Source organism: Oryx dammah, unplaced genomic scaffold (genome assembly GCF_014754425.2).
Source record: "Oryx dammah isolate SB20612 unplaced genomic scaffold, SCBI_Odam_1.1 HiC_scaffold_2, whole genome shotgun sequence".
Lineage (NCBI taxonomy): Eukaryota > Metazoa > Chordata > Mammalia > Artiodactyla > Bovidae > Oryx > Oryx dammah.
The window spans coordinates 46328044-46400132 of NW_024070186.1; the positions used below are offsets into that span (position 1 = coordinate 46328044).

The window sequence follows — 72089 nt, forward strand, 5'->3', positions numbered from 1 at the left end:
AGACATGCAAGCTATTGTAAATAGCCAAATGTACATTGACAGAGGAATAGATAAAGAAGATGTGGTAATATAGACAAAGGAATATTATTCTCGTGATCATAATGAAAGAATGAAATAGGAAAAAAAGATTGAAATAATGTCATTTGCAGCAACATAGATGGACCTAGAAATTATATGAAGTGAAGTAAGCCAGACAAAGATAAATATCACAATATTGCTTATATGTGGAATCTAAAAAAATTATACATATGAACTTATATATGAAACAGAAATAGATCCACAGACATAGAAAACAGATTTATGATTACCAAAGAAGATGGAGGAGGGATAAATTAGGAATTTGGGATTAAAGTAAACTAACTACTATAATATAAAATAGATAACCAACAAAGACCTACTGTATAGCACAGAGAACTATACTCAGTATTTTGTAATAACCTATAAGAGAAATGAATCTGAAATGGAATATATTAAATATATAGAATATATAATATATAGGGAATATATATATATATAACTGAATCACTTTGCTGTACACTTGAAACTAACCCAACATTGTAAGTCAACTACACTTCAATTTAAAAAAATAAAGAAAGAAGAAAAAGAAATGACTACATCAACACAACTCAAGTATAAAATATAAAAAAATCTTAAAATAATAGCAAATCAAAATGCATTGCAGAAATAAAATACTGTAACCAACTAGTGTTAATATAAGAATGCAAAAATTAATTTAATAAATGTTAGGAAATCTGTTAAATTAATCGATTACATATATAGGTTAAAAGAAAAAATCCACATGATCATCTTAATAGATGCATCAACATATATCAAAAATGAATGCCTGTACCTTTTGAAAATTATTAGCAAGACAAAACTAGAAGGAAAACTTTTTATTTGATATCAGAAACAATAAATATTATCCATAATAGTGAAATATTAGAAGCAACCCCGTTAATTTTTGAAAGAGTACATATAATTATTACTAGTTAATAATGTGTTGGGTAATTATAATAAGGTAAGAAAAAAGACATTATTAATAGAAGTAAGTGGTAGAAATAAAAAGAAAAGTTGTCATTTGTAATTATACAAAGCTACTTAGGAAATCCAAGATAATTAATTGGAAAAAAGTTAGAACTAACAAGAGTTAAAATTTACTAATGTGACCGGATATTATATTAATATACAAAAAACAAAAAGCTTTACTATAATTAGAAGAATTGCAATTACAATAGCAGTACAAGAAGTATACAAGACCCATATGAAGAAAACTATAAAACTTTACCCAAGAGGATATAAAGAAAGAGCAGAATAATGGCAGAAATGCCCATGTTATTGGATGGAGAGACTCAAGATTATAAAGCTGTTGATTTTTTCCTAAATTAATATCTAAATTTAATCAACTCCAATCAAAATTCCACTAGCATTATTTAAAATGAAATGGAGCTTCCCTGATGGTCCAGTGGCTAAGACTCTATGCTCTGAATGCAGGGATTCCTTGATTTGATTCCTAGTCAAGGAACTAGGTCTCACATGCTGCAACTAAGAGTTCACATGCCACAACTAAAGATCCTGCATGCCCCAACACAGATTGAAGATCTCACGTGCTGCAACTGAGACCCAGCACAGCCAAATAATTTTTTTTATTAAAAAATATTAAATGGCATGCTCATTCTAAATGGCAAATGGGTAAAAATAGCAAAGAGAGCTGAAAAAGCAGAACAAGGAAAAATGACTGACATGCCTCAACCAAATACAGCATTTAAGTATAATATAAAGCTATAGTAATTATAAAAAGTGATTTTTAGCATGGAAATAAATCAGTAGTTCCCTAAAATGGAATTGAAGGTCCAAATAGTTTGTCATAAATAGGTAGATGAAGGATAGAACTTTCAATATATATCTTTTAATAATAAAGGTGGCATTTTAATGGAGGGAAAAATAGACTATTTGGTAATTGATATTAGAAAACTGCTATTCAACTAGAAAATAGTAAAGTATATCTTTACCTCATAATACATGCAATAATGAATTCCATATACATTAGAGAGCTATGCACTGAATATAAAAAAGTATTCAAAGAAAAAAAGAAGTGGTTTTTTTTTTTATAATTTGGGGATGTTAAAGAGCATCTCTAAGCATATAAAAACTAGAAATTAAGGAAAAAAGGTTGACAAAATTGATCAAACATATTTTCAATATTGGGGTATGGTTAAAGACTTCATAGACAAAGTTACGGGAGAAATATCTGGCATGTACATAACAAAGGATTACTACACATAATATAAAAAATATTCCTGTAAATCTATAATAGTCAAACAATATGAGCAGTTAATTAACAGAAAAAAGACAAATTGTCAGGATTCCAAGCTTCACTTGTAATAAAAGAGATGAGAAACAAAATGCCTAGGTTTTGAATTTTTCTTTTATCTTGTTTGGTATCTGTAGAGGGTTGCTATCTATAACTGATTTTGGAAAATTCTCAGACATTATTATTTCAAATCGTTTTTATGCTCTGTTCCCTTCTCCTTCCAGCATTCCAATCACACACATGTTGGCCCTTTTGATACTGTCTCGCCATTTTTTTTTCTTTCCTTTTTTATTGGGGGATAATTGCTTTACAATATTTTGTTGGCCTCTGCCATGTATCAACATGAATGAGCCAAGTTATACATATATCCCCTCCTTCCTTCTCCCATCTCCCCCTCATCCCACCCCTCTAGGTTGTCACAGAGCACTGGTTTGAGGCCCCTGTGTGTGTGGGTCTGTGTGTGTAAGTCACTTCAGTCATGTCCAACTCTTTGCAACTCCATGACTGTAGCCCACCAGGTTCCTCTGTCCATGCGATTCCCTAGGCAAGAATACTGGAATCAGTTACCATGCCCTCCTCTAGGGGAACTTCCTGACCCAGGGATCAAACCCACATTTCTTATGTCTCCTGCACTGACAGGTGGGTTCTTTAAAACTAGCACCACCTGGGAAGCCCATGTCACACAACAAATTCCCACTTGCCATCTATTTTACACATGGTAATGTATATGTAGTTGTATATGGATGTGAGAGTTGGACTATAAAGAAAGCTGAGTGCAGAAGAATTGATGCTTTTGAACTGTGGTGTTGGAGAAGGCTCTTGAGAGTCCCTTGGACTGCAAGGAGAACCAACCAGTCCATCCTAAAGGAAATCAGTCCTGAATGTTCATTGGAAGGACTGATGCTGAAGCTGAAACTCCAATACTCTGGCCACCTGATGCGAAGAACTGACTCACTGGAAAAGACCCTGATGCTGGGAAAGATTGAAGGCAGAAGGAGAAGTGGACAGCAGAGGATGAGATGGTTGGATGGCATCACTGACTCAATGGACATAAGTTTGAGTAAGCTCTGGGAATTGGTGATGGTCAGGGAGGCCTGGCATGCTGCAGTCCATGGGGTCACAAAGAGTCGGACATGACTGAGTGACTGAACTGACTGAATGTATGTTTCCATGCTATTCTCTCAATTTGTCCCACCTTCTTCCCCTAGTGTCCACAAATCTGTTGTCTACATCTGAGTCTCAAGTGAAAGTGGAAGTTGCTCAGTCATGTCCAACTCTTTGTGATCCCATGGACTGTACAGTTCCTGGAATTCTCCAGGCCAGAATACTGGAGTGGGTAGCCTTTCCCTTCTCCAGGGGAATCTTCCCAACCCCGGGACTGAATCCAGATCTCCCCCATTGCAGGTGGATTCTTTACCAGCTGAGCCACAAGGGAAGCTCGAGAATAATGGAGTGGGTAGCTTATCCCCTCTCCAGCAGATCTTCTCAACCCAGGAATTGAACTGGGATCTCCTGCATTGCAGACGGATTCTTTACCAACTGAGCTATGAGGGAAGCCCATTGCTACCCTGCAAAAAGGTTTATCAGTACCATCTTTCTAGATTCCATATGCATGCATTAATATACAACATCTGTCTTTCTCTTTCTGACTTACTTTACTCTGTATTTTTGAATGTTATTTTTTTTAAAGATTCTTTTTTCTCTTTGAGTTTCTATTTTTGAAGTTTCTATTGGGCTACTTCAAATTCATTCTTTTTCCTCACTGCATCCAGCAGATGAGCCTACTGAAGAAAGTCTTCATCTCCATTACAGTTTTTCATTTCTAGTACTTCCTTCTGATTCTTACAGTTTCCATCTTTCTGCTGATGTTACTGATTTTATATTTCATTTTATTAGTGCTTTTAACATATTAATTATAGTTACTTTAATTCCTTGTCTGATAATTCCAACATCTGTATTATATCTGAATCTGGTTCTGGGGCTTGCGTTGTGTCTTCAGACTGTTTTTTTCTTGTCTTTTAGTATGCCTTGTAATTTTTTTGGTTGAAAACCTGATATGTTGTAGTAGGTAGTGAGGTAATTAGGCTTTTAGAGTAAGGATTTATGTTAATCTGGCTTGGAGCTGGACTATGTTTCATGTTTGTTGTAAAAGTTCCACAGGCTTCAAATTCCTCTGGTGTTCTTATTTTTCTATGCTCTCTTGGCTTCAGGCTTCCCTTTGTACTTCCACTCAGAAAGCCATGGGACTTTGCAGATCTTTCAGCTGTAATCCACTGAAGGCTTATTGGAATGGCAGTCAGGTATAGGGGAAGGGAAGTTTTTATAAACTGATTAAGTTCATCTTTGGCAGGCCTGAGTCTTAAAAGTGTTTCACTCCCTCTTCACCAAGTATAGGACTTTCTCCCATACTCCACTCCCAGTGTCCTATTAACTATATTTTGGGAGGTTGTTTTAGTTGAGACAGGAAGGCTAGGGGCTGGCTATGGTGGAAGTGCCCATCTCCAAGTGGGATACAGTTTCAGTATTGTCCCTGGAGAGTGAGACTTTACTATGGAGAAGGATCCAGGAGGGTTATATCTTTGCTATTCTTCCCATCTCCTCCCTCTACCTTCCTATCCCAGGGGGGAGGAGGAGGTTTTTCTCAGATCCTCACCATAAGAATGTGGTGGGGTTCCTAGAGGAAGAAACACTTCAAAACTGGGGGGCCCTCTGACGATTGGGGCCCCAGGTGTTTCTCAGTCACACTAGTCCATACTCTGCCTCCAGCAATTCATCACAATTACTAGTTAAATTAAGTGGTCACACCCTTATTGGTCCACTGACTTCTGTTGTCTCTCTCTGGATGCACCTGTCTCTCCAGATTTCAAGGGTGTGGTTTACCTTGAAACTTAAATTCTGTGATGGATCTAAGAAAAGTCATTGACTTTCAGCTTGTCCAGATTTTCCTTGTAAGAAAATGGTGTTTTCCAAGCTTTTTACATGTCAGAGTAGAAAACAGAAGTTTGCAAATTAGAATGTAATTCCATTTTTCCCATCAGACTGGGAAACTTAAGAATGGTAATATTCAGAGAGGGAGGAAGTGAGTATTTTCACATGGTGTTGACAGGAAACTAAATTGGGTGTCATCTTTCTTGAAGGCAATTTTACATTTTCAAAGTTGAAAAGGCACAACTCCTTTGACCTAGCAATTTCACTTAAAGGATTCTAGTCCAGATAAGCCATACAAATGAGAAAACATATATGTACAAGAACATTTACCAAATAATTGTCTCTAATATCAAGAAATTGGAAACAACTAGAAGTTCTAGCGATAGAAGGTGGTTAAAAAACAAGTATGATTGATTAATTCTATAACTATTGTGTAGCACACTAAAAATGCAGTTAGATTAATATGCTGAAATATGTCCATGACACACTGCTAAGTAAAAAAAAGTCAAGTTACAGAACAGTATGATATTTGTTAAAAACAAAGCAGACAAAACATTGGGTATCTATGGGACATGGGAGTGGGTATACACAGATATGCATTTGTATCTTCTTAGAAAAAAGTCTGAGAAGTGTAGATACCAAATTCTAATTGCTTCTCTTCTGGCAAGGAGAAGAAGCTTCCCACTTTAGGGGAAATTAACACGTTTTAAAGCAAGCATGTGCTATTTTTATAATTAAAAATATACACACAAAGAAGTAGATCCTATTCCTCAATTAAAGAGAAAGCTGTCTGGGAAAAGATGGCAATAACCTTTAGTTCCTATTTCCCAACAATTCCAGGAATCTTAAACAAGTTGCATTTGCAAGTAAGTGAATGACCTCTTGTGAATGGAGCAGGGGAGGGACATCACTTCTCTGCCAGTGGAACGGGCTGTTTAACCTTGGCCTGTGCAAGAGTGAGTGCAGGGACTGTGTCCACCTTACTTATCACGGTCACTCCCATGTCTACCTTGTGTTGGGCACCTAGTAGGGCCTTTGTATATACTAGTTGAATTAACAAATGAGAAAAAATGGCAATGGTTCTATGACAGATTTATTGAACCGTGTACCATACAGAAATCTGGCAAGCAGTTGCTCGGAAGTTTTTCTGTTATTACTGGGTTTAGATACTAAATTCAAATTCTAGAATTTAAATAGGAAGTTTCAGCACTGTCCCAATGATGAGGAAATTAACCAGGCTGAGAAACAGTGCTGCTCCCTGAGTGAGAATTTCTCTCATACTGTAACAGCAGTAGAAGTTGCCTAGACAATTTCCTCTCTGCCAGCTCACAAAAAGGATCACTGATTCAGGAAGTGACCTATGAGTATAACATTTTAGTTTTAATTTTTACATTCAAAAAGTAATGTAGTGAATGGGGCCAGAATCAGAATTACCTGGGGTTTTAGTGGGTTAGAGTGTGTTACTGGAATGAAGAGAGACGAGACCAAGATTTTTTGAGGATCTCCTAGCAACTCATCGAGGCACAGGGTTAGTCACTCAGCACATGGTATCTCATTAAAACTCATAGCAAGCTTGTGAAGTATCGTCATCATTAATAGATGAGGAAACTGAGACTTGGAGAACTTGGGTAACTTGTCTTAGGACACGTAGCCAGAAAATGGCAGAGCTGGTTCCAAAGCCCCTGGTCACTGCCTGGGCCACTGGACTCTGTCTTGATTAGCGTAGGCATGCCTCATGTTTCATATTAACTTGAGAGCTGTCCCTGTAGAAGACTTGAAGGGTTTGGTTTCTAAGAACTGACTAGACTGGACCATCACTCCTGTAGAACTAATCCAGAGATTTTACACATATAAGTACGATTCCCACCCTATCTAATTTCTTGAAGCATTGGGGAAATGACTCAGTATTACCAAACAGGACTCTCCAAATCATGAATAAACACAGGTGTGCTATAGCTTTCCCCAAATTCATCCCAGGACACAGAGTACCCCTATCTGAGACAAATCACGGGACCTGAAGAACTGTTTACAAGGGTGGCAGTGATGCAGAGACAGTCACGTGTTATAAATACCCTCATGGAATAAAGATCATGTATTTTTCCATGATATTTGCTAACTCAGATGAAATGAAGTTCATCTTTATTTTCACCACAGCAGGAAGTTAACATGCCCGAGTGTTGCAGTTTTCAGCATGTTTATGACACCTTTGATTCTTCCTCTAATGCATTTTATATCCAGCATTTGGCCTCCATTTATAGTATATTAAGTACTATGCTTATTTCCTTGTCACTCTGTCCTGAACTTCTAATGTTGGAGTGCCTCATGGCCCAGTCCTGGGCTTCCTACTTTTCTCTCCTCCCATAGTTTTACATCATCTTTTACAAACCAATTGTACCTACTTTATTTCTCCAGTCTTCGTATCTCCAGTCAGATGTCCAAAAGAAATCTCCCATGTAACAAGGTGCAAAGAATTCTCCATTCCTACCTTCACATCAAATCTTTTCCTCCGTGAATTCAATTCTCCATCTCATGACACTGTCATTCTCTGTTATTCAAACCTTAACATTTTTCCTGGTTTCCTACCTTTTCCTCACCTCCATATCTAATTATTCAGCAAGTTTAGAGGTTCTGCTTCTAAAACATCTCAAATCCATCCACTCTATTTCCTTTCTCTGACAATATTAAGCTACTAATTGCTTATCACAATTACTTTAAGCTGGCATTCTTGCTTCCACCTGTTTTCCATAAATCGGCCAGAATGATAAATTTAAAGCACAGATAATATCGATACCCTGCAGTCTTTCAAAGTTATCCAGTTGTACTTTACCGTAGTTTACAGGAGATCCAACCAGTTCATTCTGAAGGAGATCAACCCTGGGATTTCTTTGGAAGGAATGATGCTAAAGCTGAAACTCCAGTACTTTGGCCACCTCATGAGAAGAGTTGACTCATTGGAAAACACTCTGATGCTAGGAGGGATTGGGGGCAGGAGGAGAAGGAGACGACAGAGGATGAGATGGCTGGATGGCCTCACTGACTCAATGGACGCGAGTCTGAGTGAACTCCGGGAGTTGGTGATGGACAGGGAGGCCTGGCGTGCTGTGATTCTTGGGATCGCAGAGTCAAACACGACTGAGCGACTGAACTGAACTGAACTGACAGGACTTGTATTATCCAGCCCCTTCCCACCTCTATGACCTCATCTCATAGATCTCTTTTAACTCATAGCCCTGCAAGCAACTTATCCTTCTTATTCCTTGACTACACCAAGGTTACCCTGAATGCTCCCCAGGTTCTTCCTCCAAATTTTCCATGGCTGGGGCCTTCCTCATAATTCAGGTCTAAGATCGTATGTTGTTGCTGTTTAATTGCTAAGTTGTGTCTGACTCTTTTGTGACCCCATGGACTGTAGCCTGCCAGGTTCCTCTGTCCATGGGACTTCCCAGGCAAGAATACTGGAGTGGGTTGCCATTTCCTTCTCCAGGGGATCTTCCTGACCCAGGGATTGAACCTGCATCTCCTACACACATCTCCTGCACTGTAAGCAGATTCTTTTACCACTGAGCCATCAGGGAAGCCCAAGATCATACGAGAACTCCTGAATGAGTCTTCCACAATCACCTTAGAGGAGTTATCCCTTACTTTGCCAGTCTCTATCAAAAGCTCCTGTTTTAGTTTTTTTTAATTACTGAAAATTTACAATTATTTATAATTATTTTTCAATTATTTACTTACCCATCTGCTTCTCTCTGGAGAAAGAAAGACACCTCCACATGGGCAGTGAACTGTTTTTCTTTTTAGGACTGTATTTTCAGATCTCAGTAGTAGTAGAAGTTGCCTGGACAATTTTCTCTCTGCCAGCCTACAGAAAATCAGGAAAAGACCTTAAAGTATAACATATTAGTTTTAATTTTTGCATTAAAAATAATGTGGTGAATGGGACAAGAATCAAGGTTCTGAATCAGAATCAGACTAGCACACAGTAGGTGTTCAATAAGAATTTGTTGACTCCTGAATATGCAATTGCTTGCTTATGAAGACAAGGAACTGAAATACTGCCTTTTAGTAAACTGAAGCTATAATTGTGACAAAAGAATAGTTCTAATTTTAAACAACATTCAAACTAAATGACAAATTCTGGCTTGTATTTAAAATATATATATTGCACTGTATCATGACTTACTGGATCATTTATCACATTAGTTGGACTTTGCAATGTTCACTGCTTGAATTCAAACAAAGAGGAATAGTACAGGGGAAATCTGCTTTCCTAACAGTGACCAGTTGCCCTTATTGAACATTCCTGTTTGATTTTCATCACTTTCCATGTCTAGCATCACTTCAGAATGCTGAGATAGCCAAATAAGGGCTGCCCTGTTTAATGACCTCCATTCCCCTTGAAAACAGTCCCTCTCAGCTAGTTAAACTGGAGCATGGCAGTCCTGGCCTCCAACCTGATGAGACGGCTGGTTAATGCCACTTTTCCTAAGCAGAGGTCCATGGTGAGGATACTGATCCCTCTTGGTAGGGGTGGCAGCAATTAATTTTCTCCTTAAAAACAGTAATATATTATTTATTCTCAGCCTCATTCACAAAACATTGTCTGAAAGAAGCCTAAGATTTCCTTTTGCCTCCTAAAGAGGACTTCTAAATAGAGGCATTTTATAAACAGCTGCATGTGCTTTTGGAAAGGAAATTGGAGGAACTGAAAAAAAAAATGAAACATGGAGCTGTATGAATGCCTTTTCTTCTGACAAATTGTGGGTAAACCTGAAGGGGCAGAGAAGACAGCAGTCCTTTCATTATCTGCAAACAAAGCCCAGGGCATGTGGTAGGCCCAGGGCATGTGGTACGGCCCAGGGTGATTTCTCCAAATCAAAGTGAATACTTTAACTCTGGGCTAAAAACAACAACGATAGCAATATAAAATTAAAAACAGTCTTGATAAATTGCAAGGAAAAGCCATTCAATTCGATTAGATTTCTCCTGATTAGGTTCAGCTAAATTGGGCAACAATGTCTTTTGCAGATTGTAAGAGATTTATTTCAGGACTCTCTGTCAACAAAGAATGCAAAATGAGTTCAAGTCAGGTTCCATAAAGATCTGGAGGAAGGAGAACATACAAATCATAATGAATAAAGTAGACACACATTTCCTGAGGTGTCACAACAGTTAATTCTTTGAGCTTTTTTTGCCTTTTTTAAAAAAAAATCTGGACAGGGGGATGCAAGATGCCTTACACCTGCAAGGGAATTGGGTTGTGCTCTGTGTTCTTGAAACTCAGGGAAGACAAAAGCTAATTTGAGCTTCACTGAGGTCTCTGCACATATCAGGACTAAAACATCTAAGGTCTTGGAAAGCCAGAGTTAGAAAGGGCTTTGGGGATCTTCTACTCAATTTATGGATGAGGCCACAGGTCCATGAAGCATTATGTCCCAAAGCTAGAAGTCAAGTCAGTTTTAGGCTTGCATCACTTTCCTCTGTCTATCTCTCTCTTCTTTAACTTGGCAATTCTAAACCTGTTTGAAACTATAGTGGCCAGAAAACAGCTTAGGAAAGAATGTGGGCTAGACTTCATGTTATGTTGGAAACACATCTCCAATTACAAAATGAAAACTATTTAGGAAAAGAGAGTTCAATAGAGGGAACTTCTATTTAGACAAATTTTCATGAGTGTTTCTGTTTTATGTATTAAGAGATTCCTTTATATTTTGGAGGTTTCCAAATAGAGTGAAATCAAACTTTGGTATGATTCAAAGAGGGTGGTTTCAGATGATTTTCATTTCTATTGACTAACTAATTATATATTATCCTGTTCCTCAAACTCCAACCACCCCATTTCTAAGGTCAAATGCCACCTAATTTCTTTCTGCTTCTGTGTGCTCAAAGAGAAGCTGGAGACAATGAGGATTCAGGTATGTAGATATACTTGGTCTAGAATACTTGGACGTGAGTATCTTGATTTGGAAGTTGCCTCTTGAGAAACCTATATGCAGGTCAGGAAGCAACAGTTAGAACTGGACATGGAACAACAGACTGGTTCCAAATAGGAAAAGGAGTACGTCAAGGCTGTATTTTGTCACCCTGTTTATTTAACTTATATGCAGAGTACATCATGAGAAATACTGGGCTGGAAGAAGCACAAGCTGGAATCAAGATTGCTGGGAGAAATATCAATAACCTCAGATATGCAGATGACACCACCCTTATGGCAGAAAGTGAAGAGGAACTAAAAAGCCTCTTGATGAAAGTGAAAGAGGAGAGTGAAAAAGCTGGCTTAAAGCTCAACATTCAGAAAACGAAGATCATGGCATCTGGTCCCATCACTTCATGGGAAATAGATGGGGAAACAGTGGACATGGTGTCAGACTTTATTTTTGGGGGCTCCAAAATCACTGCAGATGGTGACTGCAGCCATGAAATTAAAAAATGCTTACTCCTTGGAAGGAAAGTTATGACCAACCTAGATAGCATATTCAAAAGCAGAGACATTACTTTGCCAACAAAGGCCTGTCTAGTCAAGGCTATGGTTTTTCCTGTGGTCATGTATGGATGTGAGAGTTGGACTGTGAAGAAAGCTGAGTGCTGAAGAACTGATGCTTTTGAACTGTGGTGTTGGATAAGACTCTTGAGAGTGCCTTGGACTGCAAGGAGATTCAACCAGTCTGTTCTAAAGGAGATCAGTCCTGGGTGTTCTTTGGAAGGAATGATGCTAAAGCTGAAGCTCCAGTACTTTGGCCACCTCATGAGAAGAGCTGACTCATTGGAAAAGACTCTGATGCTGGGAGGGACTGGGGGCAGGAGGAGAAGGAGACGACAGAGGATGAGATGGCTGGATGGCATCACTCACTCGATGGACATGAGTTTGAGTGAACTCCGGGAGTTGGTGATGGACAGGGAGGCCTGGCGTGCTGCAGTTCATGGGGTTGCAAAGAGTCGGACACGACTGAGCGACTGAACTGAACTGAACCGAGGAAACTATTTTAACTCTTGAATCAAATTATTTCATTGGTCTTCTAAACACATGAGGACCCCTCTCAAACATCCTCTAAGTGTGTTCGTTGCTCAGTCGTGTTTGATTCTTTGAAACCCCACTGACTCTAGCCCACCAGGCTCCTCTGTCCATGGAATTCTCCAGGCAAGCATACTAGAGTAGGTAACCACTCCCTTCTCCTGGAGATCTTCCTGACCCAGGGAACAAACTTGGTCTCTTGTATTGCAGGCAGATTCTTTACCATATGCGCCACCACCATCATTGACACCAACTGGGAAAAATGAAACTCCTCTTTTTTCCCCACTAACTCATATTCTACCCTTCTTGTAAGAAAAAGGAAAAAAAAAAAATAACTCTCTTTATGAGAAAACAACCTGTTTGCACAAAAAATACTACATTGATTATAATAGTGAACCTGGAAGAAATCTTCATATCCAATAATAAGGTAGTGATTAAGTAAATTGTGGCACATAACCTACATAAAGTATTGTGCAAAGACCAAAAATTATAATGGAAACTACAGTAGTATGGAAATGCTTATTTAATAATTATACATTGAGTAGTTACTATATCCCAGGACTCTCCTAGACAGTGAAAATAAAGGAATACCACAAATAGCTTGCAGGGAGGGTAGTAAGGAAGTCAGACATAAACAAAGCATTTTAGGAAGAAAGTGAGACAGAAAGGAAGGGGGCAGGGCACGACCATTAAAAGAATGCACAACCATTAAGAACAACAGGATACAACAAAAACCAGTTAGAATATACAAGGCCCAAGATGGTGAAAGACTCGACTCCCAGCAGACCTTGAGCCTTATTATACACTCATTGTAATACATTAGCATATGCTAAATGTCATACCCACAGATGCCATGACAGTTCCAAGGTTGACCTTGAAAGGCCAAAAAGTGGGTGGTGCCCCAAACCCTGGGAATCCCCACCCCTTCTCCAAAGTAGTTAGAATGCTCCTCCCACTCTTTACTTTAGCCTATGAAGTTATCCAATCCGCAGAAACTAACCACCCCCTCACCTCAGGGTCCTCTCATCTTTTGAGATGGGCTGCAATCTGTCTATGGAATATGTACCTCCCAGGGCCACTCTCACCTCCTGAGATGGGCCACATTCTGTTCCTAGAGTGTGTATTTCTCTAAAAAAAACCAGCTTTCACTTTACTATGGCTTGCTTTTGAATTCTTTCCTGTGCAAAGCCAAGGATCCTCACTTGGCGGCCAGTGATAGGGATTCACTGGAGACCTGGAACATGACTATACTCTCACACCCCATTTTTCTGACAACAAAAGAACAGTGAGGATGGAGGCCTGGAGGGGTGTTCTGAGAGCTGAGAGCCATACAATGCGGCTGAAATAAAAGGGTGGGATGGAGATAAACCTGAAGAGGAAAGGGCCAGATTGAGGGATGCTTTAGGATTTATTCTATAGATGAAGAGATATCATTGTAGTTTTAGCAGGATAAAATACATCACTATTATAGTATTCATGCAATCATTTGATTGTTCATTTGTTAATTCAAGGACCAGTTATTGAGTGTATATTTACTGTGACAGGCCCAGGTACCATAAAGATGAATAAGACAAAAATCTCTACTTCTGAGAGTCTAACCCAGGAATGGGACATTCATATAAGAAAGTCATTATAACATAGTGTGATAAGCACTTCAAACGAGTCATCTGAAAGGTAGTGGGGAAGCACAAAAACAAACACTTTGATGAGGAGGGAGTGCATGAATGGTCCAGGTAGTCCTATGTAGGGAAGGAAAATCTTTTCCTTCTTCCCATCCAAGATTTATTGGCTGAGACTCTGCAAACTAGACTGACAAAAGAACAGCTTAACAAGAGAAAAACAAGCAAAAATCTATCAGTGCATGCATTGCACACATACATGGGGGCAGTCAGTGATGAATAACTCAAAGGGGTGTTTAGAACTTGTGCTTCATAGCATCTTGCCAAAAAATTAATAGATTTTGTTTTTAGAAAAGTGACTAGACAAAGGGAAAAGACTTTGAGTTTCTAGGGCAGTAAATTGTGGAAGGTAAATATATGGAGGAATTAATGGAACATAAAGGCTAACCAGTAAGGTCTGTGAAGTAGATATCTCTGGGGTAATTACTTCTTCCTGGTAGAGAAGGGAGTGGGGAACACCTTTACAAATTTATGTCTTTTAGGCAAATAGGGAGAGGGCACAGGGCTTTTCTTGTATCTATTTCTTCTCAGTTTCCTTCAGCTCTAAATAATACTTGTGTCAAAATGGCATATTTTGAGGTGGCATATTCTGCTACCTTTCACTTAGCAGAGAACAAGTATCAGTCACGGAAACAAAAGCACATTAAGAATTCCAACAGAGAAAATTTAATATTAGAAATTAGTTAGTCAGGTCTTGGAGAACTGAAAATGCAAAAAGGGAACACTGAGGTTTCATAGAGACAACAACTTCAGGAAGCAACTACCACCTCCTAGGTCTGAGCAAACCAAGGAAAGGGATCAGAGTTATTAGAATTTAGAATCTGAATGAAATACTACGCACAGGTGGGACCCAGGCCGTGGAGGAGGAGATATGGCTGGCTGGTGCTGGTGTTTCTGAGGAAGGTAGGATGAAGATGGTTCTTCTAGGGATGGAAACAACTGCTGTTGTCAAAATAAAGGTCACTGCTGGGTGACTTTACAGAAACAGCAAGCAAATAGGAAGGAACTAGTCCCTTCAACTTCCTCATGCCTTCCCATCTCCCTGTCTCCCTTTAGTGCCCCCTATTGACAGAAACCAACAGGAATTCTGATGGCTAAAAAGGAAGCTGGTTTGCACAGCTCTAACCTGAGAAAGGTGGGTTTGGCACTGACAGAAAATAGCTTAATCTCCGGAGTGTATCTTATAAAATGAGGAGGCAGGCTTAAAAGGAAAGTATTTCAGGCAAAAGGAAACCACATGTGCAAAGGCATGATGCCATCAAAGTGCTCTGTGCCCTTAGGAATAACAAGTATGAAATCAGTTGTAGCTTGAATGCAAAATGCATTGATAAAGTATCAGGCAGAGCAACTGGAATGATAGAAAGGGATCTTGTTCTGAAGAGCAGGGAATCCTATGCTAAGAAGCAAAGGAAAATATTATTTTTAATATCTCTTGAATTTTTCAGTAGTTTATGTTTTTCTCACCCTCATTGCCATTAAGAGTATACCTTGAATCTAGGCTTATTGTTCTAGGAAAGGAGGAGTATTTGATACAGCAGAGAACAAAGAGGTCACTGCCTAGATTTTTGAATTTCAAAATAGTTTTTTAATTACCTAGGGAGATAAAGTCCGTGTAGTCAAAGCTATGGTTTTTCCAGTAGTAATGTACAGATGTGAGAGTTGGACCATAAAGAAAGCTGAGCACAGAAGAACTGATGCTTTTGAACTGGTGTTGGAGAAGATTCTTGAGAGTCCCTTGGATTACAAGGATATGAAACCAATCCTAAAGGAAAAAGTCCTGAAATATTCATTGGAAGGACTGATGCTGAAGCTGAAATTCCAATATTTTGGCCACCTGATGTGAAGAACTGACTCACTGGAAGACTGTGATGCTGGGCAAGATTGAAGGCAAGAGAAGAAGGGGATGACAGAAAATGAGAAGGTTGGTTGGCATCACTGACTCAATGGACATGAGTTTGAGCAAGCTCCAGGAGTTGGTGATGGACAGGGAAGCATGGTGTGCTGTAGTCCATGGGGTTGCAAAGAGTCAGACTTGATTGAACTCCTGAACTGACTGACTAACTGAGGGAGATAAAATAGCCCGAGGGTAAGATCTTTTGATTTGCAAAAATTTGGCTTTTTGAAATAGAAAATATTGACTCTTTGTGACTCCATGGACTGTAGCCCACCAGGCTCCTCTGTCGGCAGAATTCTCCAGGCAAGTATGCTGAAGTTGGTTGCCATTTTCTTCTCCAAGGGATCTTCCTGATCCAGAGACTGAACCCAGGTCTTCTGCATTGCAGGCAGATCCTTTACCATTTGAGCCGCTGGGGAAGCACACAAAAGAGCCAATAAACCATAGTTTATTCTAAGATGCCACAGAGCAGGAATACATTGGATAGTATACAAAGCAAGTTCCTATTCTACAGGACGAAAAGGTCTTCTGCAGCTGAGGGAGGAACCACCCACAAATTCAGATTCAGATTCCAGTGTTCTGGGTTCCTTCCTTGCCCCTCACCTCTGGGTCAGACCTGGGCAGGGCAGGGCAGGGAAGGGCATGTGTGTATGTGTGAACTTTTTGAAGACCTTCTGTGACAAATCACAGAACAAAAAGTTTATTCCTCAGTTCTTCAGTTGCACCTATTCAAACTGTCTGCTCCTCAGAGAAGCCCTGTGTTGACATGGGTCTGCGATGATAACTTGAGTTGGGTTTTGGATACTGTCATCACCAAACACTGACTCAAAGGACATGAATTTGAGCAAACTCTGGGAGATAGTGGAAGACGGAGGATCCTGGCATGCTATAGCCCATGGGGTTACAAAGAGTCAGATATCTTAGTGACTGAATGACAAGAACAAATCACCAAAAAATATGATGCATTATTATTATTTTTTTTTGGTTTTGAGTGTTATAAAAAATAGTATCATTCTCTATGTATGGACCTTGATTCTTCCATATTGTTTGATGTAGCTATAGTTCATTCTACATGTAAAACATTTACACTTAAACATAATGCATTATGAGAATGTTCTATAATTTACTAATGCATTTTCTGGTCAGTAGATGTTTGTGTTGTTTCTCATTTGTACTGTTATGAAGAGTGAGGCAATGAACAAGCCATTGATTTCATTAGGATATTATCAGGGATGGAATTGTACAGTTATGTGATTATTCAATTTTATAAAATAATGTTAATAGTTTTTCAAGTTGGTTTTACCAATTTGAAATCTCAGAAGAATTTGTAAGAGTTTCTGATTACTGCCTCCTTTTCAATACCTGGTATTGCTTGACTTCCTAATTTTGTCAATTCAGCAGATGTAAAGTATTATCTCATTATTATCTTAATTTGCACTTTAAAATTTATTAAAAAGGCTGGACATCTTTCCTGTCTAAAATACAGGAGACCTGGGTTACATCCCTGGGTCAGGAATATCCCTGGGAGAAGGGAATGGCAACTCACTTCAGTATTTTTGTCTGGAGAATTCCATGGGCAGAGGAACCTGGTGGGCTACAGTCCATGGAGTGGCAAAGAGTTGTACACGACTAATGGACTTACACTTGTCTTTCCATATGTCAATTTGTCATTAAGGATTTCTCTACTATGACATTTTTTTATATGTTCTTTGCTTTTTCTGCCAAGTCACTTGTCTTGCGATATTGATTGGTAGGAGATCTTGAGATATCCTGGATTCTAATCCATTGTGGTTGTAGTTGTTGCAAACTTCCCCTATTCTACTTTGTGATTTGAGTTTTCACTTTCTAAATGGTCTCTTGTGAGAAATCAATTGTTCTTAATTTTAATGCAGCCTTATGATTCGTTACTTTAATGGTTAGAATTTTATCTTAAGAAATTCTTCTCTACCTTGAGGTTATAAAATTTCAAAAAATTTTCTCCTAAAGGACAAAATAATGTGAAGTCAAGTGGGCCTTAGAAAGCATCACTATGAACAAAGCTAGTGGAGGTGATGGAATTCCAGCTGAGCTGTTTCAAATCCTGAAAGATGATGCTGTGAAAGTGCTGCACTCAATATGCAAGCAAATTTGGAAAACTCAGCAGTGGCCACAGGACTGGAAAAGGTCAGTTTTCATTCCAATCCCAAAGAAAGGCAATGCCAAAGAATGCTCAAAGTACCTCACAATCGCACTCATCTCACATGCTAGTAAAGTAATGCTCAAAATTCTCCAAGCCAGGCTTCAGCAATATGTGAACCGTGAACTCCCTGATATTCAAGCTGGTTTTAGAAAAGGCAGAGGAACCAGAGATCAAATTGCCAACATACGCTGGATCATGGAAAAAGCAAGAGAGTTACAAAAAAACATCTATTTCTGCTTTATTGACTATGCCAAAGCCTTTGACTGTGTGGATCACAATAAACTGTGGAAAATTCTGAAAGAGATGGGCACACCAGACCACCTGACCTGCCTCTTGAGAAATCTGTATGCAGGTCAGGAAGCAACAGTTAGAACTGGACATGTCACAACAGACTGGTTCCAAATAGGAAAAGAAGTACGTCAAGGCTGTATATTGTCACCCTGCTTATTTAACTTATATGCAGAGTACATCATGAGAAATGCTGGACTGGAAGAAACACAAGCTGGAATCAAGATTGCTGGGAGAAATATCAATAACCTCTGATATGCAGATGACAACACCCTTATGGCAGAAAGTGAAGAGGAGCTGAAAGGCCTCTTGATGAAAGTGAAAGAGGAGAGCGAAAAAGTTGGCTTAAAGCTCAACATTCAGAAAACTAAGATCATGGCATCTGGTCCCATCACTTCATGGGAAATAGATGGGGAAACAGTAAAAACAGTGTCAGACTTTATTTTTGGGGGCTGCAAAATCACTGCAGATGGTGACTGCAGCCATGAAATTAAAAGACACTTACTTCTTGGAAGAAAAGTTATGACCAACCTAGATAGCATATTCAAAAGCAGAGACATTACTTTGCCGACTAAGGTCCGTCTAGTCAAGGCTACGGTTTTTCCTGTGGTCATGTATGGATGTGAGAGTTGGACTGTGAAGAAGGCTGAGCGCCGAAGAATTGATGCTTTTGAACTGTGGTGTTGGAGAAGACTCTTGAGAGTCTCTTGGACTGCAAGGAGATCCAACCAGTTCATTCTGAAGGAGATCCACCCTGGGATTTCTTTGGAAGGAATGATGCTAAAGCTGAAACTCCAGTACTTTGGCCACCTCATGCAAAGAGTTGACTCATTGGAAAAAACTCTGATGCTGGGAGGGATTGGGGGCAGGAGGAGAAGGGGACGACCGAGGATGAGATGGCTGGATGTCATCACGGACTTGATGGACGTGAGTCTGAGTGAACTCCGGGAGATGGTGATGGACAGGGAGGCCTGGCGTGCTGCAGTTCATGGGGTTGCAAAGAGTCGGACACGACTGAGTGACTGAACTGAACTGAACTGAATGTTGGCTTTCACTTTACATCCCTGATCCACTTGTAATGGATACACCAGATGATGTGAGGTAGGGATTCAATTTTACTCTTTCCATATAGATAACCAGCCATTCCATTGACTAAATAATCTGTCATGCAATGCCATGCATCATTTCAGTTCAGTTCAGTCACTCAGTTGTGTCTGACTCTTTGCAACCCCATGGGCTGCAGCATGCAAGGCCTCCCTGTCTATCACCAACTCCTGGAGCTTACTCAAACTCATGTCCATTGAGTTGGTGATGCCATCCAACCATCTCATCCTCTGTCATCTCTTTCTCCTCCCACCTTCAATCTTTCCCAGAATCAGGGTCTTTTCAAATGAGTCAGTTCTTCACATCAGGTGGCCAAAATATTGGAGTTTCAGCTTCAGCATCAGTCCTTCCAATGAATATTCAGGACTGATTTCCTTTAGAATGGACTGGTTGGATCTCCTTGCAGTCCAAGGGACTCTCAAGAATCTTCTCCAACACCACAGTTCAAAAGTGTCATTCTTTGGTGCTCAGCTTTCTCACAGTCCAACTCTCACATCCATACATGACTACTAGAGAAACCATAGCCTTGACTAGATGGACTTTTGTTGGCAAAGTAATGTCTCTGCTTTTAAATATGCTATCTAGGTTGGTCACAGCTTTTCTTCCAAGGAGCAAGCGTCTTTTAATTTCATGGCTGCAATCACCATCTGCAGTGATTTTGGAGCCCAGAAAAATAAATTCAGCCACCGTTTCCACTGTTTCCCCATCTATTTCCCATGAAGTGATGGGACCAGATGCCAAGATCTTAGTTTTTTGAATGTTGAGTTTTAAGCCAACTTTTTCACTCTCCTCTTTCACTTTCATCAAGAGGCTCTTTAGTTCTTCCTTGCTTTCTGCCATAACGGTGGTGTCATCTGCATATCTGAGGTTATTGATATTTCATCTGGCAATCTTGATTCCAGCTTGTGCTTCCTCCAGCCCAGCGTTTCTCATGAGGTACTCTGCATATAAGTTAAATAAGCAGGGTGACAGTATACAGCCTTGACATACTCCTTTCCCTATTTGGAACCAGTCCGTTGTTCCATGTCCAGTTCTAACTGTTGCTTCCTGACCTGCATACAGATTTCTCAAGAGGCAGGTCAGATGGTCTCGTATTCCCATCTCTTTAAGAATTTTCCACAGTTTGTTGTGATACACACAATCAAAGGCTTTGGCATAGTCAATAAAACAGAAGTAGATGGTTTTCTACAACTCTCTTGCTTTTTCGATGATCCAATGGATGTTGGCAATTTGATCTCTGGTTCCTCTGCCTTTTCTAAATCCAACTTGAACATCTGGAAGTTCACAGTTCACATACTATTGAAGCCTGGCTTGGAGAATTTTGAGCATTACTTGGCTAGAGTGTGAGATGAGTGCAATTGTTTGGTAGTTTGGACATTCTTTGACATTGCCTTTCTTTGGGACTGGAATGAAAACTGACCATGCATGTCCATATATGAATGTTCCATAACTATTTTAGATTTTTAACAAGTCTTGATGAAAGTGAAAGTGTTAGTCGCCCAGTAATATCTGACTCTTTGCAACCCTCTGGACTATAGACCACCAGGGTCCTCTGTCCATGGAATTCTCCAGGCAGGAATACTGCAGTGGGTTGCAATTCCCTTCTCCAGGGGATCTTCCCAACCCAAGAATTGAACCCAGGTCTCCTGCATTGCAGGCAAATTCTTATACTGTTTTAGCCACCACGGAAACTATGCAATGCCATGCATGTCCGTATATCAATGTTCTGTAACTATTTTAGATTTTTAACAAGTCTTGGTATGTTTTATGAAAAAATCTCCCACTGATCTTTAAGAGTAATTTGGCTATTCTCGGTCCTTTTCTTTTCTATATACATTTTAGAATCAATTTGTCAATTTTTAAGAAATTTTCTATTTAGATTTTTACTGCAATTGCATTACATTTATTCAATCTCTCCCACTCCATTCTAGCTTTAATCTCTAGGACTCCACTAAAACTGATCTTGTCAAAATCTTCAGAAGTCTCCACATTGCCAAATCAAATGGATTTGTCTTCACTCTCACTTTACTTGACCTATTAACTGCATTCATAAGAACTGTCTCCTTTTTGACTCAATTTGTGCTCTGGACTTCAGAAACATCACATTGTCCTGGTTTTCTTCCTAAACCATTGAACTAGTCTCAGTTTTTATAGCTGGCTCTTTCTCCTCTGCCTGAAATCTGAAAGTTGGACTGTTGCCGGATCTAATTTTCTATTCTCTCTTCTTCATTTTCTTCTGGTTCCATGGCTTTAAATGTTACTATCTGTTGATGTCTCCCAGATATGTAATTTACCTAAGCTTCAGACTTGTGTATCCAATTGCCGACATTTCCAGTTGAATTCCAAATAGGCATTACAAACTAAATATGTTTCTTTCTCAGTCTAAGTATATACTCCCATCATATACTCAATTGCTTAACCCCCAAAACAGAGATCTCAATCATTCTAGATTCTCCCTTTCCCTCATTCTCTTTATCTAATCCATTGGGAAGTTTGTAGGTGCTACTTCCATCTAGTCCATTTCCACTGCCATATTTGAGTCTAAGTCACCGTCCTCTCTTGGTTTGACTACTGTGATTGGATACTAATGGGTCTATCTTGTGCTCTTGCCTCACCGTAATTCACTCTCCACTAAACAACCAGAGTAGCCTGAGTAACGACAGGATATGTACTACCTCTGGTTAAAATCTTCCAAAGGCTTCTTGTTGCACTTAGAATAAAATATTAAGCTCCTCACCATGGCCTACAGGCCCTACTAAGCTGACTCCTGCCTATCTCCTGGGCCTCTGCTGACAAATCCCATTCCCATTGGCCATCTTTTGCTTCCTTGAATATGTTAAGCTGGCTCCCATGCTAGGGCTTTTGCATGTGTTCCTCCAGAGCCTTCAGCTCATTTGGATGGCTTATATTAATACCTCCTTTAACATTCTTCTATCAGTTCAAACATCCTCAGAGGGGACTTCCCTGAACCCAAAAGGTCTGGAATTATTTTGTTTATTTATTGATTTACTTATTTATTCCCAATTAGAATTAAGTTCTTTGAGGACTGGGGCCTTAGCTGTCTTGTTCATAACCATATCCCAGCACCTGGAACAGTGCTGGGCACAATAGGAAATGTTCAACAAATATTTACTGAATGGATAAAAACTTCTCCCAGTGGATAAGGAAAGAGGACAGATGACTGAGGCTTATTAAGCATCTTACTTTTTTTCCCCAACCACTTGGTATAGAAAGAAACAAAGCAAAATAAACACAACTGATGTGTTAGGGAATAAGTGTTAATGGTATTTCCTTCCTTCTAATATTGTTGTTATGCTATTTGGGTAATAAATTCAAATTAGTAAAGCAAATTAACTTCTTTGAATTTACATATTCTCGTAATGAAATGGATAATAGTCAGCTTAGGAAAACAATTTATATTTATGACTTTGGAAGAAGAAGTGAAACCTCTAAGAAGGTGTTCAACTTTACTGACAATCCAGCTTATGTCCAAAATACTGAGCCTAATATTTGTTTCAAAATCTTAAATAGAACCTTATTGCTAAGAATGTAACTCCTATTTTTCATGTCTAGTCTATTTTAGAGAAGGAGAGGTTTTAAACAACTCTCAATATATTATTTTTCTCTCAGCTTTAATTATTGTCTCAGTAAAATTTGAGTCAGATATATAACTGGAAGTGTACTATGACTAATATAATATTTTGTTTAATAGATAGACTATGCTGGAATAGTCAGTAAATGATAACAAACAGGTACTTGTATTTTTTTTACTTATTTAACAAATCTATACATAAAGCTTAGTATGTGCCCAGCACTGTTCTAAGGATTTTGAAATATGTACATGTTTAATTCAGTTCTTATAAAAACCTTACAATCAGGTACTATTAACATCCTCATGTTATATGTGGAAACTGATATATAGAGAGGTTAAGCAGCATTCCCAAGGCTCACAGAAGTAGTAGGAAATGCAAAAGCTGGGATTAAAATCCAGGCTATTCTTGGTACTGTGTATTTACTACAACTCAATGTAATAGTGATTGAGAGTTGGTTAAGTAAATAAAAATATGTTTTCTTTGTCCAGCTGAAATAATTTTGTGTTGAATATCTGCTTGTTTTGAATACAAGAAGAGCTAGTAAGACAGGCAGACTGCTTAAGTTTCATTTACCACACATGGCATTCTGAAAGAAATCACTATTGTCTCTATGGTCAGGGTCACTACGGAGTACACTGTAACTTGTGCAGTGTACAGCTCCAGAGGGCACTACCCACATAGGTTCTACGTGAGTGGCACCCTTTAGCCCTGTTCAAGGTACAACCATCCATGGTGGAACTGCCAGTGGTCTAAAGACTTATTGGCAATCTCAGAGCATAACTTCCAAGCAAGAGACCCTTCTCTCTACATAATCCAGTTTTAGTTTTACATTCATGAAAATTTATTACTGATACAGTATATTAAAATGCCAGTCTGTGTACTGGATAATTGTCATGTCTCTTCCATTTTCAACTTACCAGAAATAAAGACACACTTAAGCGTCTCCATATATGGTACACTATAGAAACCCTTTTCTTTTTTTTCTCTATGAAATGTTAGGATTTTAAATGCCTTTCCTAAATTTTGGAAATAGTAACAAATCTAAGCCAAGATTTCTTGAAAAGGCCAAATCCATTTCATAGTCCATTTGCCTTTAGATACTTCTGATAACAGCTTATTTAATCCTTAGTTTAGTCAACTGGCAATCATCTGGTTGGGTACTCTTGGCCCACTGAACTTAACTCCAAAAAGTGGGTATTGTCATTGCCAGAATGGGCAGAGCTGGAGGAGTCATGGGTACATGGGGTCTGAGTGGTTATCTGGCCTAATTTTTCCCTAGATGAAGAACCTGAGGCCTGGAAAGTTGATAGCAGTCCAAGTGTACACAGCTGCTTGGTGGCAGGAGTAAGACTTGAATCTGAGATTCTAAACTCTTACTTTTTGGCCTTTTCTGTTACATCTCACTATATTCTATACCCTGTAGAAAACACAGACATTATTTTGTATAAATACTTCAAACCACTATGTTCCAACTTTACTATTTGACCTTGTCCACATTCACTGCTACAATCAGTACAGTTCTTTGAGCATTAAATGTGATCCATTCCATTATTAAGAAAGGAAAAATCCATTACTAGTTCAGAAATATAGACTGGTGGTTTACTGGCCAGGTGTCAGGGCTCCACCATCAATTGTGTGAATTACTTAAGTGGGCAGTTAACTTCTATGGGCTTCTTCCAACTATGAAGAGAGGGCTGGAAAAGCGGCCTGCCATGTACTTTCCAGCTCTTACACTTTGTGTTTCTTTGAACTACCATTGTGATTCCCAACTATCTTGTTCTTAAGGTGCATTTGGAATATATAACACTCTCTTTAGGTCTCAATTAAATGAGATCATGTTTTTTAGTAGTCTAGTATTTTCCTACTTTATTTTTCACATGTCACTTAGCACCTTACACTTAGTACTTTACACTGTGTATACAGTGACCTGTCATTCTGTTGTGCCTAGTCTAGTCTTTGTTTTTGTTTTGGTTGGGAAAGAATTGTTGCTAAAAGGAGATATGGAGGAAATCTCCCAGGTGGAGTCTTTAGCATGGCAGGGACCTGCCAAGGGTTGCCATGCTCAGGAGCACAAGACTAGTTAAACCAGGGGTTGTTGCCTGGTCCACAGGGAACTCTTGAGGGGGCCTAGTTTGAGAACTTAGCCCAAAGTAAATGCTCAGAACTAGACAATAACCAATGGATCCAAACATATCCTTTCTTAGAGTCTTTGAATGGAGACAAAAAGTAGGTTACGGGCAGGAGAGAACAACAGAGATCCAGAAGGATGTGATTCAAAGTCTCAAAACAAGCGTTGATGTAGTAGAAACCATGAAGTGGGGAAAACTGAGTCAGAAAGAAAGATAAATAAATGAAGATAGACAGTAGCTGAGTCACAATAGTGGACTCACTAGAGCAAGGATAAATAAGCCTGAGGCAATGATCAGATGACCAGAGTTCTTGTATCATGAGGGTGTCAGAAGTTCTTGCTGCGCACTGTACTACATTCTGGTTCTCTGTGAGACCTGGCCAGCTAAAAGTTGCTTTTTTATAGCTCCATAGTGCCGCATCTATTGTTCTAGTAATTTCCGTCTCCTGAAGTATCTCAAGTAGGCCTCTGCATCTTGCCACTTGAAAAAACCTGAATACTATGGTATCTTTGTCAAATCCACGTCCCAGGCTCTTGGAGTGCCTGCAGGCTGCTTTGTGCCATCATGCAGGCAGCTTTCTGGAGAGTCTGCTGAATCAAGCTTTGAGATGTATGGAACTACTTTGGGAGTGATCAAGTCCAAGTTAGCTGGTGAAAGAGTAGTTCTGTATAAGGATCAAGGTGTGTTTAAAGTTATCTGATAAGTCCTGGGCTGGAGCAGAGCGGAGCCTTGTGAGTAGATGAAGGATGACTGGTTTATGTAGCAAGATTACCAGGAAGGGCCCCTACCCCAAATATTCTGCCTCCAATTTGCCATACTGCCTGAAATTTCACTGAGAGATTAACTCCTTCTGATGGAAGTCAAAATCTCTCCAAATACTTACTTATAAAGTACTTTATAAAGTTCAGAGATAGGATTAACACTTAAAGTTATTACCAGCCCTTCACATCCCAGTGAGCATTCATTCAGCAAACCCATTCCTTGCAGTTTATTCTCTTAAGGGGCTGAAGAAATTGGAGTTCTGATGGTGTCAGGTCATGGGAGGTAGAGAGGGGACACTTTCAGAGCATGATACACTACTGAAGGAAGTTATACCAGACAAAATAAACTCTGGCTAATGCTGGTAAAGGGAAAACTGGAGGAAACAGCAGGAATGAAGCCAGTTGTCAATACCTCAAAGCCTCACTCTAGAGGACCCAAAATACTAAATATAATGCAAAAAGGACAGCTTTCAAGGTTGATATATGCTTGAGAAAATCCAAGCTCTATGCCCATTCTCTACTGCTTGCTTAGTATACATATAGCTTAGAGTCTCTGGACCTCAGTTTCCCAATCCATAAAATGGGACATATCAAAAATCTATAATTCTTCAGAGAGAGGTGGTCAGGAGCAACTAAGAGGAGGGAGGTCAAATGACTTTGAAATTGTAAACAGCATATGTTGCTAAGTAGTTCAATCCAAGAGCTGATGGAAAGGGTTTTACTCTCAGGGTAGACCCTTCCTGCTACTAAACCCCACCCCTGCCTGGGCCCAGGAAGATACATACATTGACTTGTCTCCCACCCACGTTACTATGGTGGTTACTCATCACTGTGAAACATGTTTTTGCCTCATTCTGTTCTCAATAGCAATCACTCTTCTTTTCCTTACTCACCTTGGCCTTTTATATTTAGTTATAAAACTAACCTCCAAAGTAACCCATTAGATTTTCTCTTTATCCTCTTCCCGTTCTTTTATAAGTGTTTTCTAACAGATAGGTATGGGACTTATGAAACAATCACAGAAAACTTGAATCAAGCTAATATAAACAACATGGGAAGTTAATGGTTTATATTGTTAAATGGTGTAGAGACAGAGCTTCAGGCCAAGATTGATCCAGCAGTAAAATGGTGACATCTGGGGCCTAGTTTAATTCAGTTTCTCTATTCTTCCCTCCACAGTATTTGCTTTATTTCAAGGCTGATCCCCATGATGACCCTAATATGAGTGCCAATTACTTCAGTGCTCTTGTTTACCAGGAAAAACAGAATGACTTTTTTCCCCAGAAAATGCCTCAAGATTCACTTTGATTGGATGAGCTTAGATTACATGCCCTCTTTGAATAAATCTTTGTGGCTGAGGGAGAGAATGCATTGAATAGTTTAACTTGACTCACATTCTCTATTCCTGGGACTGGAAGATTTTTTCCAGAGCCTCATGAATCCCCAGATATTTTCTGGGGTGCTAAGGAAGTAAATAGGGAGAAATGGACCTGAGGAGGCCACTAACCAAAGACCACTGTAACAGGTTGGAAAGAGATACTATCCCTATGTGAAAAGCTGCAGTGGCCAGATGCTTAAAGCTTTTCCATTTGAAAATTAGAACACATGCTGTTTAAACCAAATTTGATGTGTCTAATGTGATACAAATTGACTTTCATCAGTAGGCATGAAGAACAATAATTAACCTTTGAATTTTGTGATTTTTATAAAGCACTGAATTCTATACTTCAGTGCTCTCATGAGGGAAGCTTTTTTGTTTATGCATTTTAGCCATTTCTAACATTCTCTAAATTGAAACAGAGAATTTTTTTTTCCTTCTAGTGTAAAATCGAATAAGCAACAGCACACTGTAGGAAGTCAGTCTAGCCACAGCAAATCTGTACTTGTTTTTGTGAGAGAGGATGGGAAGAATGAATATTTGCCCTGTGGCATCAATTTCCTGTTTAATGTTCTCCAAGAGGCATTTGGAAAATGCCCAGCAACACAGATGTACGTAAATACCATACATAACTTGTTTTCATGAGTGGAAAGAGAAGTCTGTAAAATTATGACAAGGCTGATTTACCCTCACCGCCTGGTAGTTGGTGAGTCACTGTACCTTTTACTTAATAATTTGAAAGATGGATCATTCCAGAGTGTGGCATTGGAAGGACAGGCAGTATAGGAATAGCTTTGGCTTCTTAGCCCAAGTTCTTATTCATTCAGGGCCACTTAACATTCTGAAGTTTGCATCGGCTTGTTCCTGCTGGAGGTTGCCTTCAGACTGCCTATAAGAAAAAAAAAAAAAAATATATATATATATATATAATATGACAGTTTTCTAAAAAACAAACAAAATAACCTGTCCCAAACAGGAACCCATCTGTAAGGTCTGCAGGCACGAATCTGTTTTCAAACCACAGAAAAACATATGCACATACCACAGCGTATCTCTCAAGGTGTGGGCAGATGTGTTCTCAGTTCTGTAGTGACAGATTGCCCCAGACCGCTTACACACCATTTCTGAACAACTTATTTGAAAGGTCATGGCTTGGTTGTAAAAGTCTTAATTTTGTTTAAACAACTAACCTCTAGGGCTGCTACATAATTTAAGGACTTGACATAGAAAGGAAGATTCAGACATGAAGAATCCATCTTCCTACATCCTTTTGACTCATTTTCTCACATAAGGTAAGGTGAGAAATAATAGTTATGATCTATTTAGCATCTACATAGTCGGGTGCTTAGGAAGACGATGAAAGGAATGTCTTTATGTATCTCTATGTTAACTCTTCTTATATCCTACTGCTTGTTCAAACCTCCACATCTTAGAAATGAGGAAACTAGGACTTACAGAAAATAAAGTATAGCCCAAGGTCACCTGAATAACTAGTGGAGTCAGTAGTCAAGCCCAGATCTGTCTGGCCCTGAAGCCCATACTCTATTCTCAAATTTAGAAATTATTAATTTAGGATTCACGGATGGGCTTCAGAAGATTTACAAGAAGCTAAAATTAAATTTATAAATAAATATGTATATATATATTTTTTCCTCTGCAGAAAGCATCTAAAACTTTCCTCAGATTTATCAGCTGTATTTTCAGAGCCTGTCGTAGTCTTGAAAACAGTATGTATGTGATTTAAATATTTCTTCAATGAACAATGTGGGTACATGACACAAAAAAAAGCATTAGTATCACTGCTTGACCAATTATTTGATCTACAGTTTAACAGATTTAAATTTCCCTTGTAGCTCAGTTGGTAAAGAATCTGCCTGCAGTGCAGGAGACCCGGGTTCAATCCCTGGGTTGGGAAGATCACTTGGAGAAGGAAATGGCAACCCACTCCAGTATCCTTGGCCTGGAAAATCTCGTGGACAGAGGAGCCTGGTGGGCTGCAGTCCATGGGGTCACAAAGAGTCGGGCATGACTGAGTGACTCACACACACACTGGCTGTTTGGATACCTAAATTTAGTTGATAATCCATTGGAAACTATTTGATATTTCTATAAAGAGATTAAACAGTTTTAGAAGCTATTGTCTAAGGAGATGTTTTTTCTTAAATAGAGCTGGCTAATGCAAAGGACTGGAAACTATTTAGACCACTGTAGAATAGAAATATAATCTGAGCCAAAAAGGCAAGCCACATTTGTAATTTTTAACTTTCTTAGCCACAGTCAAAAATAAAAAAAAAAAAAAAAAAAGAAAAAAGAAAAAGGTAAAGTTAATTTTAATCATGCTTTAAGTCAATACATCCAAATTACTTTGATTTCAACCTGAAAGCAATGTGAAAAATTATTAATAAGATATTTTCCTTTTTTTCACTCTAAGTCTTGGAGAGCCTGTGTGTACACTTCAGACTGGCTTCACTTTTCATGCTCAGTGGCCACACTGGCTCCTGGCTGCTGTATTTGAGTGGTGCACATGAAGACCCAGGTGGTTGAAAAAGCAGGCATTGTTGATGAAGCATGGAGGAAGGTAGGAAGAGAATGTGGCAGGTTTGGACATGTGGAAAGACACTTCCATCATCCAAGATACAGCAACATTAGGTTAGGTTGCCAGCTCATGTTGCCAAAATTGTAGCTTTGTAGGTGATTACTAAGACAGGTTCTAGAAAACAAAACAGTGCAAAATCCATCATTTCAACAGAAGTCATTTCCTAGTCCTGCAGTCACCTTTTTTCTTGGTAACAACATGTAGATCCAGGGTACACATTTAGGGAAGATGTGATGCAGAGTGACTCAAATTATGCCTAGTAATTATAATAATAATTTTGTTCTTTTGACCACACCTAGAGCAAAGGGTCTGTGAGTTTCACAGTACAGAGCTTAGGTTGTCTCCACGGGCCAGGAGGTGCATTCCTCCCTTTGACAGACCCAGGAAGGAGGCTGCAGAGCCCTGAGGTCACAGACTGCAAGAACAGACAGAGCCATAAAAAAGCCCAGGAAATTTTGTTCGGCACCCTACCCAAGCTTCATCCGTGTTCTTTTATGTGCTGTTTTGAGGCTGTCCTAAGGCTTCTCCACAGGGTGTGTTCTTAGCCTACTCTTCTATCTGCTTCTCCTAAGGCTGAGATTGAGCTCATTGAAATACCTTTTGCTCCTAGGTGGGTAGCTTGTGATCTCTAAACACATCCAGAAATTCTTTGTTGATATAAAGTATCTTTTAGAGCTACATTTCTTCTTCTAAATTGTTTAGTTACTCAACATGACAAGCACAATATTGTCTTTTTCCATAAAATATGTAGGATCCATTTAGGAGCTTACAGTCTTGTTAGCATAGGTACCATACCTAGAATTCCCAAGAACTGAGACATTACCTGAATCTATGCTATCCCTGGCATTATGGTTTTTTGTGGTGTTTTGTTTGTTTTGGGGATTTTTGACAGCTGGGCTGGTAGGATTTTAGTTCCCCAACCAAGATCAAACCTGGGCCTATGGCAATGAAAACACCAATGCTGGACCACTAGAGAATTCCCTCCCTGGCCTTCTGTTAAAAGCATTTGTTTCAGGCAAGTGGTGGAAGATATTTTAAATTTTAAAGGAAAAAAATACAACCAAACATATGAAGACATATGCCACTTGAGGAATAGAGATACTGTTTACTTGGGAGCTTTCAATTTTAATATCGTATGCTCCTGATAAAGTTCCACTTATCAGAACGGAATGAAATCCTATGTCCATACAAATATTTGCTGGGTGAAATGCAGATGTGGTTGAACAAACTCTTTCCACCACCACTTGTCACCACTTGCCACCAATACCATCACTACCACCAGCACCATCACTACGGTTACCACCACCACCACCATACCTCTCCTTCCGCTAACCTGCTTCAAGTGGCTGGGGAAAAAGAGCCTAGGGAAAGAATGCTTCATGGGGAGTCACCTCTGCACTCAGGCCCATGTGCTCCCTCAAGTTACTGGGTCAGGGAGTGGTATGAGTTGGAAAGCACATTTCTAAACCAAGCCAAACACCAACTTCTTCCTCTATAACGATGGAAAGTCATGTGCTGAAGTAGACATTGACTAGAGTAATAGAAGGGTCTAAGAAAGCAATTAACTAGGAGGGTAAAAATACATGTCAGAGATGATTGTGACTGAAAACCCTGGGGGAGTAAAGAGACAGGAAGTTCTGAGGACTCAATTCATAATGGAGAGTGTCCGAGTGTGGAGGAGGGGGTGGATAGGGGATGATGCATATTCCCTGCAATGGGTATAGCCTCAAAATACTGAGGCTGCTTCTACAAAGTGTTTATGAAAACCAGTCTCAGAACTGCAGTCACTACTCACCAGTGACCATTGATGCTGTGCTGGTTAATTTCTAAGTTTGTTTTTGTAGCAAAATAGCGCCTTGTTAACCTAGTTTACAAGCAGAAGCCAAAAGGAAGATGCTCTTCAACACGTATGATCTGTTTCTTAATTCTCTGAGCCTTAGTGGCTTTACCTGCAAAATGGGAATGCATGCATGTGTGCTAAGTCTCTTCAGTCGTGTTCGATTCTTTGCGGCCTTAGGGACTGTAGCCTTCCAGGCTCCTCTGTCCATGGGATTCTCCAGGCAAGAATACTTGAGTGTTCCTCCTCCAGGGTATCTTCCTGACTCAGGGGTCGAATTTGCACCTCCTGTGTCTCCTGCATTGGCAGGAGAGTTCTTTACCACTAGCACTACCTGGGAAGCCCAAAATGGGAATGAAGGTGAAGTCGCTCAGTCGTGTCCGACTCTTTGCGACCCCATGGACTGTAGCCTACCAGGCTCCTCCGTCCAGGGGATTCTCCAGGCAAGAATACTGGAGTGGGTTGCCATTTCCTTTTCCTGACCCAGGGACTGAACTCAGGTCTCCTGCATTGGAGGCAGACGCTTTAACCTCTGAGCCACCAGGGAAGCCCTAAAATGGGAATAATGCAGAATAAATTAGAAAATGCATAATTTATTACATAGGATCTTCAACACATATTAGGAATGATCGTGATAACATGGACCTTATTTACTGAGAGAATGCTTGCTTTATCTCTATTATCTTTATCTCGAAACATCCCTAGGAAATAGATACTATCACCCCCATTTTATAAACAAGACTCAGCAAGGTTAAAATCACACGGATTGCAAAACATTTCTTCTACTCTATTTTTCACTGTTGGGTGCAACTAGATTTCTTTAATATGTAAACTGTGTAATTTGCAATGGTTTAGATATCAGTGAAAGATGAAAATTATCCAAACCCACATACAAATACATACAGAAAAACTCACTAATTTGGACCAACTAGGCCATTTTGAAGGAAATGCAGCTTTATTACTTTCAAGTACATACAGTAACCAGAAAAATGACTAACAAGTACTGGCAGTTAAGACCTAGATTTGGTAAATAGATAAAAATAATTAGCATATCCAAGAAGATCTGGTCTTGCCTATACTTTGAATGGAATGCTTTATAAATAAAAGAAATCTCAAGTGCTGGAAGACAAATTACTTTCTTTGGTAAGTAAATGCTTCCTTTCAAATATTATTTATATTATTCATTTACTTATTAAGCCACATTTTCATAGATAGTATAAAAGTACGGACCAACTCGGTCCCTGTACACATGATAGAGGTTAAAATAGTCGAAATTAACTGTTGACGTTTTTAATTAGCTTAACTTTTTTGTCTTTTAATTCTTTAGAATATAATGTTCCAAATAAATGTAAATTTCTAAAATGTTTTTCAAATATTACAATTATTCAAACTTCATGAAGAAGAATTATTCTGGTATTAATAGGAATGGCACAGTATCAACTATGTCTTTTGTTATTGTAGACATTTTTGCAGTCTTGTCTCAAATGAAATATTTATGTCATTTATGAGTACTCTTTATATTAATAGTAGGAAATAGAAAAAATTGAGAAGAAAGTGTTCAGAATATAGTCTTTGACAACCCTGGCACCAAATCTGCCCTCAGTAATAGATTCAACACTTCTGTTTACTTCAGTGTACCATATATGGCCCAACCAGGGTGCAGACTCTAATATCTATTGCTGTTAATCCATGGAAAATATTTTAGTGTGATGTGTTCCCCTTAAAAGTTAATGGATTTTTGCAGAAAGAATACAGGGATTTATTAAATATGGTGGTCTTGAACTATGCCAAATATTTTGTGGTTTTGTGGGAATACAGCAAAGGTAATAATTGGTATTATAACAAGTGAGGGTCTCAGCAAGTCCCAGCTGTTGAACACATGATTGTTACTTGGGAGGGCAAATACCAATATTTTTTCATCTCTTGAGTACAATCTGCTCTTGATACACCCGCAGAACTACAATGAACTGTTAGTGGGAGTTACATACAGACAAAGGAGACTGAGAGACATTTCCTTCCTCCTGCCTATGTGAAACTTCATATCTGGTTGATATCTGTCCAGAGTTAAATTTTCAATATCATATAAACTCTGTGTTAGTATTTTAATTGCATTTGATTTGATGTCTTTCTTTGTAAAAGCCAAACAAACATTTGTAATAAAGTTTTTATTAGGTGGTATTTGGTTTTTACTGCATATTTGTTTATATAACTAAATTTAACATTCAACAAACAACTTTTAAGCATCTGCTTTATCCGAGCACTATAATCTGCATAAGCAAAGAAAAAGAACCAGGCACTATCCTTCAAGAACTTCAAGTCTTGGTGGAGAGATAAGATATATTTATCTAGAATTCTCACACACTAGTAAAGTAATGCTCAAAATTCTCCAAGCCAAGATTCAGCAATACATGAACCGTGAAGTTCCAGATGTTCAAGCTGGTTTTAGAAAAGGCAGAAGAACCAGAGATCAAATTGCCAACGGTCGCACAGTCAGACACAACTGAAGCAACTTAGCAGCAGCAGCAGCTGGATCATTGAAAAAGCAAGACTGTTCCAAAAAAACATCTATTTTTGCTTTATTGACTATGCCAAAGCCTTTGACTGTGTGAATCACAATAAACTGTGGAAGATTCTGAAAGAGATGGGAATACCAGACCACCTGACCTGCCTCTTGAGAAACCTATATGCAGGTCAGGAAGCAGCAGTTAGAACTGGACATGGAACAACAGACTGGTTCCAAATAGGAAAAGGAGTACGTCAAGGCTGTCTATTGTCACCTTGCTTATTTAACTTATATACAGAGTACATCATGAGAAACGCTGGGCTGGATGAAGCACAAGCTGGAATCAAGATTGCTGGGAGAAATATCAATAACCTCAGATATGCAGATGACACCACCCTTATGGCAGAAAGTGAAGAGGAACTAAAAAGCCTCTTGATGAAAGTGAAAGAGGAGAGTGAAAAAGTTGGCTTAAAGCTCAGCATTCAGAAAACAAAGGTCATGTCATCTGTTCCCATCACTTTATGGGAAATAGATGGGGAAACAGTGGAAACAGTGTCAGACTTTATTTTTTGGGGCTCCAAAATCACTGCAGATGGTGACTGCAGCCATGAAATTAAAAGACGCTTACTCCTTGGAAGGAAAGTTATGACTAACTTAGATAGCATACTCAAAAGCAGAGATATTACTTTGCCAACAAACGTCCATCTGGTCAAGGCTATGGTTTTTCCAGTGGTCATGTATGGATGTGAGAGTTGGACTGTGAAGAAAGCTGAGTGCTGAAGAATTGATGCTTTTGAACTGTGGTGTTGGAGAAGACTCTTGAGAGTCCCTTGGACTGCAAGGAGATCCAAACAGTCCATCCTAAAGGAGATCAGTCCTGGGTGTTCATTGGAAGGACTGAGGCTAAAGCTGAAACTCCAGTACTGTGGCCAGCTCATGTGAAGAGTTGACTCATTGGAAAAGACCCTGATGCTGGGAGGGATTGGGGGTAGGAGGAGAAGGGGATGACAGAGGATGAGATGGCTGGATGGCATCACCGACTCAATGGACATGAGTCTGAGTGAACTCTGGGAGTTGGTGATGGACAGGGAGGCCTGGCGTGCTGAGATTCATGGGATCGCAAAGAGTCAAACACGAATGAGCGACTGAATTGAACTGAACTGATAGATATATAGAGTTAGAAGGGACCTCAGACTTGATACAATCTTGGGGTTATATATTCATACTCTTAACAGAGAGTTAGCATAAACAAGTGAAGTACCAGGCAACTAGGGCACCATGTCACATCAGAGAGTTCCTGCCCTATGTTAAGGGACAGTCACTTTCCTTCTCAGTGGATTTGTTCCCATGTAGAAATGTAGTCTTCTTATCGCCCCATCTGTTGATTTCTTTTTCTTTTTTTTCCAAAGAGGGTAGAATTCCAGGTTCTCCAAAAATTTCCCAATTTTTTAACATTGCCAACTAATTTGAATTTTCCTCAGGCCAGATGAAACACATGCGTGTGTCTCATTCAACCTGTAGGCTGCCATTCTGTTCTAGACTAACTAGACTAACACCTTTGTTCTAGACTAACTCTTCCATTTTATAGATGTGGGAAGTAGCCTGTTCAAAGTGGCCTGAAATTGTTCTCTAGGACTCCCAGTCCAAAGCTTCTATCACTTAACTACACCTTCTTTCAACAGGAAAACAATTTTAGATGACTTCAAAAGGGACACATACACATACACACAAATTGCAGTTAAAAAGCAACACATTGATATATTTTTTTAAAGCACAAGATGATATGAAAACCATGGGGTGAATTTATGGGAGAGGAGTAATAGAATGCTCATGGCAGGAAGAATCTGAGAAGGGTTTTTGCAAGCAGCATTTGTGCTAGATCTTGAAAGTTAATGAAAGTTGAAAAGTTAAGTCACTCAGTCGTGTCCGACTCTTTGTGACCCCATGGACTATAGCCTACCAGGCTTCTCCGTCCATGGGATTCTCCGTCCATGGGATTCTCAAGGCAAGAATACTAGAGTGGGTTACCGTTTCCTTCTCCAGGGGATCTTCCCGACCCAGGGATCAAACCTGGGTGTCCCGCATTGGAAGCAGACGCTTTAACCTCTGAGCCACCAGGGAAGCCCACTAGATCTTGAAGGAAGTGATTAATACAAATTCATAAGAAGGAACAATAGGGGAATTCAGTAGAAGAGAACATAATAAAGAAAATTCTTGATTAAGAATTTGTAAATGGACAGGCAAGAGAGCACAGAGAATGGCTTGATTTAACTAGGGGGTAAAAATCATGTCACTATCATTCATTCAAGAAATATTTCTTGAGCTGCAACTGTGTGCTAGGCACTGTTCTAGGCCTTGCAGTAAACAAGAGAGCCAAGGTCCTGGTTTTTTGTGGACTGGTTTTTCCAGTGGCACAGACAGGTAATAAACAAGTGAAAAATGATATAAAGTACTATGAATAAAATAAAACTAAACAATGTAACAGTAGCAGCAGAGAATGCACATTAGATGGGATGATCAGGGAAGACTTCTCTGAGGAATCAGCAGTTGCTGACTGAGTCCCAGATGATGAGAAAAAGCCAGTCATACAGTGATCTGGCCAGAGAACTTTCACATCAGAGGGAAAAGCTAGTGTAAAGGGCTTTGGGCAAGAAGGAACAGAAAGAAACAAGTGAACTGTGACAAGCACAGTAGGAAACAAGGTCAGAAAGATAGGCAGACACTTTATTAGGCCTTGGTAAGGAGTCTGGAGTGAAATGAGGTTTCCTATAGAGAAGCAGCATAATTTGATTATAAATGCTCAGTTTTCAACAAGAAAGTAGCATAATTTGATAAGAAAAGGAGGTAGATAATAGAACTCTTAAATGGAAGCTGATAAAATGCAGTTAAATTTAGGGAATTGCTGTAGATTCCAGCGGGCAGAACAAGGATGAAAATGGTAGCTGAGAGTCTGTTCTGCTTCCTGACTGCAGACTGGGTTGGGGTCAGGGGCTCTGGGTAGAGACTGTTGGACAATCCAGGCATAAGGAGGATTAGGATTCGTTCAGGAGTGGTGGAAATGAAGGGGAGGAAGCAGTTATCACGAACTCTAAACAGAACAAATTGAGACAAATCAGAACAACCAGATGAGAAAAACTGTTGTGAGGGACTCTCAAGTGTCAGAGTTGGAAGTGACCTTGGTGATTAAGAAGGGAGAGAATTCTATCAAGATACTAACTCTTAGGGGATCATGAGACATCTATTATAAACAACAAAAAATATAAAATTAAAGAGGCTTTGGAGGTGACAGAGCAGGGGAGGAGAGAGGTTTAGAACCATTCTTTGTGTCAATAGAAATTGAGGCTAACAGAGAAGCAGAACTCCCAGGAGGTAATGTAAAGAAGAGAAACAGATTAAAAAAACCTCAATCCTGATTTTATCCATAGTAAGGTTGAGAATACAGTGTAACTAGGTGTTTTTTGTTCTTCTTTTTTTTTTTTAATTGATCTGCTCAACCAAGGACAAAAGCACAAAGCCCATCTGTCACCTAGGGTTTGGGGAAAAAATAGTGTGCTAGAAACACGTAGCTATTCTATATAAATGTATTAATAATAAACACTAATATGTTTACTATAAAAAAGTGTTATTTGAAGCAAAATTTAAAGGAATATAAAACAGACTCAGATGGCTTCTCTCTCATTTTCACTTACTATTGATGATTGGGCTTCCCTCATACAGTCGGTAAATCATCTGCCGGCAATGCAGGAGACCTGGGTTCAAGCTCTAGGTCAGGAAGATCCTCTGGAGAAGAAAATGGCAACCCACTCCAGTATTCTTGCCTGGAGAATTCCATGGATGGAGGAGCCTGGCAGGCTACAGTCCATCGTGTTGCAAGAGTCGGACACAACTTAGCGACTAAACCACCACCACATTGATGATTATGTAATATTTGAATGTAAACCTGAGTGTTTTCCTAGAATCTTCAGCCTCTCTATACAGTCTGGGAAGGTTGATAGTCCTGAACTGGAAAGCTCTGAGTTTGAAAACAAAACAAAACAAAATTTTAGGCAGACTTTTAAACCAGCTCTTTACTCTTAACATAGCAAAGCACTGATTTTATATTTTAAGAAAAAAAATTTTAAACTTTTATACCCACAAATATTTATCAGTGCCTATGTACAAGAATGAAGAAAATATGGTCCCTGTTCTCGTGGCGTTTACAATTTTATCAACAAAAAAAAAATTTGGTAAGATCTTTATAGTAGAGGAATAACTTTTAGCAGACCAGAGACAGTTAAAGAATAAGCAGTTGATTGTTTTCTAGGAAGACCCATGGCTATTGTCAGTTCCCTTTAAGAAGAATCAAGTTCATAATATGAGTACAGAGGAAAAAATCAAGTACCTATTTTCCCAGTAAAAATGCCAAATTGTGCCTGCCTCAGAAAAATTCTCATAAATTTTGCTTGGCCAGTGAGGAAAATTCTAGATTTCCTTCAGTTATTTTTAACAATGCATTCAAATTTCATTGTTTTGATTTTGAGGAAAACCGCTACTGCTTTTAACATGTTCATCAATCCTTGTCATGAAGAATTTGAACACTACACATAGTACAGATATGAATATGAAAAAAATCATTCCACTTTCCACTACTTCATAATGACTTCATGATTATGAGTAGAAAAACATTATCTGGGTACTTATACACAGATAGAAAGATCAATTAGAAGGGTAAAAAGGAGGAGGGAGATAGAGAGCTATAACACTTATATAAATTAGGTTCTGTGTTGCTATTTTCAATAAAATATATTACGTATAATAGTATCCGAATTTCAACTAGGAGAAAATGAAAACAAAGAGGTAAAAATAGAAGAGAAAAAAAGGTGGAATAAAGTGTGAGAAAACACCACCAACCACTGAACTCTGGCCTCTGGTGCCATGGCACTCTATACTAGGTGTACTAATCTGTGACTTAGTAGAGATTTATTAGCTTTATTTATGTTACGGTACATGTTTAACACTTTGCTTTCATGTATTACCCTTAACCTTTCGTGTTTAATCCAATTTGGTTATAACATATGAGATAGCTTTCTATCATGAGAACATATTTTTCTATTGATATACTCTGAAATCTAACAAAGATAAGTAGAATAGGAGGTCTTTTACATGGTTTTGATATGTGTGGATTTCAGCTATTACACATTAATTAATAATACTAGGCCCGCAATAACACAGTTCATATCTTACTCGGCACGCTCTACGGTTGGAGAAGGCAGTGGCACCCCACTCCAGTACTCTTGCCTGGAAAATCCCATGGACAGAGGAGCCTGGTGGGCTGCAGTCCATAGGGTCGCTAAGAGTCGGACACGACTGAGCGACTTCACTTTCACTTTTCACTTTCATGCACTGGAGAAGGAAATGGCAACCCACTCCAGTGTTCTTGCCTGGAGAATCCCAGGGACGGGGGAGCCTGGTGGGCTGCCATTTATGGGGTCACACAGAGTCGGACACGACTGAAGCGACTTAGCAGCAGCAGCAGCAGCAAGTGCATGAAGTACAAACTTTGTTCCTAACACTTCAGCGCACCAATCACTATGTAAATAACAGATGTACATCACGATCCATGACTAATCACATCACTTCCTCCAAAGCCTGTATGGTCACCTCGCATCTGTTATTCAGTTCACCCAGATTTGTTTGTTATCACAGAGATAGCAAAGTGTGCAGTTGCCCTGCTTCCTTGTCTCCCAGAGATAAACCTCTGTGACATTTTACAGAAATGGTTAATCAAAAGAGGGAATTGATCAACAATGAGGAAAGTGCAGCCAAGTACAGAAAGAGACAATGCTGGAAGTAAAATCTGAATCCAGTGTGAATGGAATTATAGAAGAAATAACAGACTGTGGTGATGTTGGCATTGCTGCAGTGTGAGCCCTTCTCCATGAGCAGCCAGAGGCACCTAGTGAACAAACTAATGACATTAAAGAGGAAAGTGGTTGTGATGAAAGGGTGACGATGTCCCAGAGGAAGTGAATCCAGGAAAAGACGTCATATTAAAAAAGCTCTTGGAGACATTTCACAACAGCGAACATGCAAGGGATAAAATGTTGGAAGCTGATCCAAACTTAGAAAGAAATGACAATTTTGCCAATGCATGGAAAAGATTTATAGCAAGTTATATGATAAGACTATAAGTACAGTTGAAACTACTCTTGATGTGGCTTTCACAAAGAAATAAAATACTTTACTCCTCAGTATTTCTAATGCTTTATAGTTTACAGACTGTCAGTATTTACTACTTTTTTGTTTTTCCTATACATTTGAGAGGAGACTTAAGAGGATTTTTAATGTTTTCAGAGAAAATTTTAAATGTCTTAGAATAATCATAATATTTCTGATTGATTAAGAAGATCACTTGGTGCGGCTTCAGCTTGCATAGTCATTTTTACGTTCTACACTGAAGCAAGGTGAGATCTGTCTGTACTTAATTATCTTGTGCAAATTAGTACTTAAATATAATCTGTCCGCATTTTTTGTATCTCGACTCCTCAACTGAATTTGAAACTGCTTAATTTCAGATATAAGGCAAGCCCTCTTACTTCCACATTGCCTATTCGACCTAGCATAGCACTGAATATTTGGTAACTGCTTAAATAGCACTTATTAAATAGCTACTCTTAGGGTGAACGAATGAGAGGGATTTTATAAAATGTAAAGCCATAATAATAAATATTATCCCTTTCATGAAAGTGTAAGATTTACCCATTTTCCACTGATAGAATAACAAAGTATGGCTCCCAAGATTGTATGCTCCTAGCTCACAGGTACAGTATTCTTTTGAATGATGGTCTATGGATTTGCTTTGTATATGATCTGTATAAAATCCCACAGGTAGCCTTGATATTTATCCCTAGCACCTAGAACAATGCCTACCTTACCAAAGGCACATATGTGATAAACATTTATTATATGAATGTAATTAGTAATAATCACTAGGACTGTGCATAGCACACTACTTTGTACCAGATGTTTTATACGTATTATCTTACATTATCCTTACCAATCCTATGGTCACCATTTTATAGATGAAAAAAACTTGGTTCAGAGAGATTATGTGACTCACCCAGCAAGGGTCTACTAACTAGAGTTGGAATGCAAATATAGGGCTGTTTGATACTAATTCCACTACACTAATAATATAGTGACATTAGTGACATCAAATGATGTGAAAATGGATTAGAGAGAAAGAGATGATGCAATTTAAAATCTCTTCAAATTCATTTCCTTTTATCCCAGGCCTATTTTGACAAGGGGAGAACTTATCATCAAATTTATTTTTGCACAATTTTCTATTTATAATTTCCCTTGTGACATTCCTTTTCTAAAAACCAATTTTTAAAAAGAAACACAAAATTTTCCTACAATATTAGCTTAAAGCAGAAATGATTATTTAGAACAGTCTCTATGTCAGTTTATGAAGCTCTGAGTATATGTGTGTGTGTCTATGTCTATAACACCTTATACCTTTTCAAACATGAACAAAAGTTCATGTTTTAAAAAATCATTTCAGACTTCCCTGGTGGTCCAGTGGCTAAGATTCTGAGGTTCCAATGCAGGTGGCCTGAGTTCAATCTCTGGAATCCCTGCCTAGGGAACTAGATCCCACATGCTAAATTCTGCATCCTGCAACTAAAAAAAAAGATGCTGCAATGAAGATTGAAGACCCTGTGTGCTATAACTAAGACTAATGCAGCCAAATAAATTAAAAAAACTTTTTTTAATCACTTCATTTTCTGCTTTGATACTTTCCTACACAAACACTTTATAGGTACTTCATGGCTAATAAACTAGCAATTGCCAGAGAAGATGCATCACTGTAGCAGCACACACTACATAAATTTCTATTAATTTGTCATTCTAGTAGCGGCACCTCAGACCAACCACAGCAGGCTCTTCATGGGAAGGGTCAGGAGGCACATGAAACCTGAAGAGGCCATCATGGGCCATCAGAGACTGTGATAAACCTGGGCAAACCCACTATTGGTGGAGGGTTGTTATCACTGTCAACCCAGCAAATGTCCCTGCTTCAAACTTGAGTTAGTCTGAATTCACTGTTGAACGGAATATGGCTTACTATCTAATTTCTCTCTATCCCCTCTCTGTGTTTGTCTTCCTCTTTTTCCTGCTTTCTCTCCCTGATGGTATCCCCCTGCTGCTCCATCCGTTTTCTCTCCCTAGGATTCTTTGCTAAAACTGCTTTTTAAAATTAAGCTTTTGTTCTTTGGTATTTTTTCTACTTTTAGATTTCTTACTGTGTACCTTACAATGCTCTTTCCTGGCCATTTACTTTGTCCTCCTTCAAATCTTCACAGTTGTCTTCTTCTTTATTTAAACTAGATCTGTTGCCTGAGCATTTAGTAAATGCTCTATTAGGGTAGTAGCTTGTGCTGAGGACCAGAAACAAACAGTTCTATTGGTGGTGGCCAGTTAGTGGGACTTTCCCATAAATATTCTCTCTCATATATCTCACTCTTCTTGGGACTTAAACTATATCCCCTCTGTAGAGACTCATTCATGGGGCATGACTATGTGTAAGCTTATAGATATGATTGTAAACAGAACAAATAATTTCCTACCTTCACTGAGCTTTCATTTTAGTGGGGATGACATTGAACAAAACATCAGCTCAGTTCAGTTCAATTGCTCAGTCGTATCCGACTCTTTGCAACCCCATGGACTGCAGCACACCCAGGCCTCCCTGTCCATCACCAACTCCAGGATAAACAATATAGATTTTGGTAGGTAAGTGCAATCATAGAGGAGGAAAAACTCTTCCTCTACTGTCTTATGATCTGTAGCTTGGACCTGTCTGACAAATGACAGATTAAGCAGCAGAAAAGCATACACATTTTATCTGATGTTCATATTTTTATATGGTATGGGGGCTTTAAAGAGGAAAGAGGTAAAACCCTAAAGAAGCAGTGAGACATGGGGGCTTATACACCATTTTAACAAAGAGTGATAAATTGTGGAAAAGTAACTAGAAAAGGAAAGGGTTTAGGTTTCTAGAGGTAGTAAACTGTGAAAATGTGACTAGGAAAAATATGAGAGGACCTAATGGAAGGGAAAGTTTATTATAATAAGATTTATTTATGCAGATTCATCTTGGTATCAATTCATCTCCAGATAAGAATGTTTTATTTTTTCTGATACCAGGGTGGCATCTTTTTCACTGGAAATTTATGCCATGCTTTTAGGTAGAAAGGGTGAAGAGCAGACAGCCCTTGCTACATCTGCTCTTTCTCAGTTGTCTTCAGCTCAAAATAATAAATACACCAAAGCAGTGTATTTGGAGGTGCATGTTCTGAATCTCTGTGAAGGCAATAACTGGGTACTGTGATGGGGTAGAGATGCATTGCTTCAGATAGGGTGGTTACAGAAGGTTTTTCTTAGGAATTGCCATTTGCTCTGAGAACTGAAAGCTGATATCTTGGATAGTCAAGTGAAGATCCCAAGAAAGAAGTTTGCAGATAGAGGGAACAGCATCGCTGCCTTATGGCAGCAAAGAGCCACAGAGACAGCCCTGCTAAAGAACAGAAAGGTAGCCAGAGGGGCAGAGGAAGGTGAGCAAGGGTGAGCATGGAGGAGATGAGGTCAGGGGCTGAATCTTATGAGGCCTTTCAGAGCCATGGGGAGGAATTTTGATTCTATTTTGAATCCCATGGGAGACCTCTGGAAGACTTACACTTGAGAGTGACACAAGCCAGTGTACTTAAAAGCTTACACAGAACATGTGTGGAAAGCAAAGTTTAGGAGGTAGGATGGTAAAAACAGGAAGCCTGCCTGGGAGGTAAATGCTGTAATCCAGGCAAGGGATGGTGATGGCTTGGGCAAGGTGGTAGCAGTAGCAATGGAAAAGTATATAGTTATAGGATACATTTTGGAGGACATGCTGCTGAGGCCGACATATATGGGAAAAGGAGGAATGAAAAATGACACTTGAGATTTTTGGCTTGACCACTACTATGGTGTGTTTACTGAGACAGGAAGGATCAGGGAAGGAAGTGTTTGTGGAAGAGGAATGAAGAGTTCTGTTTGTACATGTTCAGTGTGAGTGGCCTATTAGATATCCCAGGGGAGCTGTGTAAAGCTTGGAGTTCAGCAGAGGTCAACATCTCTTGCCCTTAAGTTTGGCAGAAATTTTACCGAGCAAATAGTTTAAGAGAAATAACAATATGTCTATACTGAAGTTAGAGTTATCAATATATCTTCGTTTATTAATGTTTGAGTCAATTGCCTTATTTTGGAAAGCAAATGACTGGTGACAGCAGGTTAATGCAAGAGTAGGGCACTTTTGACATTTGCTGTTAAATCAGTGTAGATAGTAGTTTTCAGAGCAGGATTCTTAAAGTTTGCACCTGGGAATGTTCCAAACAAGTTCCCAGTGTATTCTGATGTTTGACTAGATTTAAAACCCAGCTCCATCATTTACTAACCTTACGGTTGTGGCAAGTTATGAAAGTTTCCACAGCCCTGTTTTCTTGTGTGGAAATGGAGATAATATTGACCTCAGAGTGTAGATTTCATCAATGGCCTCTTTAGTCTTATGGGGACATTATGCAAAAGGAGACAAGAGATCAGTGAAAGTTATATTTGTCTATGTCTCCCAAAGCTGACCTAGATCCAAGCTGGATAGGCCCAAGAGATGCTAGCTAAGGTGCTCAATACAACACTATAAGAAGGCCTGAGCCCTACCCATCACTTCCTCCACTTTGAGATGCATGAAGATAGTGAGGCCTGCTGGCAACCTGGAGTGGATGATCATTTAATAAATCAGGAGGGTGTGGCATCGATCTGAGTCTTAGTCTGGGGCTATTAAGATGTGCCTTGAGAAAAAGACTACATGCTTGTTATTCCAACTGATTCCACTAAGGCAGTGGTTCTCAAATTTAAGTGTAAATCAAATCCCTGGAGGGCTTGTTAAAGCACAGATCACTGAGCCCCACTTCCAGAACCTTAAATTCAGTACGTGTTGGATGAGGCCCAAGAATTTGCATTTCAACAAGTTTCCAGGTAATGGTGATGCTCTGAGAACCATACTGCCCTCCTGCATCCCAGAGAGCTAGGCTGTATGTATGACTGTCACCTCATATTCTGTATCTGGTACAGGCAGGAGTTATCTATCTCAGCAACAATGTTGACAACACACATAAAACAATTGTTACCGATTCCAAGTTTGGTCTGCTTGCTGCAAGACAGGCCTATTAACCTAAGGACTAGGTGTTGAGCCATCCTAAAAGATGATGCTATACAAGTGCTGCACTCAGTATGCTAGCAAATTTGGAAAACTCAGCAGTGGTCATGGGACTAGAAAAGGTCAGTTTTCTTTCCAATCCCAAAGAAAGGCAATGCCAAAGAATGTCCAAACTACCATACAATTGCACTCATCTCACATGCTAGCAAAATAATGTTCAAAATTCTCCAAGTTAGGTTTCAATAGTACGTGAACTGAAAACTTCCAGATGTTCAAGCTGGATTTAGAAAAGGCAGAGGAACCAGAGCTCAAACTGCCAACATTTGTTGAATCATAGAAAAAACAAGAGAATTCCAGAAAGACATCTACTTCGGCATCATTGACTACGCTAAAGCCTTGACTGTGTGGATCACAACAAACTGTGGAAAATTCTTCAAGAGATGAGAATACCAGACCACCTTACCTGCCTCCTAAGAAATCTGTATGCAGGTCAACAAGCAACAGTTAGAATCAGACATGGAACAATGGACTGGTTCCAAATGTCAAGGCTGCATATTATTACCTTATTTAACTTATATGCAGAGTACATCATGAGAAACGCTGGGCTGGAGGAAGCACAAGCTGGAATCAAGATTGCTAGGAGAAATATCAATAATTTCAGATATGCAGATGACACTACCCTTATGGCAGAAAGTGAAGAGGAACTAAAGAGCCTCTTGATGAAAGTGAAAGAGAAGAGTGAAAAAGCTGGGTTAAAACTCAACATTCAAAACACTAAAAGCATGGCATCTGGTCCCATCACTTTACGGCAAATAGATGGGGAAACAATGGAAACACTGACAGACTTTATTTCGGGGGGCTCCAAAATCACTGCAGATGGTTACTGCAACCATGAAATAAAAAGACTCTTGCTCCTTGGAAGAAAAACTATGACAAAACTAGACAACATATTGAAAAGCAGAGACATTCTTTTGCCAACAAAGTTTCATCTAGTCAAAGCTATGGTTTTTACAATAGTCATGTATGGATGTGAGAGTTGGATTATAAAGAAAGCTGCGTGCTGAAGAATTGATGCTTTTGAACTGTGGTGTTGGAGAAGACTCTTGAGAGTTCCTTCAACTGCAAGGAGATCCAACCAGTCCATATTAAAGGAAATCAGTCCTGAATATTAATTGGAAGGACTGATTATGAAGCTGAAGCTCCAGTACTTTGGCCACCTGATGCGAAGAACTGACTCATTTGAAAAGACCTTGATGCTGGAAAAGACTGAAGGCAAGAGGAGAAGGGGATGAGAGGATGAGATGGTTGGATGGTCTCACTGACTCGATGAACAAGAGTCTGAGCAAGCTCTGGGAGTTGGTGGTGGACAGGGAAGCCTGGCATGCTGCAGTCCATGGGGTCGCAAAGAGTTGGACACAACTGAGCGACTGAACTGAACTGAACTGATCCTGGATCTTCCTGTCAGAGCCTATATTGTTCTCATTGGAGGTTTTCTTGATGTCTGACTGGCACCTAAATCTCCTGTCTCATTGTGCCACAATCTCCTTGACTTGTATTACTCCTCCCACACATCCCGACTTCTGCTCTCTCTGCCTTCTGGAATGAATGTCTCTTCAATTAGGTCAAGGTACATTATGCTGCAATAACATGAAATCCCGATAGTCTAGTGGTTTACTACAACAAAAGTTGTTTTTTGATTTAATTTCTCATTCATGTTCTATTCCATGTCACTTTTATTTCGGGACTTGGACTGAAGGAGTAATCACTACCTGTGACACTCTGGTCATTTTAGAGCAGAGAGAAAAGCAATGGCAGAACTATGCAATCGCTTTTAAAAGTCACGTGTCCCTTCTACTCATATTTCCTTAGTCAAAGCAAGTCAGAAAGTCAAGCCTAATAGTGGTGTGTGGAAAATATAATCATCTTTTAGTATAATTCCTTCTATAATATAATATTTCCCTGTTGGGAGGGGCTGGCAGGGTGGAGCTGGACCTGTGTTTGTTTTTGCAAACTGATACAAATTAAATTCTAACTTTATGGACATGTAGGAGATCCAAGTTAGCAGTGATCTACTCCACCCTTCTTCCTTTTTTATTTTTGGCAGCCTCCCTGTTTTCACTGACCATTTTACTCATTTTCTTTCCATCCTTCAAGCCATAATCAGCTTCTTTGGACTCCAGAAAAGATCTTAAGCTATCTTTGGTTGAGAGGTTGAGAAAAGGAAGAAAGAAGTGAAACAAGGAGAAAGAGGAAAGGAAACTACCTTATTTAAGAAGCTTAAACCAATGTACTGTCATAGATTTACACAAAACTATGCTCCATAGCAGAATTTCATCTGCCCAGCATGGTCCAGACTAATGACATTGTCAGTCGTCAGTGGCCATTTCTTAGTCACTGCTATGTTTGCTGTGATTGTGCATAGATGTGGGGGTACTTTATGAACCCTCTTGACTCTGTCTTGTCCAGAGAGTACAAAGACCATGGGACTTTTGGAAGAGCTGGTAAGAAGACGCAAATAGCTGTGATGGAAACCAAAGTAGAGAGAATAAACATTTTAAATGAGGAGAAAATGATGAGAGTTGCATGTGTGTAAGGGATGAATTGTTTCCCAGAAGGAATAGTTCTGAAGGACAAAGAGAATCAGGCAGCAATTGAAGAACTGGGCTTTTGCAATCAAGGGTAATCAGCAAGAGATGAGGCATGGTGATTAACAAAATGGAAAACCTTGCCCACAGAGATAGATGATCAGAATCAACACAGATGTCCTTTAGCCTGTGTTAATTCAGGAGAAGGCCAAGAGTTTGTTTGAGAACTTAAAGGCTAAATATGTTTGTGGTAGACCAAGGCCGGGCCTGCCTACAAAATAAGTGGAAAACTCCTACACCCTGCCGCCCAGGTGTAGATAAGGAGCAACTGCCCCAGGCTGGGCACAGCAAGCATTTCAAGGTCTGGAATCTGGACATTAGCCTGCATGAAATGGCTTACTGAGTAACTACATTTTTGCCATATATGGTAGCATAAATTGTTTCTGGTTGCTAACGTGTCTGGAGGTATGAAAGATATTGAGCCCACACCTCTGGGCTCCCCTGACCTCCCAGACATCTCAGTCTCTTCAGGCTGCCAAGACGAACAAATTTATGATGACTCTGTGAAAAACAAAGGAGGCAATAGACAGCTGCATCTGCCTTACCTCATGTCTATCCTTTGCACTGCTTACATCCTGCTTTGGAAGTAAATCAAAGTGTAGCATCTTTGAACTGAAATCAGAGTGTCACTCTCTCCCATTCTCTCACCTAGACCAGACTCTACGTTCTGACTCCACGTGGGGTGAAAGTACTGCTAAGGAAGCTCCTGTTAATAGCCACAAGTGGCCCACTAGTTTAAGGCCGGGCCCCATCGGCACTGTCAAATCACTAGGTAAGTGCAGATATTATATCTGCAGAGGTCAAGGGATTACTGCCTTGAAAGGTTTTCAAGGATCTATTCTGGTGTTGAAAATGCCCAGTAGCACACATGTGTCAGGAGAGACAGGACAAGTGATTTAAGTTTTGAGAACAGTCTAACTCCTATTAGATAGAAATATGCTTATTTATTATAAGCTTAAATTCTCAGTCACATTAGACAGTGGCAATGGAGTCCTAATCCCACCTGGTGGGCATCTCCCTTTCCCTCTTAAAGTCTCTCCCCAGGCACCTTTACAAACCCCAGGCTCCTTTCAACATAATATGAACAGCACTGTCCAACTTTATTCAATATTGGTAAGTTACAGTACAAACTGGGGCATTTTTAACCATGGAAAACTGTTGGTAATGATGCCAAACCATAGACCTAACTTGGGACCCTCATGGGAAAACTGGGATTAGTCACCCTGTAGATGTCCTAATTCCAGTATTTGCCTGCTGAGGCTCCTTCTGAAGAGACCCTGTGCTGTCCACAACCCCTGCTGGAGAGGCAGCCCCAGGCTCATCAGACTGACCCTAAGCCACAGACTGAATTCTAGTTGAGCATGTGACCCAAGGCTGGTAAACAACCCTAGGCTAGTGACTCTGGGAGACCTTGAGGCTTGGCTGGACAGGACAAGCCTGGTCAAATGGATTCTCTCCTTCCTAAATCAGAAATACTGACCCAAAGAAGCTGAGGGGGTGTGATGATTCTATTTTTTCTGCCTCCACACTGTTAACATGGAGAACAAGCATTGCCATTGTCAGTAAGTAACATCTGTCATTACATTGCAACAATTCTCAACTGCTTAGGGAGTGGAGCAGGGAAGTGGCAATGTAAAAGTCTCCAGCAATATCTGCTAAAATCACAAATGTATACATCCTTGACCAAGTAATTTCAAGTAAGTCTAGAAATGTATCGGATATCCTTGCACATTTGCAAAGTGATATAGGTAGATGTTATTCACTGTGTGCACAAATGTGTGTGCATGCTAAGTTGTGTCCAACTCTTTGCGACCCCATAGACTGTAGACTGCCAGGCTCCTTTATCCATGGGATTTCCCAGGCAAGAATGCTAGTGTGGGTTGCCATTTCCTTCTCTAGAGGAGCTTCCCAACCCAGGGATTGAACTCATGTCTCCTGCATTGTAGACAAATTCTTTTACCATTGAGCTACTGGGGAAGCCCTGGCATTTTATAATAGGTGCCAAAGATATTAACAGTTTATTGAAATATATGAAAGACACAGGAATACCTTTGATTTCACCAGATTTTCATAAAGATTAATACTGATTCAGTGAATCCCCTCCCCAAACCATTTTGTTTTCAATGCCTGAGGTCATATAGCTGGACTTTTTATATTATTCCTTTTGCTTAAACCTGCTTTTACAGTGAGGGTTTCCCAGGTGGCTCAGTGGTAAAGAATCCACTTGCCAAGCAGGAGACACAGATTTGATCCCTGGGTCAGGAAGATTCCCTGGAGATGGAAAAGGCAACCCACTCCAGTATTCCTGCCTGGGAAATCTCATGGACAGAGGAGTTTGGCAGGCTACAGTCCATAGGGTCACAATGAGTCAGATACGACTTAGCACTTAAAACACCACCACTACCACTTATGCAGTGAACAGAATTATCACCATACAGAAAAACATGGAGAGTCTGTCCTCCACAGTCAAGAAGAAAATGCATTGAGGATTTAACAACTATTGTACATATTTTATTTGTTCTCTTAGTGACTTAAAGCAATGTCAAGAAGACTATGCTTTTATGCTGGTGTGTACTCTTTAATATTTCAAGTAGTGTTTGTAATGCTCAACAGTTTTTAAAATGGACTGTGAACATTCAGAATACAATTATAACTGGAACAACTTCTTGGGAAGTTCCTTTGCTTATACAAGAAATGGTTCAAATATGATAGTGTACAGTTGCTTAATTACTCTGTTTTCATTTTTTATGAAATGCTTCTCTCTGGTTTATGATGTTGTGATGTAACTTTACCATTAGCCTCTACACAAACACACACATATCCCAACTACTTATCACATTTCTAAGATAATTTTTCCCCTGAGTAAGATAAGACTTAAATGTTGAAAGAGGAGGGAATTCATGGGCTCTCTGCTAGAATTAGAGATATTTGTTGTGGAAATGGTTTTAGAGAATATTTGTCTAAAACTTTTATTTTGTAGATAAGAAAAATGAGACCCCAGGAGGCAAAATTACATACCCAATGTCACACAGATGGTCAGAGAGGCAGGACTGGAATCCATTTCTTCTGACTTTCAGGTTGAGATTTGGTAGACTGATCAGAAGGAGCAAACCTTTAAACAATTTGTGTTAAAGGTGCTACTTGGAACCCATGTTCCCTTGTTCCTGGTGACTTTCTGCCCCCTCCTGTTTCCTTATCAGTGCTTTTGGTTGAAATGTACAGCCTAGACGCTTCTCTGTCTTTCACCTCCTTGCAGCCTTTCTTTTATCCTTCCCCAACTCCACTCCAGTTCTTATGTGTACCGCTGTTCCTTCCTAGTGTGCAAGGATTTTACAAATCTGCTCAAAATTCAAAGGAAGTCACTGAGAGAAGCATTATGTAATACAGAAGACTAATGGTTTAAAATGTAGACAGCAATGGAAGAGAGGTTTTTATTTGTTGATTACATTAATTCAGTGAATAATCTTGGTTGGAAGAAGGGAAAGCTTAGTAGCATGGTTTTCAGCCTTTGAATAGACGCTTACTCCTTGGAAGAAAAGTTATGACCAACCTAGACAGTATATTCAAAAGCAGAGACATTACTTTGCCGACTAAGGTCTGTCTAGTCAAGGCTATGGTTTTTCCTGTGGTCGTGTATGGATGTGAGAGTTGGACTGTGAAGAAAGCTGAGTGCCAAAGAATTGATGCTTTTGAACTGTGGTGTTGGAGAAGACTCTTGAGAGTCCCTTGGATTGCAAGGAGATCCAACCAGTCCATTCTGAAGGAGATCAGCCGTGGGATTTCTTTGGAAGGAATGATGCTAAAGCTGAAGCTCTAGTACTTTGGCCACCTCATGAGAAGAGTTGACTCACTGGAAAAGACTCTGATGCTGGAAACGATTGTGGGCAGGAGGAGAAGGGGACGACAGAGGATGAGATGGCTGGATGGCCTCACTGACTCGATGGACGTGAGTCTGAGTGAACTCCGGGAGTTGGTGATGGACAGGGAGGCCTGGCGTGCTGAGATTCATGGGGTTGCAAAGAGTCGGACACGACTGAGCAACTGAACTGAACTGAGTGCACTATGTGGAGAAGGAAATGGCAACCCACTCCAGTGTCCTTGCCTGGAGAATCCCAAGGACGGGGGAGCCTGGTGGACTGCCAACTATGGGGTCGCACAGAGTCGGACACGACTGAAGCGACTTAGCAGCAGCAGCAGCAGCAGCAGCAGCAGCAGCAGTGCACTATGAGGAGAAGGCAGTGGCACCCCACTCCAGTACTCTTGCCTGGAAAATCCCACAGACAGAGGAGCCTGGTGGGCTGCAGTCCATAGGGTCGAAAAGAGTGGGACACGACTGAGCGACTTCACTTTCACGCATTGGAGAAGGAAATGGCAACCCACTCCAGTGTTCTTGCCTGGAGAATCTCAGGGACAGGGGAGTCTGGTGGGCTGCCGTCTATGGCGTCACACAGAGTTGGACACGAATGAAGCGACTTAGCAGCAGCAGTCCACTATGAATCATCAAAACTTAAAACCACCTTTGTATAAAATGAAGCTTAAAATCCATAGGAAAAATAAGAACTATGATTTAAAAGATTGCCCTTTAAGCCTATAAAACAACTAACATTTTTAGAGTTCTTTACAGTTTATAAAGCACTTACACATTCCTTTCCCTCTTTGGGCTTCAAACAATCAGGTGAGCTCAGTAAGACAATCTGTGTTGTTATCTAGAGGAAAAACAGAGATTCAAAGTTAGACAGATTTACCCAGGGGAGACTCAAATCTTAGTCTTCTAATTCTATAAATCCCATGTTCCTATCACCTCACCGTTCTGTCTCTCAAAAAGTCCAACCACAAACCCTCACAATTTAGAAACTGAGGAAACTGGACCAAATCTGTTTAGAAGGTATGATGGTTAATTTAATGTACCATCTGCAACAGATCCAGGCTGCTGTGCAAGGTGCTCTGCTGTTTGGGCCAAATGATCCTGGAATGTTATATGGATAATATTTTAAGGTACTATTCCCTGGATGCTGTGGCAGATGAGATCAGAGCACAAGGCACAGATATGCATGCTGGAGAGAACCTGGTTGGTTTGAGATGGTATAAATATGAGAGTATGCACTCATTTACTTACTCATTTTTATGAAATGCTTCTCTCTTGCCTACATACTGACAGAGATTTTACTGATGAGAGGGCTGATATCTGACAGAGAGCTGCCTCATTTAAAACCCCAGTATGAGGCTTCTCTTCCTGCTCACAAGATCGAAAAAGGCCTCCTTCTGCCCTATTCGTCTTTGGGCCTGAAGGAGCAAAGAACATTCCCTTCAGGACAGCTCAGTCCTAAAGAAGGGGAAGTGCTGGGCTACTCATGAGCTGTTACTCTTTCCTAACTCAGATGTTGAGAGAAGAGCCAGGATTATTACATTTATTGAGCTCCCACCACACAGAAGGAAGACATCAGGAGTGGAAAGACATGTTCCTCCTTACTAAAGTTAGGGAGGATTTCAAGACTTAATGTAGGTGAAATACTTAGGGCCTGGTCCAGAGTCAGTACTTGACCAATGCAAGTTGTGCTAATTAGAAATTCAGACTCATTTCTGATTCCAGCTCCTCCATTAACTGTGTGTTTTAAGGCAAGAAGCCACATCTGTCTGGTTCACTGATGAATGCCCAGAACCAAGATTGGTGCCTTGTACAGCACCTGTAATAATAATAACAATAATTAAAAAAATAAATTATCCTCTTGGAATTTATTTCCTCATCCATAGAATGAGGAATTTGATGTCTTGATGATACTTAAGTTTCTTCCTTGCTCTATCGATCTAATTCTATAAGAAGGAGTTGCAGCAAATCTAATACACCTGTTTTGTTTGTTTTAAAAAAATATATAAAAGGATTTGCTGCCGGCATCTAGTCTGTGTATATTGAATCCCAATATTTTAAAAGAGCAAATTCACTTAGAATAGCAATATATGTATAATTCTTTAATAATGTTGGGGTTAATTAATTTTACTCTACCCTCCAAATATCCCAATTCTAGTAATAGTGCCAGTATTTTCTATTATTCTTTATAATTTTTCAAAAAACTTACCTTTGGGGTACTAAAAATCTTAACCCTATTAGTAAGTGTCCACAGCTATGCTACTATAAAACCTTCTCACTTTAAAAGTTTAGGATTTTATGGAACAAATCCAATGTTGCCAAGCAGTCAGATAATTGTTTTAGAAAATAATCTCTTCCTTCCTCACCAAGCCAAAAACAAAACCATCCTCCAATCGTTACCATGTGAGAGATGAGAAAATAGGCTCAGGTAGTAATCTTGACCTTCTGAGCCACGAGGGAAGTCCTAGTAATATGAACAGGGCACAAAGTCAGTAAGTGGCTGAATCCAGTTCTGAGATTTTTAAGGTGGCTTTGTATTTTATTAAAATCTTATCAAGCAATTGGTACTTATAATCATGTGCGCCATTGTCCACTACACTGCTGGAAATTCAACATGGTCTGGAAGAGAACACACACTGAACATAGTAGAATTTAGAAATTTTCCATTAGAAAATATAAAGTTCCTTATTTACATTTGGATAGATTTGCCAACAAGGACACATATCATAAATCTAAACCTGAAATAATCACATTGTTAACTGGCTATACTCTGATACAAAATAAAATGATGGCACTAAAAAAAATTTTTTTTAATTAAAAATAAAGTGAACTGCCTCAAAAGGCAGTGAAAAATATCACAGTAGGTGACTGAATTCAGCAACTTAAAAAACAGTTTCTTCAAGACTCAGATCTCCTTTCTGCCCTGCTGTTTCAGTTTGGAGTCTAAAAGACTATCTATCTACTTTGTGTCTGACTTATTTTCCTGTCAGACAGGAACTGGAATTTGAACTTTGCTCTCCAAAAGCCAAAGGCCAACTAATTTAGAAGGAGACTCTCAAAATCAGTGATGGTTTCTTCTAGTTTCATTAGTTTTGTCTAAAGTGATTAAAGGATTTGATTCCCAGATAGCCATGAAACTTACTGCTATTTTTACAAATCACATTAATTTCTACACTTAATTCTGATCACTTGTGGCATTCCTGAGGCAAGTCTGGATTCATGCAGCATTCCAACCCCAGTGCCTTTTCAAGTTTCCAAAAAAATCCTGTGCCAGTGAGTGATGATACCTTTATTGTAGTAGCCCCAAGGTGTGGAAGTTGTTTCCTGTGGCCTAGACTCAGCCCAACCCCTCCACTTGTTGAAACATCTGCAAATACTTTCTTCATTTCAGAGGCATCTGACCACAGCTAGCCTTCCATCTGGATTGCTTCCTCTTTCCTGATTGCTCACATAAAGCATCAATAATCTGGGAAGACACTCAGCAAGAGAGAAACTAGGTGGGCCTAGGGATTAGACTGAATTGCTTGGAAGTAGTTCTTAGAAGTTTTCTCTCATACTCATTCACTAATTGATTCATTCAGTCATCACCATTTATTGGGTGATACTAGTGGTGCAAATATCAACAAGAAGCAGTCTCTCTCCTGAAACAGGAAACAATATTACATGCTACATTTATTGTCTCAAGTAAGGAATTATATTAATCAGTTTATAATAATAAACTGTATTTACTAGGTGTCTTCTATCTGTAAAGTTCCACAATTGCTTTTATTCTTATCTTCAGTAGGTATAAGGTTTATAGAATCTTTTATCTGTTTGCCCACTTTGAAACTATATAAAACTGAAAGCAATACTCTCTAAAGGGTTTTGTAAATAATCATTAAATAATTTAAGAAATATCCCAGGAATTTTTACTTGATATGTGGAAAGATAAATTGTGTTCCTCTGAGTAATGACATTCCTTAATATGTTGCATTTGCTTTAACATTTCTATATGTGAAAACTATTAATACAAAACTATCTGCTTAACTATTATTAGAAAGACTATATTTTAAAAGATTTTAATGCAGTTGGATTATTTTTATGCTCTTATGTGTTTTAAAAACATAAAATTCCATGTTTTAAAAATATATCTATATTGTGCACACATTTGCACATTTTAGTAAGTTTTTTATAATCAAACCATACAAAGATCTAATTAACTCATCCCAGGAGTTGCTGAGCAATAATTATACCTTCAAAGTACCAGAAGATTTAAGGCGTATACAGGGCGGGACCCATCCACCCAAGATTTCAAAACCACAAGGTTCTTCAGGTCCTGTTGGGGCTTATCTATTTGCACGTCTTCCCTTGCAGGAGTTTGGATTAATCAGGTCACTACATCTTGACTGTAGTCTCTACCATTCATTGTTTGCAACAGTGAAGTACTGTCAACAGACCACAGGGAAGTTAGCAATGGATAATTAAAAGGCTAATAGCAAGGCTGTACCCAGGGTTCAGCAGGACAGATGGCCTATGTCAAATCATCTGATATCAAATCCAACAAATGCGCTCAGCCAAAAGGTTGAGCCATGTTGTCTGATGGCATTGTGTCCTTGGGTTGCAATGTAGTACTAAGCAAACTGTTGCACGTTGACACTTCTTGCAATTTGCTAAATGGAAAAGTCAGGTTGTTTCTCCAGCACTGTTTCTGTTTTGCTGCAAAACATTTCCTACAGGGTTCATGCCTCAGCTAATCATCATTGATCCAGATATTAATTGGTCGTCTTGGAAGCAGACAGGCCTTCCTAGGTGGCCTAGTGGTAGAGAATCTGCCTGCAGATGCAGGAGACAGGGGTTCAGTCCCTGGATTGAGAGGATTCCCTGGAGGAGGGCATGGCAACCCACTCCAGTATTCTTGCCTGGGGAATCCCATGGACATGGGAGCCTGGTGGGCTCCAGTCCATAGGTTGCAAAGAGTCAGTCATGATTGAAGCGAGCTAGCATGCAGCACGCACGGAAGCTGACAGGAGTTGGTTCATTTCTCCTTCAGCCTTGGCTTCTTCCCATCCCCCAGTACTCCCTGTCTGGAGACTCATAACAGAGCAGTGCTATTAAATATAGTATGAAAATACATGTCGAAGGGCAGATGAGAGCTAGGTGCCTGAGAACTCGGAAGAACAGAGAGAGCCCCTGAGCCTTATGGTACTTTGTTCAAATTTTTTAAAAAGACACTACTTCCTGAGGTGAGTGACATGTATCTTAGCAGGTAAAGTTAGAGGATGGAGTTCAAAGCCTACCCACCTCCTCTGCCAGGCACCATTATGCAGTCAACAAACTGCAAATGTATATGGTGGCCTGGCAGAAAGAGTATCAGAGCCTTCCAGTCATAGATGAGAGCACTGAGAAAGATGAAGTCAACTTTGATATGAAGAATAATGGAAAACAGGCAGTACCGGGTGGTTCTGTCTTATGATTCTCTAAGTAGAAGAGGCTGTTTAAGTATGGTATCTGCCTTCTGATTCAACTTAAAACTATTTACCATTTTATGGTGACTCCTTTCCTCTCAGGAGAGTTCTTCTAAAAGTTCAGATGAGGAGCAGGTTTTACATGTACACAAAGATGTACATATTATATTCCTATTCCTAAGGTGGTCTGCATTTAAACAGAGGCAAAAACATTTAAAAACTGGTTACTGCTCTGTCCCCAACACCTAGAGCAATACCTGAAACACAGTAGGTCCCTTAATATGCTGATTAAATATATCTCTAATCCTAGACATTCAGTCACTGAGCATCAGGAAGCAAGAGGTATCTTACTTTCAAGATTCCTCAGATCAAATTAGAAAGTCATCAAAATTAGTTTTCTCTTAGGCATGTCATAGGCCAAAGGTCTCAACTCTCTTATAAAATAACATCACCACAAATACTACTCAAATACCAATTATTTAAAACATCCCTTGAACATCACCAACAATAAAATGTCTCTAAGCCAAACATTTTATATAAGGATGCAGCCTATATATTGTTCAGTGCTTGATAAGACTGTGAAAAGTGTGAAAGTGTTAGTCGCCCAGTCATGTTTGACTCTGTGAATCCATGGACTGAAGCCCACCAGGTTCTTCTGTTCATGGAATTCTCCTGGCAAGAATACTGGAGTGGGTTGCCATTCCCTTCTCTAGGGGATCTTCTGGACCCGGCGATAGAACCCAGTTCTCCAGCAATGCAAGCAGATTCGTGACTGTCAGAACCAACAGGGAAGCCTGCTTGATAGACTAAGTACAAAAAAAAAGTTGGTCGCAAAGATGCTTATAAACATTACTTTTTACTTTGTAATTTTATATATGGCGTTGCAGAATCACAGTGTTTTATAATTGAATGTATCACCTTCCATCAAAGATTTCAAAGCACCTTTGGTAAGGTATAGTTCTCCCCACACATCTGGTGAAATGGGTATGCTATAAGCATTATTTTTATCAAACCAGGATCACACATGAGTCAATGGCAGGGCTGTATTACTCAATCAAGATACTTTAGTTTAGGGCTCTAACCCTCTGAGGACTGACTACACATTCATTCATTCCTTCCTTCCTTCATTCAAAACATTCATTTGATGCCCTTTGGGAGGCACTTAGGCTCAAGTCCCTATTTCCTCACTGAACTTGCATCATATGAACATTACAATATGTTAAAAAAAACTGTCATAACATTAAAAATTTTTCTGCACATGGTGATTAATCCTAATTGTTTCATAGAGACATACCTACCAGTGAGTCACATGTATACTGAGGAAATGACCGAAATACAAAGAAATTTAAAGATCACTTCTCTCTTACACATGGATGTTAATCATGTGTCTATAACATAAGGCCTTTTTTTTTTTTTTTTAATGTTTGCCTGGTGCAACTAAATACTTGGCGATTTCTGTGTGTAATTATAAGTTTCCGCTGTGTGTTGTAGCTGAGTTTGTACAAGATGTTCAAACCATGAAATGATGAATGTAATGGCTTCCTCGTGTCATGGTCTCAATTTTTTTTTTCCCAGTTCATTTGTCCTTTTAGGTAATCATACTGTTTGTACTCTGACTCTCGTACTGAATCCACAATTATCGGTCTTGCCAGACCATGCCTCCAGACTTAACTGTATAAATTAAATGTGTATTCCTATGCATGCATATGCAAGCCGTGTGCACTGCCTGTTGAACGAAGTAATGTAAGCAACTTAAAGGCACATTTTAATAACCTTTGAGTTCCCGTGTTACAGTGGTTTTTAGACAGTTACCTACTGGGCAAAGTATAAGACAAGTGATTCACAGAGGTCATTATCAGTGTGCGCCTCGCAAATCGGTTTGATCGAGGAATCCAGCCCCCTAAGTGTGCAAATTGCATTCTCCACGGTGTTCTTCTCTGGCTCCCCGGCCCCTAGAAGCGGCTGATTCACCCTCAGCTCCCTCTGCCGGAGCTAGCGTGCGGGCGGGGCGGCCAGGCCACCGAGGCAGGGCGGGCGCGCAGCCGAGGCTGGGCTGCGTGACAGGCTGCACTTCCCAGCCCGACGCTGTGGTAACTGCCTGAGCTCATCGCCGCTCGTCACGACACGCGCTGCTTCGGCTGCACGCGGCGTAGCGTGAGAGGCGCCGGGGCTGCGCCCACCCCGGAGCCTGCGTGCGGATGCGCCCCACCGCCCCTCGGAGGCCCAGCCTGCCTGTCACCACGCCGCCGCGGTTCTCCGGCTGCAGGAAGACGGCCCTCGGACGTCAACAACCTGACCTCCCAGGCGGTAGCCTTCGCTCTTTTCAGCCTCGGAGGACCCTGTCCCTCACCGCCCCCTGACACACAGCTGCCAACCCCCTCAGTGTGGGGAAGGCGCCGGGTCAACCGGGTCAGTCGCCTTGGCAGCACCACTTGCCTCCCGTGCGCCCCGAGTTCCCGGCAGAAAGGGCTGCGGTGGGGGTACTGGGGGTGGAGGGCGCGGGACCTTCTTCCCGGGGCACAACACCGGTAACACCGGTAGGGCGCAAGGCCGCCAGGCTGCTGTGGTTGCCCAGGCAAGGCAGGCGCCGAGCAAGCGTCGGGGCCGCTCAGGAAGCCGAGAACGGTCCGCGGAGGCGACTCGTGACTTCTCCTCCGCGTTCCCCTTCGCCCTCGTCCCGCCGCCCGAGCTCTTTGCCTTACAACAGCGGAGCTGGGTACTTTTCGGCGTTAAAATGAGGGCATCAGCCGCTCGGGCTCAAGTTGGCGGCGGGTGCCGGGCGAAATCAGGGAATCCTCACGGGATTAGGCGGCAGGGCCGGCACGCGAGGCGGACACAGCGCCCGCCAGGAAGCCCGGGTTAGCGCGGAAGCGGCGAGCGCAGGCAGCGGGGGCGGGGCCGCGGGGTTGCGTGACCCGCCGCCCGGCGGCCGCACGCACTTCGTGCCCCGGGCAGCCCTCCCAGCCGGGCTCGTCGCCGCCGCCGTGGGGCGGGAGCGCAGGTGCAGGAGGGCGGTGCCGGGTTTCCACTTTTACAACCGCAGCGGGGAGGGGAGTCACGCTATATTTCTGGGACAGGGAGTGAGTTCACCCGGGAGGACACGGCGTCTCCTTGTTATCGGAACCTGGGTAGCATTCAGTAATAAAACCCGCTCAGACAGGATGTATTAAACGAACTGGGAACCAGAGCTGCTCTATCAATAAGCAGTCGTTCCGGGGAAGCTTTCCAAGGAAAGCTTTACATTTAGAGGCTCGGAACACAGGTGCGTTCGTGTGACATGCTTACACAGGAAGGAACCAGAGCGAGGACGGCGGCTTTGGGACGCAAGTTTTGTGCACTCTGCACAAAAATTAATAACAGAGTCGTGATGCTGGGCAAACTATCATTCCTCCTAGAAGGCTTCTTGCCAGTGCTTTATTTTGCAAGAAGAGAGAGATGCCTGGTTTTAATGGCGTACAAACGGGGGAGACCTCTTGCATGGTAACTCAAGAGTCCAAGGATATTTGAAAAAGAAAAAGAAAAACTAACTGACTTTACAGGGCACCACAATCCAACTTCCTTCTAAAGACCATGTCGGGGGAAAATGTTTTTTTCGTTCAGATATGTTTATACAATTCAAATGTTTGTCAAAAATATTGACACCAAGACAGCTTAACACATAAAACCACTTGGGTCAGCTGACAAAATTACATATTAGCTTATTTAAAATTTCATTTGGTGGATCTACGCTCTTATTTCCCTGTTATTACCTTTGGGCCAGTGGTGCCTAGTTTCGTACTCACTTTTGTTACACAAGTAGCATACCCTCATGTAAGGGGGGCTTCTCTGGGGTTAGGGTACCTACATAAACTCCCAGAAGGCTCTTTCAGAATACATATGTTCACCTTTCAACTTACTACATGTGGAAAGATAGCAAGATTCACTGTTTAATTTTAAAATATTCTCTCAGTAAATCAGATTCTCACTTCTGTAGGTAAGAACATTTATTTGCCTAGCACTCTTCCTTTCTTCTGGGACAGAACTGCCCCTTCTCCTCGGATTCTTCTCTCTCTTCTCTTCTAGACGTGTAATTAGAAAGAGAGGTACCATCCTGTATTGCCTGGCCTCCCTGGGAACCACAGTTGGTCAGGAGACTGGTACCTGACTCCTCCTGGTTTCAGTGATTTGATCAAGGGATTGGGATATAACTCAAGGTGTGCTAAACAGTCATTTCCTGGAATTTTTCTAACTGGAGGTTGGGAATAAAAGTCTCATTTCCTCTTGGTTTCAAAATGGTTAGCCACCACTGCCGGGCCACCGACAAGAGACTGTAAAAGAGAAAGGAACCAACTTTGAGTAAGTGATAGATTCAAAGGGTTGAGACTTTCTATGGCTTTTTAGAGTTCCCAGAGTTCTCAAAGCAGTCCTGTTTCTTGTTTTCTTGAAGCTTGGTTATTTAGCTCTTCTGCTGATTCTGTGAGATACCTTTAATATCCTAATAGAATATACATTGATGGTAATATGGAAGATATATATATATACTTAGAATGCTATTTGGAATCAGTTCAGTTCAGTCACTCAGTCGTGTCCAACTCTTTGCGACCCCATGAATCGCAGCACGCCAGGCCTCCCTGTCCATCACCAACTCCCAGAGTTCACTCAGACTCAAGCCCATCGAGTCAGTGATGCCATCCAGCCATCTCATCCTCGGTTGTCCCCTTCTCCTCCTGCCCCCAGTCCCTCCCAGCATCAGAGTCTTTTCCAATGAGTCAACTCTTCACATGAGGTGGCCAAAGTACCGGAGTTTCAGCTTTAGCATCATTCCTTCCAAAGAAATCCCAGGCCTGATCTCCTTCAGAATGGACTGGTTGGATCTCCTTGCAGTCCAAGGGACTCTCAAGAGTCTTCTCCAACACCACAGTTCAAAACCATCAATTCTTCAGCACTCTGCCTTCTTCACAGTCCAACTCTCACATCCATACATGACCACAGGAAAAACCATAGCCTTGACTGAGGTGAATTCGCTCAGTCGTGTCTCACTCTTTTCGACCCTGTGGAATGTAGCCCACCAGGCTCCTCTGTCCATGGGATTCTCCAGGCAGGAGTACTGGAGTGGGTTGCCATTTCCTTCTCCAGGGGATCTTCCCGACCCAGGAATCGAACCCAGGTCTCCCACATTGTAGGCAGACGCTTTAACCTCTGAGCCATAGATGGACCTTAGCCGGCAAAGTAATGTCTCTGCTTTTGAATATACTATCTAGGTTGGTCATAACTTTTCTTCCAAGGAGTAAGTGTCTTTTAATTTCATGGCTGCAGTCACCATCTGCAGTGATTTTGAGCCCCCCCCCCAAAAAAAAATCTGACACTGTTTCCCCCATCTATTTGCCATGAAGTGATGGGACCGGATGCCATGATCTTCGTTTTCTGAATGTTGAGATTTAAGCCAACTTTTTCACTCTCCTCTTTCACTTTCATCAAGAGGCTTTTTAGTTCCTCTTCACTTTCTGCCATAAGGGTGGTGTCATCTGCATATCTGAGGTTATTTTAAAAATTTATAATTCTATTTGTAACTTGCCTTTTTTCATAGAAAAAGGAATAGAATCCATTGGGACATTCATCACCAATAAACTACATTATCATTTTTAACAGCTGCACATTCTTCTTGTTTGATAAATAAATTTATTTCATTTTGATACCTCAGATTTTTAAACATTAGAAGCAAGATTGTGATGAACCTTAAGTATTTGTGCTAATAAGGAAGAATTTTTCAGAAGCTTACAGCCGACTTCCCTTGGAGTCTGTTTGGTCAGAATTGGGTCATAGGCCCATTCCTGATTTAAATCACTGGTAAAGGGAAAGTGGTCAGCAGAATTGACCTAATCATTCCTGAAGTTGGGCTGATTTATGTGTGCTTACAGGTAGAGGGTGCAGAGGGGAGGATGATGAAGTCTGGATTCCTGAACAGAAGGAAGAAGGGAGAATCAGGTGCCCACTATAATAGTTTTGAACATTTCAAGGTGTTTAAAACATAATGTATTAATTTTTCAAGCTTAAAACAGTGTTTAAGAGTGCTAATTGTGGGACTTCCTTGATGGTCCAGTGGTTAAGAATCTGCCTTCCAATGCAGGAGGTGTGGGTTTAACCCCTGGTTGGGGAACCAAGATCCCACATGCCAAGCCTGCATTCTGTAACTAGAGAAAGGCTGCATGCTACAACAAAGACTCAACACAGCCAAAAATACAAATTAAAAAAGAGTGCTCGTTTCTCTATACCCTTGCAAACCAGGGCTACTATGATTCATCTTTTTCACCTGTTTGATAGTAATGTTTGATTTTTTTATCAGTAGTTCATAAGAAAATACTTTTAAGATGATTCACAATTCCTGATTTAATGGCATTAAAATATCCTATTACTAGAGATGTAAAAAAAAAAATGACAGGAAAATTACTCCAACTTGAGTCTTATAAATTCCATAGTTACCTAAAATTATAGGTACAGAAACATGAACTTCATCTCTATAAAGATAGAATGAAATCACTGCTGCCAGTCACTTATCAAAACAAATGTTAGGTGCTTCATTAGAATCTATGGAAATCTCAGAAATAATAATTTCATTAAAAAAGCAAGTTCTTTAAAAAGTTTTTAAAGTGTATAAGGCAGTTATCAACTTTCAGTCTGATTTTATTGATATTTGTTATAGGCTAGATATTAGATGCTAAGGTTAAAGAACTGTCAGTACAATAATTTTGAGCATCAACTTCATTACAGAAGTATTAAATGAGTACTGTTAGAACTTTATTCTTTTTGTGTTTTAAAATATATTCATGAAAATAATTCCTGTGGATGTAGTGTTTCAGCACTGTGACATACTGTACTGTTTATTTGAAAGAAGCTAAGAGAGCGTATCTTAAAAGCACTCATCATAAGAAAAAAAAAATTGTATCTATGTGTGGTGATGGATGGTAACTAGACTTATTGCCCAACAAATATTGAATCATTTTGTTGGATACTTGGAACTAATGTATTTCAGTTATATCTCAATTAAAAATCAATATATTCATATGATAAATATTAACATATTTGGCACACAGTACATTTTTGGGTGAAGCTCTTATCAGTAATGAACAGGCCAGAAGAGTACACGTTTACAATCATCAAAGGGTTCATTGTAGAGCTTGACTTTGAATATTTGAAAGTATATGTTTATTTCTTCAAGGCCTAACTTGTCTCACTGGAAATTTTGTTCAATAATCATATTCTCAGGGCTAAAAAGAATTTAGTATACAATTTATTGCTGAACAGATGACAAATCATTTGAACTCCTAGTTCAGTTCAGTCATTCAGTCATGTCCGACTCTGCCACCCCACGAACCGCAGGACGGTTGGATGGCATCACCAACTCAATCGACATGAATTTGAGTAAACTCTGGGAGGTGGTGATGGACAGGGAGGCCTGGCGTGCTGCAATCCACCGTGTCATAGAGTCGGACAGGAGTTAGCAACTGAACTGAACTGAAATGTTAACATGACAACACAGAGTTGTGTGAACCACGTGGAAAGTGCTAGGTTATCACTTTATATAAACTCCAAAAACTAGGAAGAATTTTTCTTTTCTTCTCTCAGGGGTCAATGACCCCTGAGAAAAATTGACAGAAGAAAAATTATAATAAAGGGTCACAGTCAGTTCAGTCGTTCAGTCATGTCCGACTCTTTGCGACCCCATTGAGGGATGAGAGGTAGACCGACTTTGTCCTCCACTTCTGCCACCGTCATTCCAACCCGCCTCTGGGCTAGAAACGTCTCCCTCCATCCCTGCAGCCGCCCCCACGACTCCAGCCCGCCCTCCTCTGCCTCGCCCTTAGCATCCCTTGCCTCCCACTCACAGTACACAGCGTAAGCTAAGCCCGTTCTTTGACCCCAGCCAGGAGACTTCAAGCTTCCGCCCAGGACTTGGCCCGGGGCGGCGCAGGGGTGTCCTGTTTCCGCGTTGGCGAGCGGCGTGGGTCGTGACGTCATCGCGCCTTGACGTCAGGCCGACGTGCAGCACGGTCTCCTGGGAGACCAGGAAAGCCTTTTGCCCCCCGGCGGAATCGAAGTATAGGTGAGAGAGACGAGGAAAGGCTTTCTTGAGCCCCGGAATGACCTGGTCCCGGGGCGCAGTTCCGAAGAAGAGGCGTGCTGGCACCCCGGGGGCAGAGCCGGAAAGCCGAGCCGTGGTGCCGCGCCCGGGGAGTGGGCCCGGCGCCTTGCCTCTGACCCCAGCTGCTGCCTTTGTCGAGTCTTCGCGAGCCCGTCCGGCTGGGCGCCCTCTTCTCTTCTGAGTGCGTGGCTAGGATAGGCCTCATCCCCGCACCTTTTCTTCTTCTCGCCTCCGCGGGTCCCGAGGGAACGGGGTTATTAAGGGACAGATTTCAAAACCCTTGCAGCCGATTTTGGCTGTACTTGCAGTTAGTTTCTATTTGGAAAATCCTGCCCCTTCAGAAAGTCTCAGGACGTGAACTGCCTCTTCACCTGACCTTGACCTCATCTGTGGTGATTCACACTAAAGGAATAGTTCTTTAGGGAAGGGCCTGAAAGCTGAACGTGAGTTAATGGCCCAGCGTGACACTGGTGTCATGAAGGGAATCGGAAGTGAACGACTAGGGATGGGTGTGTATTTTTGACATCTTCCTTGTAACCCTGTCAGAGCAGGTTCACAAATACCTACGCGGCAACCGCCGGTTATCACCGCACCCCATGTCGAAGAAGAGTCGACAAAGTGTGTAATGTGAGAGAATAAAAGGGCCTCTTTGATTTTAAAAAAAAAAAAGAAGAAGCAAAATAGTGAAAGAGTAAATTAAGTAAAAAAAATTGTTTTTCACCCTCTTGCTAAAGGGAAAGAGATCTCTCCCATCCCTTTCTTGGGAGACCTCTTACGGCTGTGTGCTTCCTCTGTTCCTTCAACATGTTTGTATGCAAATCTTTTGAAGACGCAGAATATTTTTCTGGAGGACCTGGGAGCCATTTCTTTAAAATGTAAACATCAAGGGAAACAGGGCCCATATCTCCATATTACTTTGGGAGTTTAGTGCTTCTAGTAACCAAGTGCTTTGTCTAGAGACATGTATTCATTTGAACAAATGCTGTTAGCTAGCACAGGTGGCTACTTCAATTACCAGGTGAATTTAAAACAAACTATGAAATAGAGTATAGCAAGCTCTGTTGAGGACAAATTATCTTTTATCTTGAGAACATGTATGTATTGGAGTGTACCTGCTTGGCTATATTAAAAAGTGGGATTTCTTTCTGTCCTTGTAATCTTATTAGCAGAATAGCTGTGCATCACAGTTTAGTTAAATGCTTATGTGATAATAAAATTGCTTTCTGCATCTTGGGGAAATTTTCTGGATGGCATGATTTTAAAAATTTCCCTCAATAATCAGACCTACCAGTTCTTCCCACTCAGTATAGTAAGGCCACAAAATTGGAATAGATTTACAATAACGATACTGTTCCACTGTGCCACTAGATTCATGCTCTCAAATACATTTAGGTGTGAAATTTTAAAAAGGAAATTTAGTTGGTAATTTTAGGAAAAATTCTGCTCACAATAGAGTTTCGTTAAGATGAAGCCATCTTATTTTACTGATGGTGAGCTCACTGTGAAATGACAGAAATGAGAATAATGAGCTTTCTGTGAATAATGAGCTCTTGCCACATCACTGTGACAGTCTGCCAAACATCAGATTATTATGTACTTGGCCATGCGGGCCAATGTTCACTATGTCAGTTAACTTTACTCTCTCTGTCCATACACATTGTATTACCTTTATCTTTAGGTTGGAAGACAGCCCATTATTTATTTATTTTAAACAACAGCTCATTAAACATGGAACTTTGCTCACAAGGGGGATTGGAAATCTACCCTTCCACCAATACTTACACAATTAAAAAAAAATACTGCCTCACAGGAACTTTTGTCAATTACAGTTTTCTTGACATCTTGCTATGTGGCTGGGGTTACTTTTTCTGATAGAGTACTATGCCTCTTTAGTCTGTCAAAATCTTCTCCAGATCAAAAGTAAACCTCCTCAGGAAGCCTTTGCTAACTCCCCATTCCCATGAGGAAGATAAGACATTTTTTTCCCGGAACTTCTAGGTCGTTCCTTGTCTACAGCTCCTGACCCTCAGGCCTTTCCTGCTGTGGAATTGTGCCTATATTATCTTACTCTACTGTCCCCCTTCACGTCCCATATATATATATGTATATATATATATATATATATGTATCTGTATATACCCATACATATGAATGAACATCTCTCACTCCTGAAACTGGACTGTCTATTCTTTCTCCTTATTTGGGAAACATTAAGAAAAAGAACTCAAAGTGCCCCTTCATTACTCTTGTGTGGTTTTATGAAAGTAGTGATAGAGTTTTATATTGAATTGTTTTATTATAAAATGAAAATCATTAAAAGTAAAACATCTGTGTAAAAATTATATAAATGTCCACTTTTGGTAAAATTGGCGCTTGGCTTCTTATGCTTTAGTGACTTTTCTGTTCAGTGCTTGCCTATCATATTTAACTTGATAACTCTAAATATTTTTTCCTGTACGTCATTTAAACCAGTGTTAATGTCACAGTTGCTTTCTTTTGTCTGCTAAACTATTCTATAGATATTTTTTCCAGCAGCTTTTCAGGGGAAAAACTTTTCTTTTAAATGAAATAAATGGATCTGTTTAAAATTTTGTGATCCTTAATCTGTATTGGCAAAACAAATAACTAGTTATAAGCCACTACAGAGTTACACTTATAAAGTTCCAAAGAAAGAAAATGTTATTTTTAATTCAGTAGTCTCTCTAGGTCCTTCCTGTTCTGTTGGCCTAATAACCACGTGTGAAAACCTCATTTGTAGTTTTAACATTGAGTTGATGAAACAAACATCTGTAAAAATAGTTATCCCCATTGATTCCCAAATACTTGTAGGAATTTATCTTTTAATTTAAATTTTTTTCATATTGTTTTAATTCTGATTATCACCATCAATGTTTTTAGATTATTTTTCTTCAAAGCTCCTTCAGTATATTTTGGGAAATTATGGATCGTCATGTTCCCATGCATGCATTACCTGAAGAAATCCAAAAGGTATGATATTATGTTATTACAGCACAACATTAGAATTTTAACAGTTAATTCTAAAACATGGGAGAATGAATTCAGAGGTTTTATATTTATTTTAGTCAGGGGATCTGCAGTGAATTGGTGAAGTGGGGAAGGGAATAATTATAATAGTCAAAACGGTAGAATTCAATTCAGTGCAAAGAATGTTCAGCCTGTGAAAGAAGCTGGATATATAATTCTGGCGTGGTATTTGACCAGGTGTTTTTGGAGCCCTTGTAAGGGCTCCAACAGTGGCCAAATACTATACTTAGGTATTTATCTTGCAGCTTTTCAAAGAAAAAAAAAAAGAACTGACATAAATGGGTCCGTTTCAAACGTTAAGTAATCCTTATTGTGTATTTGCAAAACAAATAATTAGTAGTAAACCACTACAGAAATTTTCAGTTCAGTTCAGTTGCTCAGTCATGTCCAACTCTTTGTGACCCCATGGACTGCAGCACGCCAGGCCTCCCTGTTTATCTCCAACTCCTGGAGTTTATTCAAAGTCATGTCCATTGAGTCGGTGATGCCATCCAACCATCTCATCCTCTGTCATCCCCTTCTCCTCCTGCCTTCGATCTTTCCCAGCATCAAGGTCTTTTCAAATGAGTCAGTTCTTCACATCAGGTGGCCAAAGTATTGGAATTTCAGCTTCAACATCAGTCCTTCCAATGAACACCCAGGACTGATCTCCTTTAGGATGTACTGGTTGGATCTCCTTGCTGTCCAAGGGACTCTCAAGAGTCTTCTCCAACACCACAGTTCAAAAGCATCAATTTTTCGGCACTCAGCTTTCTTTTCTTTTTCTTTCCAACTGTCACATCCATACATGACCACTGGAAAAACCATACCCTTGACTAGATGGACCTTTGTTGGCAAAGTAACGTCTCAGCCTTTTAATATGCTGTCTAGGTTGGTCATAACTTTTCTTCGAAGGACAAAAAATTTTAGTTTGTAACTTTTTTAAAAATAATTTTTATTTATTCATGGCTGTGCTGGGTCTTCATTGGTGTTCAAGGGCTTTCTCTAGCTGCAGGGTGTGGGGGCTACTCTTTGTTACAGGCCCAAGAGCACACAGATTTCAGTAGTTGTGGCACACGGGCTTAGTTGCTCCACAACATGTGGACTCTTCCTGGATCAGGAAGACCCATGTCCTCTGCATTGGCAGGCAGATTCTTATCCATTGTGCCACCTGGGAAGTCCTAGTTTGTAACTATTTATGATGCAAAAATTTTAAGGGTGTCTCTCTATAAGGGTCTATTTCAGTTTCACCTTAATTCTTATCTTTCACCATGTTTTAAGGCCTTTTATAGATATCAACTCATTTAATCTGGTTAACAATCAATTCTTTTCACCATTGCTATGCTATTTTCCTACCTGTTAATTTATATCTGTCCTCAGACAAAATCATTTCTCCCATATTTACTGTGGCAATGCATACATTGCTAACAGCATAATTAAAAATATCTCTTTGAGACTGATTGACAAATTATGAATTAAAACCTCAAACCTTAACTGTCATTTATCATTCAGTTTTTAAGGTAAATCTATAGTCAGTTTAAGATTAATCACCAGTACATTAGTTTTTAATTAAAAACTGCAGTCAGCTCTCAGGTATATTTTTATCTTTTATGCATGTAATGCCTGTTAGCATTAATCACGCCATTGATTTAACTTGATGTGTTACTTCTACTGCATGTCCTTTAGATTTATGTAAACTGCAGTCTAGCAGGACCTGGAAGGGAAGTCCAGTTACCATAAAAGACCTTTTAAACCATTGCCTTTAATTCACTTCACCTTTAAAGTTAGATATAAGAGAAAGTTCAGAGAGAGCTCAGCTATGCCATGCTTACCTGAGCAATGGTACCTAGATGTGTTTGAATACATGGAGTGTCCTCACACTCCCTCAAATGATTTCCTTCGGTGTACTAGCCTAGTGTGGTGGAGATAAAAAGAAACAAAACAATCTGCAAGAAACAATACCCATACTCAGATACCAGTCATCTGTTAGGAAGCAAATATATAATGACATGAAAAAAAAAAAGACCCTAAAGACAATGTTTGATTTAAATGTCATGTAAGATACTATCTTTTCTGAAAATAGAGAATGTGGGAAGAGGAATCCTTGAGTATCATGACGGTCAAAGGAGGATCTTTATGCAGGAAATAGAACTGGAATTGGCCCTTGAAAGCGAAGTACTCCTAGAGACAGACAGGGAAAAGGTTATTCTGGGCTAAGTGAACAAAAGCTCACTGGTAAGAAAAAAAACTGGCCAGGGTAGAGAATGTTTAACAATGTCAGTATTTTAAATGCATGAAAGAGTATATGTTTAACAGAGGTTTTAATGAGTTGAAGAGTGTGGTTTTTTTCTTTTTTAAGGTACTTATATAAGTAAATTTTCAAAAAATGCTAAAACCAAGCATTTTTAAATACACATATATTCTCAAATCTTAAATGACAGGGAGCTGTCTGTGTAATGCAGAGAGGTAAGGAGGCCAGGAGTAGCTTAGCTGCCTAAGGCTGGACAAGTGAGTTGATTGTAGCAGTTGGTCTGCTGAATGCTTAGCCTGTAAAGTGCATCTTTGCACTTTTTCAGACTGAAGTTAGATACACTTGTACGACAAGTGTTTATCAAGTGTCTGTAGTGTCCCAGACACTGTTTGGGGTACTTGATTATAAAGCAACCAAAAGTATGCACATGCATCCCACAGCCTGTTAGCTTGTTTTGGGAGTGTCAGTTACTCGTTTTCCATAACGTCTTACCTAATATTTGATTCCTCTAGATTGTCCATAATGTGACTGGTTAAAGCATATTTATTTAGTCAGCTTGCATACATCATTCTATATATAAGCACATTAAACAGATATATAAGCTTATAATAGTAATAAGAGTACTTCAGATTAGAACCATTTCATTATTAAAGTTTAGTCGCTCAGTCATGTCTGATTCTTTGCAACCCCACAGACTGTAGCCTACTAGGCTCCTCTGTCCATGGGATTTTCCAGGCAAGAGTACTGGAGTGGGTTGCCATTTCCTTCTCCAGAGAATCTTCCTGACCCAGGGAACAAACCCAAGTCTCCCACATTGTAGCCAGATGCTTTACCATCTGAGCCACCAGGGATTTCATTATTAAGATAAAACAAATCTTAGCCTTTCATAATGACTTGAAAATTGTACTATAGTTCTTTATGGGATAAGAAAGAGGATGGGTGGATCAGTGTACAGTGACACAGAGGACTTTTAGAGGCTTTTTTTCTTGTTCTTTTGTTAACTTTCTACGTTAGTTTTTATGCTGGTTCTTCCTTCTAGGGGATTCCCTGGTGACTCAGATGATAAAGAACCTGCCTGCAATGCGGGAGACCCGGGTTCTATCCCTGGAAGATCCCCTGGAAAAGGAAATGGCAACCCACTCCCTTTTCCAGTATTCTTGCCTGGAAAATTCCACGGACAGAGGAGCCTAGCAGGCTACAGTCCATGGAGTTGTGAAAAGTCAGACAGGACTGAGTGACTAACACTAATGGCTTCTTTCTAGAGAAGCCCCTGTGTTTCCTTTTTTGCTGTGTGTAGGCAAGAAAGGTTAGTGTAGAAA

General features: G+C 40.1%; 1 protein-coding gene and 1 long non-coding RNA gene across 2 annotated transcripts in view; one reads left to right on the forward strand and one right to left on the reverse strand.

Annotated features, from left to right (window-relative positions):
- Positions 1–8976: 8976 nt before the first annotated feature.
- On the reverse strand, positions 8977–52811 carry LOC120868688. The gene is made up of 3 exons (XR_005722280.1): positions 52708–52811; positions 27977–28145; positions 8977–9101 (listed from the first exon to the last, which is right to left on the reverse strand). It is a non-coding gene; the product is annotated as an uncharacterized LOC120868688 (long non-coding RNA).
- A 12496-nt stretch (positions 52812–65307) lies between these two features.
- LEKR1 (leucine, glutamate and lysine rich 1) overlaps positions 65308–72089 on the forward strand; it is a 227900-nt gene continuing 221118 nt past the window's right edge. The window contains exons 1-2 of the mRNA XM_040265281.1: positions 65308–65456; positions 68394–68483. Of these exons, the coding sequence (XP_040121215.1) occupies positions 68436–68483 (48 nt within the window). The 5' untranslated portion in view covers positions 65308–65456; positions 68394–68435. The remainder of the gene's footprint in view (positions 65457–68393; positions 68484–72089) is intronic.